General features: G+C 39.9%; 2 pseudogenes across 1 annotated transcript; both read left to right on the top strand.

Annotated features, from left to right (window-relative positions):
• Positions 1-35,310: 35,310 nt before the first annotated feature.
• LOC149233486 (coniferin beta-glucosidase-like) lies at positions 35,311-37,147 on the top strand (annotated as a pseudogene). The gene is made up of 6 exons (XR_016248486.1): positions 35,311-35,646; positions 35,737-35,852; positions 36,230-36,482; positions 36,587-36,689; positions 36,800-36,908; positions 37,015-37,147. The product of XR_016248486.1 is annotated as a coniferin beta-glucosidase-like (transcript).
• Positions 37,148-38,716: 1,569 nt separating this feature from the next.
• LOC149233485 (coniferin beta-glucosidase-like) lies at positions 38,717-42,120 on the top strand (annotated as a pseudogene).
• Positions 42,121-72,089: the final 29,969 nt, after the last annotated feature.

The following is a 72,089-nucleotide window of genomic DNA, read 5'->3' as shown; positions in this document are numbered from 1 at the left end:
AACCTTCAGGTTCTGTTCTCTAACATCTTCCAGATCTATGTTCTTTCCTCTCCATTTTGCTTTTGAAATCTTCGCACAGACAATGACCAACAGCTTCAGTTAAAATGGTGATTCAATTCTCTTTGACTCGGCCTCGCTTGTAATCAGGCTCGCTTGGAAACAGGCTCGCTTGAAAACTCAAATACATCATCACACAAGCTGGTCACTTATGCATCGTTTACGATCATCATAAAGATCCATGCACGGTAAAATCCATTTGAATGATATTTCTGTGCATGTCTACAAATCTATTGGTGGAATTGTGGTTAATGACTGACATGAGAGGACGGAATTGATGACTCATCAACAGACTTGACACTTTGGGAAAAATTCGCTGCCAAACGCATGAATCTACGATTTCACAGCGCGGTTAGTTTTGAATTCTCATAACGCGCTGCGAAACGGCTTAATGATGACGCGCTGCGGAATGGCTGAACAATGATTACGTTGCGAAACTGACCAATAAGAGACTGCGCTGCGAAATCACGGAAAGCGCCGGTGACTAGGATATGACAAGACATGGCTTATGAAACCATGATGGTGGAGGACGACCAATAGGATTAGAGTATAAATTAAATTAAACACCTTTAAAGCTCCAACCCTAAGTAAGAAACATAAAACAAAAACAATTTGACACCAACTTTTGACATTGAACTTAGGACAAAGGATTACATGCAAATTTTAATAGTTCTAAGTGATAACATCTTCCAAGTGTTTACAGTCTTTGTCCACCCTGCGCACGCAGCTATAGAGGTCCGCGCACTCAGCTGCATACTTCTACCCTAGGCCTCTGCGCACTTAGTTGCAGACTTCTACCCTGGGCCTTTGCACACTCAGCTGCAGAGCCTCTACCTACGTTACAACCCAAGACTTAGACTTCTTGCTCTAAAGCTATGACTCTCTTACATGTTCGATCGCTCTAACTACTTAGAGCTTAGCTCTTTTTATACAATCCCATGGTCCGCAGACCATGGGTAGATCTCTTACAACCGACTTTACTTTACAAAACTAAGGGTGGACTACCCTTTGTGACACATAACACCTTCACACTCCGTGACCATAAAATGCGGAGTCTTTACAATAATATTACAAAAATTTGACTTAAACATGGGTTTTTAGCCCCAAAACTTCCCTTGGGGGATCCCACTCCCAACAGGCCCCCAATACAAACATCGTGACTCGCCCTTGAGTCACTCGATTGGCGTGGATATCTTTGTGAAAAGCCCGTCTAGCTTGACCCTGATGACCACAACTTCGGCTGTGCACTGAGTTGCTGGCTGCTTCACATATTCGACTATCTTCTTAGTTACTACTCCTGCACTGTCAACCTGAAGTTGTTGTTGAATCGCTTGTAGAGTTGCAAGCTTGCCTTCACTATTTCCTGTGACTGCATAAGCTTCCTCCAACCAGGACTTTAGTCATGCCTTCAGCACTGCTTCCTTGTGCAGCACTGCGTCCACCTGTTCCTTCAGTTGCTTGGCTTCCTACAGCTTGGCTAGCCTCTGTGTCAGTGCAATAGATCGCATTGTGCCCTTAACTTCGTCATATCATTGTTGGAGTTCGTGCGCTTCTGTTTCTAGCCTCTGGATGTTTGAGTCCTCCTGCAAGTCGGTTAGGACCTCAAACGATTGTTCGAACAACTATGTGCAGTCTGCTATTGCACTCTCCACTACCGCAATTGCTTATGTGATAGCAGCCGCCTGCTATTCCTTCACCTTTGGCGGTGTTGAAGGCTGAGCCCTCAGCTAGAGCTTTGTAATCTGCAGGTTCAACTCCAACTGAACCTGCGCCATCTCCGTCTGAGTGTCGTGCACCCCTGTGGCCAATTTGTGGATGTGGACCTCAACTGGCTCCTCCTCTAGAATGGCCAATTCTGAGACCATTCTATAGGCCTCCTCCACAACCTGTATGATCTTTTTGTTCTGGCTGGTCGCCTCGGCCTTGGCGGTGATGGCAGCATGCCTTTGTAGGGCCATCTGCTCATTGTTTATCTTCTGTTCACTGATCACCTGGAGGGTGCGGTGCTCACAGGCCATCATCTCTGCAATGACTCCATCCTACAAGAGGTGGAGCGCTGGAGCGCTACCAGGTTTAATCCCACTCCCTTCAAGGCACTGGCAGTGGGGTTGTCAGCCTCATTTTCTGTTGTCGGTGCTCCATCCAGGAGAACTAGCGCACTGGAAGCCTTCGTGCGCAGCATATCAGCAGCCTTTGATGTGCCGATAGCCAAGCTGGTGGACAACGTACCAGCTTGCGACGCACGGGTCTACAACTCCTGCAGCTCGGTCTAGATGGCCCCTAGGAGGACCTGCTGCTGCTTCTCAAATTGTTGGAGGGATTCCACAGTGACATCTCTAACTGTGTCACTAATGTCATATAAGTCGCCCTCTGTCAATGTGATGGGGTCCAACGAGGTCTTGGTTGCCTTGGATTTCTTTTTGGACCCTCCTTTTTCCAGCTCTCTTGGGCACTTAATGCGGATGGACATCTTCTGAGGGTCTACGCTGTGCTTCTCTGTGTCCTCTTTTTCAGTTTCTGGTGAAGGCGACTACGCGCCTTTGTCAGAGCCCCCACTCTGCACCACTTGTCTGTTTTCCTACCTTCTTTCCTATCTGTTCTACCTGGGCCTTCTCAGCGGCCTCCTTTTTCCTCTTTTCGACCAACTGCACCATCTTTAGCTTGGCCTCTTCCTTCTTCTTTTGTGTGGCAGAATTGCTTCCATCCACCGCCAAGTCCCTTGAGGTGTGCCACTTCGCCAGTTGTTTATCCAACATCGCATTGATGACATCATCTGTGGCTAGGTACGACAAATCGTACCACTTCTATGCAAGGTCCTTCCGCGCCCTGATTTAAATCTAATGGAAATCAACCTTAAACTCGGCATAGCCATGTAGGTTAGCATATAACGTGGGCGACAATCGTAGCTTGCGATTGATAGTCATCCTGATATTAATTTCAATCAAGATCCAGAAGATCTTGTTGTCTCAAACACACTCTGCGTCCTTGATCGCCCACAACGAAGTGTACTTCGTTGCTTCAGGAAGGTCTGGCGCGACTGAGGGGAATTGGCTCTCCACTGGTAGCTCCCATGCTATGAGAAAAATCGATAGCAAGAGCCACACATAGTGGAATGTCTTGATTTGCTCTTGCGCTTTGTAGTAGTCGCCAAGAACTCTCTGCGAAGGTAGTCTAACCAGTTAAACTAGATTCATTCTGCGCACTGCTGTGCGAGTGCGACGACATGCGCCGGTACCTCATCAGCGCGACACTTCCGCATCACCTTCCCTACAAGGATCTGTGTTTCCACCTTCAAAACAGGGTCGCAGATGCTAAAGATAGCATACCCACACGACTTCTTTACTAGTTTGAACTTCTCTTTCATTGATTTTGTGAGCGCCAGCTCACCACCCTTGCCACCAAAGATCATAGTTGGGTTTTTTCCTGTATACAGCAGGCACGTTATAAGGTGAATCAACATATCGGTGATGGGTATCAGCTCCTCTAGCCACAGATACCCATCATGTACCAAGAACAGCAGCTGTTTGATAACCAAAACTGTCACAGGGGTGCAGTGATAGTGTGGCACCTAGAGCAGGTTGAGTAATCCTACCTTTTCTACTCCTTTGAGCCACTTCCGCAGCTCTAGTGAGGTCATCCCCGTATTCGTGTCTATGATGTGGCACATCAACTATTTAGTTGCCAGGTGCGGTAACTTCTCATGGTCCACCAAGTCCCAGTCTTCGAGCTTCAAAATCGGCACACGTGCCAAACGCAGATTGTCAAAAGTGATTTCATCTGGTAGCAAAGGGGTTTGCAGGGGAGACTTACTTTCATCGATGTCCTTTGGGACCTTGGATTTAGGTTTGTGTGGAGGGACATAATCTGACAACCGTGTAATAGGGTCTGCACCCTAGGCTTCAACCTCCTCTATTTCCACTCCCACATCCTCATTGTCCATGGGGATGTCTTCAATATCCTCCTCTTTTGCTTCTAGGTTTATAGCTTTGCCTTTCTCCTGGGCAGTGGGCTTTGGTGAGTTTTGTCTTGGCGACGTGCGCACCGGTATGGCAGGCTTCTTGCCCTTCTTGTCTTTCATGGTCTTCTTGGTTGGGGTTGGCTTGGGTCTTGGCGTTCTTAGGGATTTAGGGACCTCCGCCAATACTTTGGCCACTTCCAGGGCAGCTAATTTGGTCTCTCTCTCCATTCCTGTGTTGGCTCCTCTACTATTTGTTGTGTATTGATAACTTCTGGGGGCGTTGACACGATCTTCCGCAAGAATTCCTGTGTGTTTGTTGGCAAAGTCGCAAATACCCCAGAAACTATCAGAAGCTCGTATTGCTCACGATTCATAAGCGCTTGAGAGCTCAACCACTAAATACTCAAAATGCTAAGTTTTTTTCGCTCGGCAGCCACTTGTAATTTATAAGGCAATTTGAATTCAAATCCAACCATTCCCCCCGAAATCGGTTCATTAATGCCAAGTTGGCAGCATATTTTCAAGAATCTAGGCCATAAATTTTGTCTTAAATGCTGGCTGCCTGCTCCATTTGGCCTCACTTCTGTTGTATTTTCATGAACAGTGAATTTAAGGGTCACTTTCTAGCCGACCTGCACGATTTCTCCTTAGGTAGCGCAACTTCCTCCATGCTGCTGTGGACCTAGTGACACGTCCTTTCTTCACACCATCTTCCCATCGCGCAGCTCTCCAACCTGGGCAGTGTAGTTTATAGTCCCACGCCTCCTTTTAGCTGCCTGGAGCGCTAAGACTGTGCCACTTTCATTTAGTCACATGGCCATACCGCCAGTGTATGGCTTCAAGCAACTGCCATTCACCTTTCCAGGGAAGGGTTTTCCATTTAACTTGACCAATTATACTGCTCCTCCGTCGGTAACCTCCTTAATAACATAAGGCCATAACCAGTGCATCCTGAATTTTCCTAGAAATTTATCAAACTTACTATCATACAAAAAAACCAGATCATTTACCTTAAATGTGTAGAGCTTGATGTGTCGATCATGCCATGATTTTTCATGCTGCTTTTGGACCTACTAGTGAAATCCAACAAAAAATCTTTCTTCTTTTAGCTCATTCAGTTGTGCGAGCTTCTCTTCCAGGGCTTTGTGATCCGTCATACCTATGAGCACTGCTATGCACAAACTAGGCACGATGTATTCCATAGGCATTACGGCTTCCACACCATAGACAAGCCTAAAAGGGGTTTGTCCCATCAACTTCTTGCATGTCGTTCGATAAACCCACAATACTGCAGGTATGCGTAGGTCCCAATCACTTCGCTAAGCACTGCAAACCTTGGTCAGCGCGTTTTCAAACACTTTGTTGAATGCCTCCACTATCCTGTTGGCTTATGGGTGATAAGGTGTGCTCTTCTGGTGATATACTTGAAATTCCTCCGTTAGTGCGTTGATTGTCTCATTCAAGAAGTGCGTACCACGATCACTCATGTGGATCCTTGGACATGCAAATCACATTAGTACATGCTCAAATAGGAACTTAGCGGATGTCACACCCGTGCAATCCTTCACCGGTTGCGCTTCTGGCCAATGAGTCAAATACTCTGTCACAACGATAATGTACCTTGTTCATGTCTTCCCTTGTGGCTGAATGGGTCTTACAAAATATATCGCACACTTCTCAAAGGGTTGCCACGTCACTTGTGGGTTCAAAGGAATTTCATCCCTCCGCGATGGCTTACCCATTCTTTGACATATATCACATGCCTTGCAATATAATTTTGAATCCTGATGAAGGGTTGGCCACCACAAACCTGCACGTAGAATCTTCTGCGCGACTGCTCTCCCTGCATAATGTCCTCTTGCAATGCCCTCGTGAGCGTTCATGAGGATGCTGCGTCTCTTGAACTCAGGTACATACTGTTGCAATATCTCATCAGCACCCATTTTGTACAGATGCCCAACAATGACAGTGAAATCTGCTGCGCACACCACTAATTCCTTCTTTTGCTGGACAGTGTATCCTTCCAGTGCAATTCCTGTAGTTAGAAAGTGTATTATATCCTCAAAATGGCCATCCGCGACACACACTACAAATAACTACACGCCAGGTAATCCTTCTTACAAGTTAGTAGGTTCCTCCCCTGTTTCGATGTGCGACAGATGGTCTAGTCCCGTGTTCAATCATCCAGGCTTCACAACAACTTCAAAATCGTACTCTTGGAACAACAAGAGGCACCTGCAGATTTGCCCCCCCAACACAGGCTTCTTGACCAGGTCTTCAGCGCAGAGTTATCTACATACATTTTAAAATGGCCTCTTAGCAAGTAGTGTCGGTACTTCTGGAGTGCATACACCATAGCTAGCCCCTCGCGTTTAGTGGTAGAATAGTTCTTCTCTGCTTTGTATAATTTTCGGCTTGTGAACGTGATAGGATGGTCCAAGACTTCTTCGTCAGCCTGTATTAGTACTTCTCCCAATGCTATACATGATGCGTCGACATGTACATGGAACTCTTTCTTCCAGTCCTGGAAGACTAGATTTGGCACGGTAACCATCTTTTCTTTCAATATATCCAAGATCTTCTTACAGTCATTGTTCTAGCAGAATGTGACATCCTTCTTCAACAATTTTTCCATAGGTGGGGTGGTTTGGGCAAAGCTTTTGATAAAATTTTGGTAATATCCCGTATGTCCCAGAGTAGCACGCAACTACTTCACACTCCTCGGTGCTTCCAAGTTCAGTATCACCGTGATCTTCATGGGGTCTACCATCAATCCTTGTCTACAAACCACATGCCCCAATAGGTTCCCAAAAGGAACACAAAACATACACTTCTTGAGATTGAGCGTGATCTGGTATCTTCGACAGGTATCTAGCATCAGGTGCAAGCTTGCTACATGGCGCTTAACCAGCCCAAATACAGTCTAGTCATCAAAATATACCTCCAGGAACTTATGAATAAATTCCTTGAATGTCGCAACATCCACGCGTGAAACGATTGCAGGCGCTTCTTCAATCCAAATGATATTACAGTGTATTGAAAACAAACCCACTTAGTCACGAAGGTGGTCTTGCTCATATCCTTTGGTGTGATTTTGATTTGGTGGTACCCAAAGAACCCATCAATGAAGGAATATGCTTCCTGGCCGCCTACATTGTCCAGCACTTCATCCATGAATGGATTTGGGAAAGGATCATGCACACAAGTGTCATTCAGTTTTCTAAGATCCACGCATATTCTTATCTCATCCTTCTGCTTCTTCTCTTGCACCACCATTGGGCTTACCTAATCAGATTCTTCCACAGGCCCAATGATGCCTACCACTTGCATCTTGTATAGCTCTAAGCATACCTTCTTCTTGTATTTCGGATTGAGATGGTAAGGCATTTGCTTAACTGGCTTTGCGTCGGTCTTTAACATGATCTTCATCATTCCTAGGTCACCGATTATTCCTTTTAGATCTGTAAAATTGGTAGGGAATAAGCCCTGGTATTCACAAAGCAAGTCAATGACCTTATCCGCTGTCACATCATCCCAGTGATTTCCAATATTCGCGAATTTGGGTTCTGCCTCCGTACCAATGTTCACTTATTTTGTTTTCAATGGCGCGGTTATGTCAGGGTTCTCAATCTATGGTCCTTGAACTACATGGTGGCCTTCTATTTCTGGAATGTTAATCTTTCGTGGATGCTCGTCCTCTTCTTCAACAATTAAATTATAACATTCTAGCACGCGACTCAGCTGAGTAGCCCATTCAGGCTGAATCAGGTCTAAAGGATCCTGCAGTATCCTGAAGATTGCTGCATTTACCTCCTGTAGCGCTTCATCAATACTATCAAACCTGTCCTCAAAACTGAATGTCATCATAAATTCTTCACGCAGGATATCTCATTCGCCTGTACCATGCTAGAGCTCTATTTCTATATACCAATTCAGTGGGATAACATCCAGGGTATGACATAATAGGTGCACCCACTTAGGTTGGGGCTTTTCTCCATAAGCCTACGTCCATTTGTCTAGATGTGCGCGTGGATCATTCTGCCCATCGTACTTGTCTGTCAGTCGCATCTTAGGCTTCCCAAATTGTATTCTCATCATCCTCCTACATTTGATCCAATCATATTCTTTCCATTCCAATGGGAGCTGCTGATGTTGTACTAGGAGTCCAATGGCTACAATCCTTGGGTACAATAGCTTTTAATTTTCAAGAACTTTTCATCAAATTTTCTACGGAAGGAAAGGAAGTTGAATTAAGGGGTATTGCAGGGAAACCAGGAAAGATAATCAGCTCTAATGGTATGACAAAGCTTCTAAAAAAGGAGCAAAGGGGTGTAATTGCACAATTATGTTCGCTAGATGTTTCCACATTAGAATCATCTATTTCTCCAGATCTCCAAAAAGTCCTGGACAATCATTCCAAGGTATTTGAGACTCCCAAATGTCTCCCACCTATGCGTGATCATGATCATGCTATTCATCTGATTCCAGGAAGTGTTCCTCCAAACATCAGGCCGTACAGATATCCCTATGTCCAAAAAAGTGAAATTGAACGTATGGTTGCAGAAATGCTAGAGGCTGGTATAATTCAACCGAGTCAAAGTTCTTTCTCTGCTCCAGTAGTATTGGTGCACAAGAAGGATGGATCATGGCGCATGTGTCCGGATTATAGGGAGCTCAACAAGCTCACTATTAAAGATAAGTTCCCCATTCCTGTCATTGATGAATTACTGGATGAATTGCATGGATCAATTTACTTCACCAAGTTGGATCTTCGTTCAGGATATCATCAAATCAGAATGAAGATTGAAGACATTCCAAAAACGGCATTTAGAACTCATGAGGGTCATTATGAATTTTTGGTCATGCCTTTTGGCCTTACCAATGCACCTTCAACATTTCAAGGTTTGATGAATTCAATTTTCAAACCATTCCTTAGAAAATTTGTGTTAGTATTTTTTGATGATATACTTATCGACAGCAAGTCTTGGAAGGATCATGTTGAACATGTTGACAGGGTGCTACAACTATTGGAGGAGAAACAATTATATGCAAAAATATCCAAATGTTTCTTTGGAGTCTAGGAGGTGGAATATTTGGGTCATATTGTATCTCATGAAGGAGTTAAGGTAGACCCTAGAAAAATTAAAGCCATTAAGGAATGGAAAATCCCCACATCCATAAAGCATCTACGCGGATTTCTTGGGTTGACAGGGTTTATCGCAAGTTTGTTAAGAATTATGGGAGAATAGCAGCACCTCTAACGACATTATTGAAGAAAGATGCATTTTCATGGACTCCGGAAGCAACATAGGCCTTTGAACATCTTAAAGAGGCAATGTGCCAAGCACCGGTCTTAGCTACACCGGACTTCACAAAAACCTTCATTGTGGAATGTGATGCTTCAGGAAATGGAATTGGTGCTGTTCTAATGCAAGATGAAAGACCCATTGCTTTTGAAAGTCGTCCAATCAAGGGAAAGTTTTTAAGCAAAGCTATTTATGAGAAGGAAATGTTGGCAATACTCCATGCACTTAAGAAATGGCGACCCTACCTAATGGGAAGACACTTCAAGGTAAAAACAGATCATGATAGCCTTAAATACTTTTTAGAACAAATATTATCCTCTGAAGAGCAACAAAAGTGGGTCACAAAGATGTTGGGTTATGACTTTGAAATCATCTACAAAAAAGGGAAGCAAAATGTGGTGGCAGATGCACTCTCAAGAAAGGATGAGGATGTGGAAACATTGTTGTGCGCTATTTCTATCATCCAACCAGATTGAATAAATGAAGCAAGGGAGGAATATAAGAATGACGAAGAAGTGTGGGCACTTATTCGAAAGATACAACAAGATTCCAGTACGTCTGATACATTTAGCTGGCAAAATGATTCGTTATGGTACAAAGATCGCTTATACCTCTCTAAGAATTCCCAGCTAAAACAAAATATTCTTATGGAATTGCACACTTTTCCCTTAGGAGGGCACTCAGGATTTTTAAAAACTTACCACAGGGTTAAGAAGGAATTTTTTTGGGATGGCCTTAAATCAGATATTCAAAAGTTTGTGGCAGAATGTTTGGTTTGCCAACAAAATAAAGTTGAAACAATTAAGACACCGGGTCTATTACAACCTTTATCCATTCCAAGCCAACATTGGGAGGAGGTATCAATGGATTTTATCACAGGTTTACCCAAGTTTGAGGGAAAGAGTGTCATCATGGTGGTAGTTGACAGACTTACCAAGTATGCACACTTTTGTGCATTATCACATCCATTTAAAGCCAGTACAGTTTCTACTGCATTTATGGAAACAATTCAAAAGCTACATGGAAACCCAAAGATTATTGTAAGTGACAGAGATCCCATTTTCACTGGAAACTTTTGGACAGAATTATTTTCTTGTCTTGGTACTCAGTTAGCTCATAGCTCATCTTATCATCCTTAATCTGATGGGAAAACTGAGATAGTAAACAAATGTTTGGAATGATATCTTCATTGATTTGTATCTAATAAACAGACACAATGGGTCAAATGGTTGCCTCTGGCTGAATGGTGGTATAACACTTCCTTTCATACAACAACAAAAGTGACCCCATTTATGGCACTTTATGGGTATCAACCACCATCCATCACATCATATTTAAGAGAAAATTATAAGGTTCAGGCAGTGGAACATCACATCGAACATCAACAACAAGTCCTCCAACTCTTAAAGGATAACCTCGTGTTGGCACATAATAGAATGAAACAACAGGCAGATCAACATCGCAGTGAAAGAAGTTTTTATGTAGGTGATTGGGTATTCCTACGGCTACAACCATATAAGCAAATGTCCCTCAAGCAAGCTAAGAAGGATAATAAATTATCACCAAAGTATTATGGTCCATACAAGGTGTTGCAAAAGATTGGTACTATGGCATACAAGTTGGAGCTTCCTAGAGCTTCTCGATTGCGCCCAGTTTTCCATGTTTCATGCTTAAAGAAGGTTATAGGCGACAAGCTCCCAGTTCAAACAATATTTCCAGAACTTGACGAGGAAGGAAAAATTATATTGGAACCGGAAGCAGTTATAGAAACAAGAACTCGACAGCTACGAAATTGATCAATTTTAGAGTACCTTATCAAGTGGAAGAACTTATCTGCTGAAGATTCCACATGGGAGGATGAGAATTTTATGCAGAAGTATCCAGAACTACTCAAGCGTTGAGGACAACACTTTTTTGAAAGCGAGGGGCATGTTGGGTCCCTATAATACTAGTGATTACCCCATTACTATTGTAGTTATACCCCATATTTATATTGTTGTGCCCCCATTGCCCCCATATTGTTATTAATGTGCCCATAGAATCCCTCTATTGTTATTTTTGTGGATTTATTTTATTATTGTGAGGTCAGCTGGATTATATTGTGACTCCTTAGACTCCTATATATAGAAAGGAGGTTTTGTCATTTGAATCATCGAAGAATTGTTCATTTATGTAATGTAAAGGAGGTTGCCCCCTCGAAGAGGCTGAATTCTAAGGCGTTATCTATCTTTTCTATCTTTTCTTGAGCTTGTTTCATAAAATCGGTGTAGTGGGGATATTTGACATAGGCAAACTTTGTTGCATTGAGTATACAACTCTTGGTTGTTGAGGTAGTATTGGCATCCAACCACTGGATGTAATTCTAGCATAACCTGAATATGTTGGGAACTCTCGTATGTTTGACCTCCTGGAGGAGACAATGAAAGGGCATATTGCCCCCCATATGGTGGTAATCCGGTGCTTAAGGGAATTATTTGCCTTTGAGGACCGGACTGCCCAAATTGACATTGCAAAGGATCAATTTGTTGAGACTCAACATAAGAGATTCCAGATATTATTCCAGACGAACAAACAGGAACAGACCATACCGTTGAAATAGCCCCTGGATGGGTCCCATCCAGTGATTGAGAGATAGTTGTGACATATGGTATGCCAGTGAAAATTGTCGAAGTAGCAGCAAGAAGTTTTGCCGCCGCTATGTCAGATGACACAGTCCTAGATGTGGACGATTGTTCAGACATATCTAGTCTATCCAAAAGGTTTCATAGCGGTTCTACAGGAACTTTTGATAACGGTAGACTAATTTCTGATGAAGAAGGATATAAAGTGACCCCTACTCCAAATTGCGATGGAGTACTAGATGGTGGATCCTCTACAATCTCTTCTATAGCAATCAAACCGGGTGGAAGAGGTAGACCGTCAGGTCCGTAAAATATTTCCGGTGCCGAAGAAGGTATAGATTCTATAACGACTGATGTTTGGGGAACAACACCCTCCGAATCAGCTATGGATGGAGCCGGTTCAGGTATAGAAGTGTTTACCCTCACACTAGGATCAATTCTACTATCCTCTTGTGGCTACGGAACTTCTTCTGTAATGGCAGGGGTACCAAAAATGTTTGGAGTAATCGGAGTCTCCGAGGGTGTCGGAACACTTGTTCCAAACCGACTGGGGGACTTTGAGCCAGTTAAATGAGTTCACTTTGTCCGGAATAGTTTTGATTCTGGGGACAAAGACGGTTGACTCGTAAGCCTCCACAAACGATGGGGTTTCAATTGACTTTCTTCCACGATTGTGGATTACTCGATCAACTAAAAATAAAGAGGAATATGTTTCTGAATTAAATGAATTTTAGACGCTTTGACACAACTTGTTTTTTCAATTTTTAAGAGTCGAGAAAAAATAGAAGATGACTCTAGTCGCCTTCGATTTTTAATGAGCCTGAAGTGACAAGTGCTCAGATGGACCTTTTCCTTTAAGGAGTGTGAAAAGGAATGAAAGAGACTAATCTAGAAATATAGATAGAGGGATTACCAAACCAATCACAAAACTACAGAATACTTTTTACGGTACGGCAGTCAATCTTCCTGAATGCTGTGTTCAGTGCATTGCGATCGATAGGGCGGCAAACACGGCTTCCTATGGATAAAGGATATAGCCTATTATGGTCTCCCAATATATACTCGATGGTATGTGGGAGCACAAGTCTGTATTGGCACTTGTCGTCTCAAAGAGGAGGAATCACCCAACCAACAGTGAAAGCGACAGTTACCAGGCTTTACGACGCCAGAATACATGTCTAGCCTAGACTTCTAAATGTTGTGCGTTAGGTTCCAAATCATTTTTAGGTTCATTAAATTTATTTTACAGTTGATATTTCTTAAGAAATTTTCCTTTCAGGTTCACCACGTGATGTAGATATACAATTCCTAAAATGCAATCTAAGATGATAAACAATTGTTTAATCTTCTTTTTGCAATGAAAATCCTAGCTACTAAAGAAAGAGAGATGATATTCTTTAAACATAGAGAAGAGAGCACACACTAGATGCACTGTCCTAAATCAAACCAACAAGCAGTCTAAATGCAAATGCACATGCATGTATTTTTTTTCAGCTTTCTTAATGTGTGAATGAAAAGAAGAATGCTAAGTGCAAATCTGAATTATCTTTTCAAAGTGACAGCACTAACAGATTTCTCTTCAAAAACGAAAAGAATATAATGACGACACTTTACTATTTTGAATTGAAACTGCTTTCGACGCTTGAAAAACAACTAATTCAAATAAAATACAAGATTAACTGTATAATCGACCATCAAGAACAATAGAATTCTTTTCTTTGACTAAAAACAACACTTGCGACACTTTCAAATCAAAAGACGACAGTTCGACTATGCTACTACTTTTTAAAAGAGAACTGAAAATGGTGGAAAATACATAAAAACATTCACAGTTCTTTGCACAATGGAGGCGGAATGATGGAAAGGAAGGGGGTTTCCACAGTGGTATACTAATCACAGACAACAAAACTCTAGAATAGAGCTGAAACGAGTGAAGAAAAACCAAAACCTGGAGGCAAAATTAGCCTTTCCTAATCATCGCACCTGTAACACAGGGAAACAAGGATGTGTCCCACCTACTGCACACGAGAGGTACGATGAATACTGGTTTCCTTGAACAGAGGGTGTGATGGTACCAAGACAAGACTTTACTTGGCTCTTGGTCACAGTTTGCAGCTCAGTTCAGGGATTTAGGCCAAGCAAATGATGTACAGTAAATAGAAATCACAGGGGCTGATCTAATGAGGTTACTAGAGCCACCACTAGGGAAATTAGAAGGTTTGCAAATCAATTGTTTAGTTTATAAACAAAACCCGGAGATAGACTGAAGCAACATTTATCTACTTTTCACTTGCATAGCAAATGCAGTTCGAAGGCTAGCTGGCTTGACTTCAGGCTCCGTCTTTAAGTTTATAAAACAAACAAATATAGACCAAAAAACAATCTATTCGCTCCCCAGTGGAGTCACCATTTTGTTATCAGGAAATCTAGTGTCCACTCGGAACTGCTAGTCCCACTAAGACTGGTAGCCATCTTAGAAACAAACAAACTAAAACTACTTTCGTTTTCCTTTATGAGAAGTAGAAAAGAGTGGAATGAAGGACACCAACCTCAATCTTGTGCTTGGTTCCTTGCTCGATTCCTCTCCTTTCTGACAGATCCTTGCCGCTTCTCCTTCATCTACCCAGCTTCAAATAGCACCTGTGGAATCAAAGCAGCATAATACTATCGAAGAACAGAGATCTACAATCATAAATAATATAGGACCAGATGTATATTGACCACACAAATGCATATATCATCAAACATACAAGAATGTGGAGGAAAACTTGAATAGATTTATTAACATCAAGAATAATCAAAGAGGATTATAACCAATTTATCTGACCCAACGTCGTCCTCCAGCATGAAAGCCCTTCTTTCACCTCATGAAAATCTTAGATCACCCAACACTATGATATTCCAACAAGAAACCAACAACACTTCCTTACAAGATACAAATTCCAGCCTCTGGATCTCTGGGATGAGGGATCCATATATAGATGATTGCAGGGGGGTGAGTCAGCTTCTGGGATTCTGATTAGTGTCCTCTCTCTGATAGTTCTTGATTCCACTTGGAGATTGATGATCTCTTACTCATCCCTGGGCGAATTTAGAGAGGCAAGTGTCACAGGAGAAGTTTTTGGAATATTCCATGATCATCCACCTCGCAGACTGACTCTGCCATTTGTCCACTCTCGCCCATCACACCCCATAGAAGGGATTTTCAGTATGCATCGCACCTCCTGTGTGCATTAGGTGGGACGCATCGCACTTTGACCATGGAGCAGGTGAGACGGTCCAGTTTTGACCAGTTCTGAGCAGTTTTTCATGGAGAACTTCTGGGAGATGATGTAATCAGCTGACCTTGTTCTTTTAGGGTATGGAACAACACTTTTAGGGACTTAGGAGCCCTTGGTTTATTGACATGTTTGATTGGGGTTGCAGTGCCCAAAAATGTCTATAACAAGTACCTGACAGTAAATGAAATTACTGAATGAAAGAAGTGATAAATTGAAGATGGAGAGCCTAAAACAACTTCCAACTGAGAACAACTTCCAATTGTTCGGGAGAAGCTGAGAACAACTTCCAACTGTGGTTGGGTAGAAGTTGTTGAGGCAGCTCCACAATTGTGATTGTGGATAAGAGATAACAAATCCAGCAAGAAGAGCACTGGGTAGAATTGTTAGTCAGTGAAAGGTTCGAGGAAAGAACCAATAGGTGCCAAAAGGCTAAACTCAGGAAAGTTTGGTGAGGCATGAAGCAGACTTGTTATAGATGAAAAAGGCTAGTTGCAACTCATTAGTGAACAAGGAAAGTTTACCAAAGGAAGAAATGGAATTGGCTATTGATAGTCATGACAAGGGTACAGAGGAAAGTCACAGATAGAGGAAAAAGAGTGGTGAAGCAGTTAGACTCAAAGGAATGAGTAAAGAAGAAAGGAACATAGAGTTGGTTGAGATGAAGGAAGAACTCAGTCATTTGAAGAAGCTGGTATTCAAAGGAATTAGATAAAAGTGGAAACAATGATTTTATGTGGGAAAAATAGTTAAATGGCTTGTCAAAGAATTGTTTGCTGAGAAATTAATACTCTGAACAGTTGAGAATGAGAGGAATGTGATGGTAGCATCCTCACAGACAAGAGGATCTCATATTTTTGGTATTAACTATTTCTGTGAATGTAAAATTGCAGGTATGCAGTCTAATGAATTTGAACCTGTGTATGAAAAGGTGAAAGAGGCAAAGGCAAAACAAACACAAAAGGAGATGCATAAAGACTTTCAAGACTTCAATTGGTGGAGTAAATTAAAAGGTATGGCTGAATGGTTGTGTCTTTTCTTAGTAAAAGCATATTGGATCATATTTGAAGGAATTTTAACATGGATAGAAGACCAATGGGAAATGGAAAAAGGAAATGAAATAGATGCATTGCATATTTTTGAAGTGAAGAGAAGGAAAGCTGACACAAAGAACTTAGCTAAAGAAGTTAAGTCAAGGAAATCTTTGAAAGATCAAAGACTTATCATAGAAGAGGAGGAGGCATTGTTGTCTTATTTGGATAAACTGAGTGTTGGAGGAAGTTGTGTAGAATAGAAAGGTATTCTACAAACTTATGATGAATTTGCCAAGCATAGTCAAGAATTTGCAGTCCCAGAAGTTTTCTTTAATGAGGAAGAAGTCAGAGATGTTGAGGAAGAATTTCTCAATAACTTAGTGAACTATCAGAATAGTTTAGAGAAGCATGAGGAGCTGATCGCTGAGGCTTCAAATGAAGAGCCTTGTATTTTTGAAACTGACATGTTGTGTATGTTTCCAGGCTTGACAGGTGATGAACAACAATTGGACAATATGCTTATGCATGTTGATGAAGAAGTGAGATTATTGGAAGAGATGGCTGAAACAGAAAGATATTTTGAGCATGATGGTATTAACAGGGAAATTGTCATGATTAAAGAAGTTGAAAATAAGCAAATGAAAGTTTGTGATGATAACCAGAATGAAATATCTTCAGTAGAGAATCAAAATGAAAGTATTATATAAATTGTGAAGGAACATATGATGATGTTGACAGATGCAAAAGTTCAGGAATTATGTGATTTAAAGTGGATTATTTTTATAAATCTGTAAACCATGAAGAAGCTTTAAAAAACTAGAATTTTGTTTCTGTTGTAGGAGAAGATAAAACAACATCATTTTGTTGCAATGGTATAAGTATAGAAGATGAAAGGATACTTCATAATGATATGCTCTAAGAAATCCTAGCTATTGAATTGTTGAATGATAGTCTTGTGTTAGAAGAAGGAACACTATATAGTGTAGAGGAAAGTATGGAAATGAAAATTGATGAAAATTTCATAACTTATGCAGAAGGACAATATAAATATTTGATGACATAATTACCTATGGAAATTGAAAACCATATTTATTTTGAATCTGACAGTCGTGATGGAAATTATGTCTATATAGGAAGGAGGAATCATATGCAAATGGCATGCTTATTGAATATGAAGGAATTTGTATTTTGTTGGAAAAGATATTAGATGAACTTGATAACATAGAGGAAAGGATTATCTTTAATGATAGTGGAAGAGAAGTTGTAGAATACAAACAACAGCTTGTAAATGACAGAGGTGAAGAAGAATTGGACAGAAATTTTATAATTTCTATGGTGAGGAGAAATGTACAGTAGGTAGTGTTAGTTTCAGTCTTTCCAGCCTTCCTACAGTGATCAAATATGCTCTTACAAAGTGGTCTCAGAGTGTCAAGGTCAAATTTTGTCATTTCAAAGAGTTTTCAAGCAAAATTTGGTCACTAGGCATTAGGTCTAGGCTTTGCCCAAATGTCAGTCCATGTCATCATTCAGCTGAGCCTATCATCATTCAGAGGGTTGTCATTATCATGTCAGTGTCTAATGAGTCATTTTACACCTGGTCCATGCTTCAGTTGCCACCCAGGCAAGGTCATTTCCCTCTCCTAGGGTTTTGAAGCCAATTCCTCTTGGACAGTCAAATCATCGGCAAAACTTGTATCCTGATATTCATACACCTTCCCCTATCCTTAAAGTACCTTATTAAACACTTCCCATCCCTTAGATCCGCCAAATTCCTCATTTTTCTACAAACCCTAGTTTCTAGCTACAACCTGGCAATTTTCTAGGTTGGGCCTGTGTTTTGCCCTTTTGGACCCCTTCCCCTCATTCAATCACTGAGATTCCACTTTCCCCTGCTTCCTAACATCCCTCCCCACTCCCAAAAATTTCCCCAAGAATTTAGAAGCCCCCTATCCCCTTCATTTCGCTTCATTTCGACAAAATTCCTTGTTTCACACATCGGGACAAGTTTCACTCAAATGATGTTTCAGAGTAATAAAAGATGAATTTTGGAAATCTGAGAGAGGTTTTTGTCCGTAACATGCCAAAGAAGAAAAACCTCCTTCACTTTTTTCACAGGTGTCATGGTTTTAGAGAAATGCCAAAATTACAATCGCCGGATCCAAGGAGTTTGGCTAAGGCACAAAAAAGGAGAAAGAGGCCCGATCCCCTCTGCATCTTGGCCGAGGCTTCTCTCACTCACCATGATACTCATTAGCATCCTCCTAGCAGAAAACCCAAGAAATTTTGAGAGTTTTGAAGCATTTTTGGCATTTTTGGGAATTTTACAGGTTTTGGCCATTTGACGGGTCTCACCCCGCGCGCGACCATACATGGGGGCAACTAAGAACGGGGAAAACTTTGCATTTTTGGAATTTTCATGCAAAAATAAACTTGCCTATGGATGGGTTTCATATTTTATGGAGATTTGGGCTTCCAAAAGCTCAAAATACATGCAAATTTTGACTTTCTGCCCCTATTTTGAGTTGCAGAAAGCTGTCTTGGGAGAAATGACTTTTGAGGGGTCAAATCAACTCCAAATTCAAAAATTCCGGTGGGGTTGGAAAGTAGACTCGCATAAATTTCTAACGAGCTATCTTGCACCTGATTTGGACACCAGGAAAGCCCTCAAACAGAGCTGTGAATGTGCGCGACCTGTCAGAGTGATGTGCGCGACCAGTCAGGGAAATTTGCCTGTTTTGACCAGTTCGGCCAGCAAAACACTGTTTTCATCTTGGTTGACTTTTGAGGCATGTAAATGATGGATTTTTGTGTAATTTTCATGGCACTTAGATACTTTTACTCTCCTTCATCACTTCTAGAAGATTCTTTGATGTAAATGGTAAATATTTAATGCATGGATAGGTTTCCTAAGTTTTAGAGGCAAGTTGTTTTGACTACCTATTATCTAGTGCTCAGTTTAGAATTAGTTGAAACAACTCCTAGGAAGCTGAGATCGACCCCTAGAGGTGGGGAAAGGAGTTAGATCATCTATATTATGCCTTCTCTTGCTCATTTTCATGGTTGGACTCTTGAGGGAGAAGCTCCTATTGTATATTTTACTTGTATCTCTGCAATTTGAGGAAAAGGAAGACCAGGGTTTTGCAGACATCATTGGGATTCTTGTGTTGATGGTGTGTTCTCTTATTGTAATTGTAAGTGGGTTTATGTGTTCCATCTCTTTCTTTACTACAGCTTATTAAACAAATGAAGTGATAAAGTTTGAATTCATGCTTGCCATGCTCAGCTTTCAAATTTGTTTAATGTTTATGTTTTCCACTGTCTAGAGAGGATTCAAAGTCATTGTTTGCCCTCTTTAGCTTCTCTTTTTTCTTCCTTGATCATCCATCTCAGCTAAAGGCATCAGCACAAACTCCTACCTTGCCCCAAAGACCCACCTGCAAAACCTGAGCTCAATCCCCGCACCCTGAATTGCACTCCCTCCAATTGCCACCAAAAACCCAAAAAACTTTAAATCAACCTTCCTAATCAGTTTACTAGCCTAATATCAGTGTTAACTTGTTGGTCATCTCACCCCATTGAAAATTTGCCGAGATAGACCGGAGAGAGCCTTCTCATACCCCGTAGGGCTAGCTACGAGGTGAAATGGTTTGATGTTGCCTTGAAGGTTTACCTTCCTCAGCCTAGGGTGAAATCTCAAGCGCTAACATAGTGGCGACCATACTGGGGAGAACATCTAAACCTTTGCTCATTGACATGTTATTTCATAAGTCTTAGACGGAGCCTGAAGTTACGCCAGGTAGCCTTCGAAAACGCTCTTGTTTTACATCAGCGTTAGTAGATAAACGCTGCTTCAGTCAATCTCCGTGAGCTTGTGAACGCAACACTTCATTTGCATTTTACCCCAGTACATGTATCAAGTTCAGATCTGATTGTTGATGGTGAACAACGATCAGACACTTGAAAGGCTGAAATCATTCACTTGGTGACTCTAAATCAGTTTTGAGATCAGATCCAAAGACTCCACTGGAGGATGATCCCGACTAGCAGAAACATGAAAGGAGAATATGGCAAGATCAGGTACTCAAGTTGGAATTTCATCCAAGACATTTTGTTCTTTGTTGTAAATTATTTCTTCTCTTTTCCCGAGAATGTCAAGATTGCTTTGCAAAGTATATTATGCTTGAGAAAAGATCCTCGGCCTGCCGTTGATTCTTTCCCTTCGAAGATTGTGAATACCAAAGATTTGCATGCCTTTGAGCTTGATCAAGATCCTTTTTCCGAATTTTGTGATGATCCTATACCTGCTGTACATAACCCTACACCTTGTAAAATTCCAGATCGGTATAAACCTCTTGTTTTACCTTCTATTCTTCATGCTTTTCCCAAAAGCTATGATCTATACTTGCCGAGGTTTGATGGTGAAAGTAAGGATGTCAACGCTGAGCAACATGTGCAGAATTTTGAGTTATTTCTTGACCTTTTTGAAGTCGATGATGAAGATGTTAGTATGAGGCTTTTTGCTCTTTCTTTGCAAGCTGAAGTTAAGAGTTGGTTCAAAGCCTTGCCTGATGCAAGCATCTCAGATTTCCAGCAGTTCGTCAAAGTTTTTCTCGACAGGTGGATGATCGGGCAGAACCTTTTCTTGATTGTAGAAGAGTATAACCAGCTGAAAAGATTGCCAGGGGAGACAGTACAACAGTTTTCAGCCAGATTTAACCAAGTTTATTATTCAATGCCAGTTGATATAAGACCTACTACTAGATCTGCTCTCTTGCACTACCCGGGTGCCTTTGATTCGGAGATGGAGTTTCAGCTGAGAGAAAGGGATATTGCAACACTTCACGAGATGAAAAACAGTGCAGTAAATGTAGAGGCTCATCTGCTGATCCGAAGGGCAAGGATGAAGGAAGAAGAGATGAAAAACATAGATCTGGCCGAATCTCTAGAGGTAAAGCTTGACATTTTGGTAAGTGCAGTAGAAGAGATGATGGACAAGATCACCGCAAGGAATGATTATGATGTTCATGGCTTGCTGATTGAAGAAGAACAAGTTTCTAATCCAAAACATTTTGTTTCCCATCCTAGTTGTCATAGCACTCATAGTGATTGTTTTGTAGATCATCTAGGAGAAGAAAGAACTGTTGATATGACCTGCATGCTTGATGATATGTTTTATACCGTTGATTTGCCTCAGTTTGATGAGTATGATGATGATTATGTTCTCCAAACAGAAGCTAATCTTGCAGACAAATCAGCAGCTAGTTTGTGGGAGGAAGAAGTTCATTTTCAGCAGTTTGAAAACAATGTTCAGCCATCACATATCAGCTATGACATTGACGAGGAAAGTGCAGCAAATTTTGAAGTAAGTGAAGGATCGTTGCCTCTTTGTTTTGATTCATTTCAGTTCATTAGAAACAACTTCCATGAAATTAGGAATCAGCTGTCAACAAGTCTTGATCTAGACCATCTTGAAGGCAATAAAAACCTTGTTCAAGATTTCTCATATTCAGATTTGCAGCCCCCAAATGCCATTGGTTGTCAAGTTGCAAATGAAGGCATGGAAGTTGAAATATTTGATCAAATGATACAAGAAGGTTCCCTACCTTTTTGTTTCGAAGCATTTCAGTTTGTAAGGCAGAATTCTCATAAAATCTCTCAAGAAAAAGATGAACAGCTAGAAGGATGTCATACATTTTCAATGGATACATTGCAGCAGTCTTTTCAGGTTTTTCATGATCCAATTGCTGATGTTTTGGATGAGGTTTGCAGTCAAAGTCTTTCTCCGTTAACTACATGTGAGCTTGAAACATGTGCTGATATGAATTTGATCCGGCAGCCAGTTTCTTTGTCATTTTTAGCAGAGGTCTCGTCACAAGGCTCAGATCAAAGTTTGCATGCATGGTATGAGGAAAAGAGAAGTAATCCATTGGATGAGCTAAGTTCCAGTGAGCTTGAATTTCAAGATCCTAATGCAATGTTTTTGGAGGCAGATAGAGAGTTCGTATCATTCAACGGATCTGTTTCTAAGTTGCCATCAGAGTTGCCTTTCAGTAGTTCTATCTTGTTGTTCATAAGAGAACACTTGTGGAGAATTCGAACAGCAGACGGGATACTTACTTGGTTGCATTGGTTGTTTCATTTCACTTGATCAGGTGATGAATGAAATTGTTAGAGTAGGTTGTGATGAATAAGCTCCACTTTGAGCATCATTTTCAGTTTGTCGGTTGTGTTTAAGTATCGAGTCAGTTTCTAGTTGAGTCATGAGTCCTTTATGAGTCAATTTTTAGTCTTGTTGTTAAGTTAGTTTGTGTCAGTTTTCAGTCATGCATTTCAGCTTGAGTTTATGACTCCATCGCCCAATGATTGCAAGCACTGGTCTGCTCTCCCAGAGGTCTAAGGTTCTTGGCACCTCCAAGGAGCTACCATCCCCATTGGAGCCAATGTTAGTGTCAGTCTTTCCAGCCTTCCTACAGTGATCAAATATGCTCTTACAAAGTGGTCTCAGAGTGTCAAGGTCAAATTTTGTCATTTCAAAGAGTTTTCAAGCAAAATTTGGTCACTAGGCATTAGGTCTAGGCTTTGCCCAAATGTCAGTCCATGTCATCATTCAGCTGAGCCTATCATCATTCAGAGGGTTGTCATTATCATGTCAGTGTCTAATGAGTCATTTTACACCTGGTCCATGTTTCAATTGCCACCCAGGCAAGGTCATTTCCCTCTCCTAGGGTTTTGAAGCCAATTCCTCTTGGACAGTCAAATCATCGGCAAAACTTGTATCCTGATATTCATACACCTTCCCCTATCCTTAAAGTACCTTATTAAACACTTCCCATCCCTTAGATCCGCCAAATTCCTCATTTTTCCACAAACCCTAGTTTCTAGCTACAACCTGGCAATTTTCTAGGTTGGGCCTGTGTTTTGCCCTTTTGGACCCCTTCCCCTCACTCAATCACTGAGATTCCACTTTCCCCTGCTTCCTAACATCCCTCCCCACTCCCAAAAATTTCCCCAAGAATTTAGAAGCCCCCTATCCCCTTCATTTCGCTTCATTTCGACAAAATCCCTTGTTTCACACATCGGGACAAGTTTCACTCAAATGATGTTTCAAAGAAATAAAAGATGAATTTTGGAAATATGAGAGAGGTTTTTGTCCATAACATGCCAAAGAAGAAAAACCTCCTTCACCTTTTGCACAGGTTTCATGGTTTTAGAGAAATGCCAAAATTACAATCGCCGGATCCAAGGAGTTTGGCTAAGGCACAAAAAAGGAGAAAGAGGCCCGATCCCCTCCGCATCTTGGCCGAGGCTTCTCTCACTCACCATGATACTCATTAGCATCCTCCTAGCAGAAAACCCAAGAAATTTTGAGAGTTTTGAAGCATTTTTGGCATTTTTGGGAATTTTACAGGTTTTGGCCATTTGACGGGTCTCACCCCGCGCGCGACCATACATGGGGGCAACTCAGAACGGGGAAAACTTTGCATTTTTGGAATTTTCATGCAAAAATAAACTTGCCTATGGATGGGTTTCATATTTTATGGAGATTTGGGCTTCCAAAAGCTCAAAATACATGCAAATTTTGACTTTCTGCCCCTATTTTGAGTTGCAGAAAGCTGTCTTGGGAGAAATGACTTTTGAGGGGTCAAATCAACTCCAAATTCAAAAATTCCGGTGGGGTTGGAAAGCAGACTCGCATAACTTTCTAACGAGCTATCTTGCACCTGATTTGGACACCGGGAAAGCCCTCAAACAGAGCTGTGAATGTGCACGACCTGTCAGAGTGATGTGCGCGACCAGTCAGGGAAATTTGCCTGTTTTGACCAGTTCGGCCAGCAAAACACTGTTTTCATCTTGGTTGACTTTTGAGGCATGTAAATGATGGATTTTTGTGTAATTTTCATGGCACTTAGATACTTTTACTCTCCTTCATCACTTCTAGAAGATTCTTTGATGTAAATGGTAAATATTTAATGCATGGATAGGTTTCCTAAGTTTTAGAGGCAAGTTGTTTTGACTACCTATTATCTAGTGCTCAGTTTAGAATTAGTTGAAACAACTCCTAGGAAGCTGAGATCGACCCCTAGAGGTGGAGAAAGGAGTTAGATCATCTATATTATGCCTTCTCTTGCTCATTTTCATGGTTGGACTCTTGAGGGAGAAGCTCCTATTGTATATTTTACTTGTATCTCTGCAATTTGAGGAAAAGGAAGACCAGGGTTTCGCAGACATCATTGGGATTCTTGTGTTGATGGTGTGTTCTCTTATTGTAATTGTAAGTGTGTTTATGTGTTCCATCTCTTTCTTTACTACAGCTTATTAAACAAATGAAGTGATAAAGTTTGAATTCATGCTTGCCATGCTCAGCTTTCAAATTTGTTTAATGTTTATGTTTTCCACTGTCTAGAGAGGATTCAAAGTCATTGTTTGCCCTCTTTAGCTTCTCTTTTTTCTTCCTTGATCATCCATCTCAGCTAAAGGCATCAGCACAAACTCCTACCTTGCCCCAAAGACCCACCTGCAAAACCTGAGCTCAATCCCCGCACCCTGAATTGCACTCCCTCCAATTGCCACCAAAAACCCAAAAAACTTTAAATCAACCTTCCTAATCAGTTTACTAGCCTAATATCAGTGTTAACTTGTTGGTCATCTCACCCCATTGAAAATTTGCCGAGATAGACCGGAGAGAGCCTTCTCATACCCCGTAGGGCTAGCTACGAGGTGAAATGGTTTGATGTTGCCTTGAAGGTTTACCTTCCTCAGCCTAGGGTGAAATCTCAAGCGCTAACATAGTGGCGACCATACTGGGGAGAACATCTAAACCTTTGCTCATTGACGTGTTATTTCATAAGTCTTAGACGGAGCCTGAAGTTGCGCCAGGTAGCCTTCGAAAACGCTCTTGTTTTACATCAGCGTTAGTAGATAAACGCTGCTTCAGTCAATCTCCGTGAGCTTGTGAACGCAACACTTCATTTGCATTTTACCCCAGTACATGTATCAAGTTCAGATCTGATTGTTGATGGTGAACAACGATCAGACACTTGAAAGGCTGAAATCATTCACTTGGTGACTCTAAATCAGTTTTGAGATCAGATCCAAAGACTCCACTGGAGGATGATCCCGACTAGCAGAAACATGAAAGGAGAATATGGCAAGATCAGGTACTCAAGTTGGAATTTCATCCAAGACATTTTGTTCTTTGTTGTAAATTATTTCTTCTCTTTTCCCGAGAATGTCAAGATTGCTTTGCAAAGTATATTATGCTTGAGAAAAGATCCTCGGCCTGCCGTTGATTCTTTCCCTTCGAAGATTGTGAATACCAAAGATTTGCATGCCTTTGAGCTTGATCAAGATCCTTTTTCCGAATTTTGTGATGATCCTATACCTGCTGTACATAACCCTACACCTTGTAAAATTCCAGATCGGTATAAACCTCTTGTTTTACCTTCTGTTCTTCATGCTTTTCCCAAAAGCTATGATCTATACTTGCCGAGGTTTGATGGTGAAAGTAAGGATGTCAACGCTGAGCAACATGTGCAGAATTTTGAGTTATTTCTTGACCTTTTTGAAGTCGATGATGAAGATGTTAGTATGAGGCTTTTTGCTCTTTCTTTGCAAGCTGAAGTTAAGAGTTGGTTCAAAGCCTTGCCTGATGCAAGCATCTCAGATTTCCAGTAGTTCGTCAAAGTTTTTCTCGACAGGTGGATGATCGGGCAGAACCTTTTCTTGATTGTAGAAGAGTATAACCAGCTGAAAAGATTGCCAGGGGAGACAGTACAACAGTTTTCAGCCAGATTTAACCAAGTTTATTATTCAATGCCAGTTGATATAAGACCTACTACTAGATCTGCTCTCTTGCACTACCCGGGTGCCTTTGATTCGGAGATGGAGTTTCAGCTGAGAGAAAGGGATATTGCAACACTTCACGAGATGAAAAACAGTGCAGTAAATGTAGAGGCTCATCTGCTGATCCGAAGGGCAAGGATGAAGGAAGAAGAGATGAAAAACATAGATCTGGCCGAATCTCTAGAGGTAAAGCTTGACATTTTGGTAAGTGCAGTAGAAGAGATGATGGACAAGATCACCGCAAGGAATGATTATGATGTTCATGGCTTGCTGATTGAAGAAGAACAAGTTGCTAATCCAAAACATTTTGTTTCCCATCCTAGTTGTCATAGCACTCATAGTGATTGTTTTGTAGATCATCTAGGAGAAGAAAGAACTGTTGATATGACCTGCATGCTTGATGATATGTTTTATACCGTTGATTTGCCTCAGTTTGATGAGTATGATGATGATTATGTTCTCCAAACAGAAGCTAATCTTGCAGACAAATCAGCAGCTAGTTTGTGGGAGGAAGAAGTTCATTTTCAGCAGTTTGAAAACAATGTTCAGCCATCACATATCAGCTATGACATTGACGAGGAAAGTGCAGCAAATTTTGAAGTAAGTGAAGGATCGTTGCCTCTTTGTTTTGATTCATTTCAGTTCATTAGAAACAACTTCCATGAAATTAGGAATCAGCTGTAAACAAGTCTTGATCTAGACCATCTTGAAGGCAATAAAAACCTTGTTCAAGATTTCTCATATTCAGATTTGCAGCCCCCAAATGCCATTGGTTGTCAAGTTGCAAATGAAGGCATGGAAGTTGAAATATTTGATCAAATGATACAAGAAGGTTCCCTACCTTTTTGTTTCGAAGCATTTCAGTTTGTAAGGCAGAATTCTCATAAAATCTCTCAAGAAAAAGATGAACAGCTAGAAGGATGTCATACATTTTCAATGGATACATTGCAACAGTCTTTTCAGGTTTTTCATGATCCAATTGCTGATGTTTTGGATGAGGTTTGCAGTCAAAGTCTTTCTCCGTTAACTACATGTGAGCTTGAAACATGTGCTGATATGAATTTGATCCGGCAGCCAGTTTCTTTGTCATTTTTAGCAGAGGTCTCGTCACAAGGCTCAGATCAAAGTTTGCATGCATGGTATGAGGAAAAGAGAAGTAATCCATTGGATGAGCTAAGTTCCAGTGAGCTTGAATTTCAAGATCCTAATGCAGTGTTTTTGGAGGCAGATAGAGAGTTCGTATCATTCAACGGATCTGTTTCTAAGTTGCCATCAGAGTTGCCTTTCAATAGTTCTATCTTGTTGTTCATAAGCGAACACTTGTGGAGAATTCGAACAGCAGACGGGATACTTACTTGGTTGCATTGGTTGTTTCATTTCACTTGATCAGGTGATGAATGAAACTGTTAGAGTAGGTTATGATGAATAAGCTCCACTTTGAGCATCATTTTCAGTTTGTCGGTTGTGTTTAAGTATCGAGTCAGTTTCTAGTTGAGTCATGAGTCCTTTATGAGTCAATTTTTAGTCTTGTTGTTAAGTTAGTTTGTGTCAGTTTTCAGTCATGCATTTCAGCTTGAGTTTATGACTCCATCGCCCAATGATTGCAAGCACTGGTCTGCTCTCCCAGAGGTCTAAGGTTCTTGGCACCTCCAAGGAGCTACCATCCCCATTGGAGCCAATGTTAGTGTCAGTCTTTCCAGCCTTCCTACAGTGATCAAATATGCTCTTACAAAGTGGTCTCAGAGTGTCAAGGTCAAATTTTGTCATTTCAAAGAGTTTTCAAGCAAAATTTGGTCACTAGGCATTAGGTCTAGGCTTTGCCCAAATGTCAGTCCATGTCATCATTCAGCTGAGCCTATCATCATTCAGAGGGTTGTCATTATCATGTCAGTGTCTAATGAGTCATTTTACACCTGGTCCATGCTTCAGTTGCCACCCAGGCAAGGTCATTTCCCTCTCCTAGGGTTTTGAAGCCAATTCCTCTTGGACAGTCAAATCATCGGCAAAACTTGTATCCTGATGTTCATACACCTTCCCCTATCCTTAAAGTACCTTATTAAACACTTCCCATCCCTTAGATCCGCCAAATTCCTCATTTTTCCACAAACCCTAGTTTCTAGCTACAACCTGGCAATTTTCTAGGTTGGGCCTGTGTTTTGCCCTTTTGGACCCCTTCCCCTCACTCAATCACTGAGATTCCACTTTCCCCTGCTTCCTAACATCCCTCCCCACTCCCAAAAATTTCCCCAAGAATTTAGAAGCCCCCTATCCCCTTCATTTCGCTTCATTTCGACAAAATCCCTTGTTTCACACATCGGGACAAGTTTCACTCAAATGATGTTTCAAAGAAATAAAAGATGAATTTTGGAAATATGAGAGAGGTTTTTGTCCATAACATGCCAAAGAAGAAAAACCTCCTTCACCTTTTGCACAGGTGTCATGGTTTTAGAGAAATGCCAAAATTACAATCGCCGGATCCAAGGAGTTTGGCTAAGGCACAAAAAAGGAGAAAGAGGCCCGATCCCCTCCGCATCTTGGCCGAGGCTTCTCTCACTCACCATGATACTCATTAGAATCCTCCTAGCAGCAAACCCAAGAAATTTTGAGATTTTTGAAGCATTTTTGGCATTTTTGGGAATTTTACAGGTTTTGGCCATTTGACGGGTCTCACCCCGCGCGCGACCATACATGGGGGCAACTTAGAACGGGGAAAACTTTGCATTTTTGGAATTTTCATGCAAAAATACACTTTCCTATGGATGGGTTTCAGATTTTATGGAGATTTGGGCTTCCAAAAGCTCAAAATACATGCAAATTTTGACTTTCTGCCCCTATTTTGAGTTGCAGAAAGCTGTCTTGGGAGAAATGACTTTTGAGGGGTCAAATCAACTCCAAATTCAAAAATTCCAGTGGGGTTGGAAATTAGACTCGTAGACCTTTCCAACGAGCTATCTTGCACCTGATTTGGACATCGGGAAGGCCCTCAAACAGAGATGTGAATGTGCGCGACCTGTCAGAGTGATGTGCGCGACGAGTCAGGGAAATTTGCCTGTTTTGACCAGTTCGGCCAGCAAAACACTGTTTTCATCTTGGTTGACTTTTGAGGCATGTAAATGATGGATTTTTGTGTAATTTTCATGGCACTTAGATACTTTTACTCTCCTTCATCACTTCTAGAAGATTCTTTGATGTAAATGGTAAATATTTAATGCATGGATAGGTTTCCTAAGTTTTAGAGGCAAGTTGTTTTGACTGCCTATTATCTAGTGCTCAGTTTAGAATTAGTTGAAACAGCTCCTAGGAAGCTGAGATCGACCCCTAGAGGTGGGGAAAGGAGTTATATCATCTATATTATGCCTTCTCTTGCTCATTTTCATGGTTGGACTCTTGAGGGAGAAGCTCCTATTGTATATTTTACTTGTATCTCTGCAATTTGAGGAAAAGGAAGACCAAGGTTTTGCAGACATCATTGGGATTCTTGTGGACTCTTGTGTTGATGGTGTGTTCTCTTATTGTAATTTTAAGTGTGTTTATGTGTTCCATCTCTTTCTTTACTGCAGCTTATTAAACAAATGAAGTGATAAAGTTTGAATTCATGCTTGCCATGCTCAACTTTCAAATTTGTTTAATGTTTATGTTTTCCACTGTCTAGAGAGGATTCAAAGTCATTGTTTTCCCTCTTTAGCTTCTCTTTTTTCTTCCTTGATCATCCATCTCAGCTAAAGGCATCAGCACAAACTCCTACCTTGCCCCAAAGACCCACCTGCAAAACCTGAGCTCAATCCCCGCACCCTGAATTGCACTCCCTCCAATTGCCACCAAAAACCCAAAAAACTTTAAATCAACCTTCCTAATCAGTTTACTAGCCTAATATCAGTGTTAACTTGTTGGTCATCTCACCCCATTGAAAATTTGCCGAGATAGACCGGAGAGAGCCTTCTCATACCCCGTAGGGCTAGCTACGAGGTGAAATGGTTTGATGTTGCCTTGAAGGTTTACCTTCCTCAGCCTAGGGTGAAATCTCAAGCGCTAACAGGTAGATGTCGGTGGAGTTCAATTGAGAACAAATTGTAAAGGGGAAGTTGATAAATTGTGGAAGATGAAGTCAGTGAAGAAGAGGGACAACAAGAAAGAGAAATTAACAAAAGGAATTTGTATCAGCAAGGAAAGAGGACAACAACAAGATAAGGTTTGGAAACCTGGAGGAACAGAAGTGACAGTGGCAAAAGAATTGAATCAGCAGCATGATGAAAATGATGACCTGTTACAAAGTAAATTTTGGGATACTAGATGATCAGCAGAAGAAACACATGACCAAGAGGTCATGAAAACTTTCAACTTTGGGAGTCTGATGCAGGAGCATTCAGGCCTAGTCAGCAATTTGATGGCATGATCACATGTTGTGACTAACAAGGGGTTGGAAGATAAGAGATTAGTTAATTTTATTTATTTAAATGTGTGAGAGTGTTTATTTATTGTAAAATATGAAAAAAAGGGTATAGTGGCTGAGTGATCCTCCCTGGGTGGAGATTAGGCCAAGCAGTTAAATAAATTGGTTTGAACAGGATATGAGGGATTTCAAAGCTTAAATTAGCATTTGTTTTAGATAAGAGTGGAGCTGAATAGATTCTTTAGGAGAGTGAGGGATTTCTGGATCTGAACTAGAATTGGTTCATGAATCCATTCTTGTATAAAATATGATTTATTTTCATAATAAGAGAGAGCGAGGATTTCAAGATTGAAACAGGGTCTTTTATTTTTGTAATCGAGTTAGAGGACCGAGACTCTGTAAACTTATTGTATTGAATAAAATGATTCAGCGTGCGTGAGTGTGTTGTTTTTATTGAAATCCTTCGCTTGCCTCTGTATATTTACCTGCAGAATAAATCAGACATTCTACTTCATTTTTATGCTTTAAAGTTATAAAATGCAATGTCAAATACCTTATTACAATCCATAGAGTTATAACAGTGGTTGAGCTACCTTAACCCAGTTGTCGCTTCAAAGGTATCATAATTTATTGTTATATAGGAATGTAATGACAGTGCGAAACAGAGTATGGAGGAGAATCGTGTTTATAACGCATAGTCTAATAAAAACAACCAAAATCAAGATAAGAGGAAATAGATGCGAGAAGGTATAATGGTCGTTGGATCTATAAGATCAACGGACCAGATCTAATCAACGATAGTAGAGCCACTTTATCTTATCAGCGTAATTCAATTGTATGTGGCAGGACTTCAGACCTTAAGAACATGCAAATGAGTGATCGCCGATCAATCGCATCATAGTGTTCCCTATGCATGGACCGAGCCCTAACCCTTTGCCAAATCCGATTGTGACATTGTGATTGAACAAGGACCGTTAGATCTGAGGAGGAGATCAACAGTGGAGACTTAATCGCTGATCGCACTTTGGAAAGTTCTAGTGCCAACGGGTAATGAAGTAGCGATATTGTGATATGCGATAGCGATGAATCATCGATCGGAGATCGGGGAATATAAAGGAGTAGTGCAGCAGAAGGGATTGAAGCAGAGAACGGACCCGAAAGTTTTCTCCCTCTTCCTGGGAGAATCCTATAGACACAAATCATGCCTTGTATTTGTAGATACTCCCATCCAAAGATTCTCATGTGTCCAACATTTGGCTTCCTTTAAGAGAAGGTTCCTTCAAGAGTCATACCTTCCATAACTCTATGAGGACTTCGATTTTGAATGTACACAGTTTTTTTTATGCTTCGCCCCATAAGAACAATGGTAAGTCCAAATCATGCATCATGGCCTTGACAGATATAGACTTTTTTTTTTATTATGCTTCACCATTATGTTGTGGATTATAGGGGAAAATTAGCTCCCCCTTAATCCCAGTATACTTCTAGAAAGCTACAAGCTCCATTGAGGTGTATTCTCCTCCATTTTCATATCTCAGTATCTTGATACTTTTACTTATCTGTTTTTCCACTTTAGCTTTGAATTCCTAGAATTTGTTGAATACTTCATGTTTCGTCTTCAAGAGATATATCCATGTCTTGAAGTATAAGTCATCAATAATTGTCACATATTACAATGAACCACCAAGTGACTTTACGGGCATCAAACCACATACATCAGAATGGATCAAGTCCAAAGTTTGCTTAGATCTGTTGTCACTGTTTGGAAATGACTTCTTGATGTTCTTCCCAAGAGCACAGCGTTTGCATACACCATTGCTCTTTATTTCTAGTTTAGGAACCCTTTACACTATTTCACTTAATTCAAGTAATGATCTAAAATGAAGATGTCCATACCTTCAATGCCATAACTCACTTGGATCTATTTCGTTATGTACTAATGATTGATCTAGTCAACTCATTAGTCTATACAATCTTCCATCATGAATCCCAATAACCCTAGAATCATCTATACTAGAGCCCTCTGACCATACAAGTACTTTTCCATCCACAAAAGAAACATTATCTCCTTTACCTTCTAAAAAAGAAACAGAGACAATATTTTTTTTCAAACCTGGTACGTAAAGGACATTGCTCAGATGAACGTTGTTACCAAATTCCATCTCTATGGATGCCTTTTCAACTCTTTTGACTACATTGTTGTTATTTATTCCCAATTCAACCCTTTGAGACAACTTCTTTTCTGTCATGCTTGAAATATTCCTATGATATCTAGTCATGTGTCGGGATGATCCACTATCTACCAACCACATGCCATCATCATCTCCAAAGGAACTTGTCAAAGTAGAGTAGTAGAATAAATATTTTTCACCTTTGGTCTTCTTTGGTTTTTCATCTTCCTCAACTTATGTTGTTGAAGCATTTTGTTTCCCTTTCATTTTCTTGTTAATCATATTAGGACAATCTCTCTTGAAATGTCCATATCCTTAACAACCATAACATTGAATCTATGATAAGTCGTTCTTCTTCTTAGAGGAATGAAATCCCTTTCTTGACTTCGTATGTTGAGGTCCAAACTTCTTCTTTCCATGGTTCTTGACATGAGCTACAAGGGCTTGAACTTATTCATATTGACAATATCTAGTCATCAATCATGCTTCTTTTTATGCACAGCATGTCCATAATTGTTCAAATTAAGAAGCTTATTTCCAACTTCTTATGCCTGTTGCAAATTCATCCCACGATCTAGGGAGACCATTGAGTGTTGTAGTCACAAATTCTTGATCAGGAATTGATTCTCCAATAGCTTGAATTTGATCTCTTATTTGCTAAATTCTCACTAAATATGAAGCCACAGTGTCGTCATTAGTCTTCCTTGTATTTTGAAGCTCATTCTTCAAACTCATGGATTAACCAACATTCTTGATAGTGTAGAGATTTATTAGGGCATCATACATCTTCTTGGAGGCATCATGCTTTGCAATGTAGGGGATAAGATTATCTCTAGTGGAATCTACTATCAAACTCGTGGAAGTAATGTAATCCTCTTTGAACTTCTCCTTCCGAACTGAATAAGTTGGTTCAGTAGTCTTTCCTATCACAATATCCAATATTTTGTTCTTCACAAGAATAAGATCTGTCTTGAATTTCTAAGCTCTCTGAAGTTTGATGCTCTCTCTAACTTGAATTTGGATTTCATGGAGGAAGCCATAGATGCCAATGCACAAGAAGGACTTTACTAAAATTCTCTCTCTAAGGTTTCGGTAAAGGTGATCTCAATGTCCCTTCCTTCCTTCACCAAATCTCTAATACCATGTTGATTTTCTAATGCAATTAGGGTTAGCATTGTTGCAACCTTTTCTCACGCCTTTAAAAGTTACAAAAATTTTCAAAATGTGCTAAGTGATTTCTTGGCTAAATTTTGAAGTATATATATAAATTCTTTTCAAGTTCCCATCACCTAAAGCCTTCACTTAATTAATCTTCCAAAATATTCATGTCCTCCATGAGTCAAAATTGGCAAATATCCCAAACCCATATCTAGCCTTAATTTTTATCTAAATTCCTTGGTCCCTTTCTACCTATTCCCAAATCTTATATTTCTTTCAAAAATAATATTTTTTATTCCCGTCACTCCATTCAATTTCACCCTTATTATCATATCCCCATATTTTTTCTTTTATATATTTTACTATACCCTACCATTATTTTTATTATTCATCCATTTTCCATTTTTACCATAATCACACGTAAAAATTATTATATTTACTTTACTTTTATCTTATTTATTTATCCCCATTATTCCTTTTTCTTTTATAAATCTTACTATACCCTACCATTATTTTTATTATTCATCCATTTTCCATTTTTACCATAATCACACGTAAAAATTATTATATTTTACTTTACTTTTTATCTTATTTATTTATCCCCATTATTCCATACTCCACATATTATTAAAATATTATTTTTGTCCATTCAAACCTATGTCCCCACCCTGCATTTCACACATTAAAACACCATTATATACATTACCTCTAGATATTTGAAGCAATAAATATATGGTTTGCAGGGGGCTACCTATCCAACCTTTAACCTAACCCCAGCAAAGTTGTTTCACTTTTACCATATTTTACACATGTTCCCATCTCATGTATTGTGAATCCCCCTTCCTAAACCATTTACCACCTTATCATATGGATTTGAATTTATAAATGAAGTGTGGTAAATTCAAATTTGCATGGAAGGCGATAATGGAGGGAAGATTTCTATAGTCATATTTTTCTAGAATGAGATCATGGGTGAATGCTTGAGGTAAGAGGAGGCTAGATCAAAAATTGAAATATATATGTTCTAGAATTACATTTCAATACAAATCATGGAGTTTACAATGTTATAAAGAAATATTTCCTCCCAATGGAATAATTTTATAGAGGTGAAAATGAAATTTTACAGAGCACACAAGGAAAAGAATTATAAAGAGGAAAATACACATGAAGAGAAAATTTGGATAATTTCTTATCCAAAATTTTTACAAGAGTGAAAAGGGAGGATTGAAAGGTTTTTTCATAATTTACCAAACATTGTTGGAGACATGGTTTTCAAAACCATGGGAAGCTAACCAGTAAATGGTTTTCACAGAAAAATGATAATTATTACGCCGTAAGGCGTTCCCATTTGAAATGAATTGCCCCAGCCGCCACCGTGTTCTATTGTTGACCGTCGATTTATGGTGTTAGACGATTGAATGAACTGTGATCGTTGATCTAAAACTGTTCAACTGAACGGTGAAAGGTTAATGGGAAAGCGAAACTAAACGGTTAATGAGAAAGCGGAAGCGGGACGGACGCACCGCCAGCTTCGCAGCTGATAAGGAATTGGTTCTTGTTGAAGCTCCGCATTTTTTAATAATTCTTTTGTGCCAATGGCCTGTGTATCATTGTTTGGAAGAGACGTGCACAATAGCTCTTAGAATAATCATTCTGTTTGTGCCGTTGGGATACACCGTCGGAATATTTCCACCGACGAGGTGTGCTGCCCCTCACGCCAATTCTTTGTGCATAACAGGGAATTGCTCGTCAGCAGAGCCATATCTAGCTGCACATCACGTTTTGCTCGCCCACACAGCTGCAGTGGAGAAATATAGGGAGAAATATCAGGTCAGGAATCTTTTCACGCACTTACAATAACGCCAAATATTGTGAATATAGTTTGTCAAATTTGAATCAGAGCGGAGCATTTGTGTGCAGAAAATTCAAGGAGGATCTATAGGGTTAGTTATGAGCGCGCCGTGGTACGAACCCTTGGAAGATTCTCCAGAAGAGAGATCAGCTGTTGACAGAATTTTATCCTTCAATCTCCGATGGTGAGTGCCATGACTTTGAGTTATACCCTCGTCTGTGTAAAATTAATGTATCCCTTGTGATAGCAAAGGCTAATGGGAATAGATTGTGGTTTTTTTTAGAGATCATTAGGAATTTTCACAGTAGAATATGAATTTTGTCGAGCTTTCGAATCCTAATATGAATTTTATTTCAAATCCCATATGAATTTTGTAGAGATTTAGAATCCAAAAAAATTCCACCATCAGGACCAACCTGGACCAAATTCATATTCTATATTTTACTGTGGAAACGTCCACAAAAATTCATATTCTACCGTGGAAAATCCGAATGATCTCTCTCAAAAAGGCTAATGGGATTTCATATTAATTGTTGAAATTAATTTCTACACGGTTTGCAGGTTTTTGGATCCAATTGTTTTTGGAGATTATCCACAAGAAATACGTGAAAGATTAGGATCGCACTTACCCTCCATATCCTCGGAACTATCTGCGAAACTTCGGGGATCGTTCGACTATATGGGTATTAATCACTATACAACCTTAAATGCAACAAGAACTCCTCCCATTTCCCCCGACAACACGTAATATTTATATCCAGAATCCAGGGTTTATCTGACTGGAGAGCGCCACAGAGTCTCCATCGGAGAACGGGTATGAATATCTAGTCCTTGACCTCTTTAAAAAAAATTTGTGATTTTTGCAGTACAGTTTGACCAATGGCTCATGCAATTCCTCCATTTTTATATGATTCCCAGACAGCGATGGATGGTTTGTTTGTGGTACCTCATGGAATTCAGAAAATCGTGGAGTATGTAAAAGAATTCTATGACAACCCGATTATTATTATCACAGAGAACGGTAAAAAATTTATGTAAATATCTCAGAGGATTTGTTTTTCTATAAGAACTGAGCCGAAGGTTGTCAAACCCTAGTATGTACTTATCTTATCTCTCTGTTTTGTCTTCTAGGCTATCCAGAGTCGGAGGAATCCTCGTCGACTCTGCAAGAAAATCTAAACGATGTGAGGAGAATAAGGTTTCATGGAGATTGTTTGAGTTATCTTACTGCAGCAATCAAGTAAGATCAAATTTTCACGATTTTCATTATCTTGCTATTGGCCTTTACTGAATTTCATTTGTTTAACTGATTAAACTGATGATCGTTTATGCGTGTGTTAACACAGAAATGGCTCAGATGTTCGAGGGTACTTTGTGTGGTCTCTTCTGGATAATTTTGAGTGGGCATTTGGGTATACCATTAGATTTGGTCTTTATCACGTGGATTTCATTTTTATGCCGTAAGGCGTTCCCATTTGAAATGAATATGGTGTTAGACGATTGAATGAACTGTGATCGTTGATCTAAAACTGTTCAACTGAACGGTGAAAGGTTAATGAGGAAGCGAAACTAAACGGTTAATGAGAAAGCGGAAGCTGGACGGACGCACCGCCAGCTTCGCAGCTGATAAGGAATTTGATCTTGTTGAAGCTCCGCATTTTTTAATAATTCTTTTGTGCCAATGACCTGTGTATCACTGTTTGGAAGAGACGTGCACAGTAGCTCTTAGAATAATCATTCTGTTTGTGCCGTTGGGATACACCGTCGGAATATTTCCACCGACGAGGTTATGAGTGCGCCGTGGTACGAACCCTTGGAAGATTCTCCAGAAGAGAGATCAGATGTTGACATAATTTTATCCTTCAATCTCCGATGGTGAGTGCCATGACTTTGAGTTATACCCTCGTCTGTGTAAAATTAATGTATCCCTCGTGATAGCAAAGGCTAATGGGAATAGATTGTGGTTTTTTTTAGAGATCATTAGGAATTTTCACAGTAGAATATGAATTTTGTCGAGCTTTCGAATCCTAATATGAATTATTTTTCAAATCCCAAAGTAGAATATGAATTTTGTAGAGATTTAGAATCCAAAAAAATTCCACCATCAGGACCAACCTGGACCAAATTCATATTCTATATTCTACTGTGGAAACGTCCACAAAAATTCATATTATACCGTGGAAAATTCGAATGATCTCTCTCAAAAAGGCTAATGGGATTTCATATTAATTGTTGAAATTAATTTCTACACAGTTTGCAGGTTTTTGGATCCAATTGTTTTTGGAGATTATCCACAAGAAATGCGTGAAATATTAGGATCGCGCTTACCCTCCATATCTTCGGAACTATCTGCGAAACTTCGGGGATCGTTCGACTATATGGGTATTAATCACTATACAACCTTATATGCAACAAGCACTCCTCCCCTTTCCCCCGACAACACGCAATATTTATATCCAGACTCCAGGGTTTATCTGACTGGAGAGCGCCACGGAGTCTCCATCGGAGAACGGGTATGAATATCCAGTCCTTGACCTCTTTAAAAAAAAATTGTGATTTTTGCAGTACAGTTTGGCCAATGGCTCATGCAATTCCTCCATTTTTATATGATTCCCAGACAGCGATGGATGGTTTGTTTGTGGTACCTCATGGAATTCAGAAAATCGTGGAGTATGTAAAATAATTCTATGACAACCCGATTATTATTATCTCAGAGAACGGTAAAAAATTTATGTAAATATCTCAGAGGATTTGTTTTTCTATAAGAACTGAGCCAAAGGTTGTCAAACCGTAGTATGTACTTATCTTATCTCTCTGTTTTGCCTTCTAGGCTATCCAGAGTCTGAGGAATCCTCGTCGACTCTGCAAGAAAATCTAAACGATGTGAGGAGAATAAGGTTTCATGGAGATTGTTTGAGTTATCTTACTGCAACAATCAAGTAAGATCAAATTTTCACGATTTTCATTATCTTGCTATTGTCCTTTACTGAATTTCATTTGTTTAACTGATTAAACTGATGACCATTTATGCGTGTGTTAACACAGAAATGGCTCAGATGTTCGAGGGTACTTTGTGTGGTCTCTTCTGGATAATTTTGAGTGGGCATTTGGGTATACCATTAGATTTGGTCTTTATCACGTGGATTTCATTTTTACGCCGTAAGGCGTTCCCATTTGAAATGAATTGCCCCAGCCGCCGCCGTGTTCTATTGTTGACCGTCGATTTATGGTGTTAGACGATTGAATGAACTGTGATCGTTGATCTAAAACTGTTCAACTGAACGGTGAAAGGTTAATGAGGAAGTGAAACTAAACGGTTAATGAGAAAGCGGAAGCTGGACAGACGCACCGCCAGCTTCGCAGCTGATAAGGAATTTGATCTTGTTGAAGCTCCGCATTTTTTAATAATTCTTTTGTGCCAATGGCCTGTGTATCACTGTTTGGAAGAGACGTGCACAGTAGCTCTTAGAATAATCATTCTGTTTGTGCCGTTGGGATACACCGTCGGAATATTTCCACCGACGAGGTGTGCTGCCCCTCACGCCAATTCTTTGTGCATAACAGGGAATTGCTCGTCAGCAGAGCCTTATCTAGCTGCACATCACGTTTTTCTCACCCACACAACTGCAGTGGAGAAATATAGGGAGAAATATCAGGTAAGGAATCTTTTCACGCACTTACAATAACGCCAAATATTGTGAATATAGTTTGTCAAATTTGAATCAGAGCGGAGCATTTGTGTGCAGAAAATTCAAGGAGGATCTATAGGGTTAGTTATGAGCGCGCCGTGGTACGAACCCTTGGAAGATTCTCCACAAGAGAGATCAACTGTTGACAGAATTTTATCCTTCAATCTCCGATGGTGAGTGCCATGACTTTGAGTTATACCCTCGTCTGTGTAAAATTAATGTATCCCTTGTGATAGCAAAGGCTAATGGGAATAGATTGTGGTTTTTTTTAGAGATCATTAGGAATTTTCACAGTAGAATATGAATTTTGTCGAGCTTTCGAATCCTAATATGAATTATTTTTCAAATCCCATATAAATTTTGTAGAGATTTAGAATCCAAAAAAATTCCACCATCAGGACCAACCTGGACCAAATTCATATTCTATATTCTACTGTGGAAACGTCCACAAAAATTCATATTCTACCGTGGAAAATTTGAATAATCTCTCTCAAAAAGGCTAATGGGATTTCATATTAATTGTTGAAATTAATTTCTACACAGTTTGCAGGTTTTTGGATCCAATTGTTTTTGGAGATTATCCACAAGAAATGCGTGAAAGATTAGGATCGCGCTTACCCTCCATATTCTCGGAACTATCTGCGAAACTTCGAGGATCGTTCGACTATATGGGTATTAATCACTATACAACCTTATATGCAACAAGCACTCCTCCCCTTTCCCCCGACAACACGCAATATTTATATCCAGACTCCAGGGTTTATCTGACTGGAGAGCGCCACGGAGTCTCCATCGGAGAACGGGTATGAATATCCAGTCCTTGACCTCTTTAAAAAAAATTTGTGATTTTTGCAGTACAGTTTGGCCAATGGCTCATGCAATTCCTCCATTTTTATATGATTCCCAGACAGCGATGGATGGTTTGTTTGTGGTACCTCATGGAATTCAGAAAATTGTGGAGTATGTAAAAGAATTCTATGACAACCCGATTATTATTATCACAGAGAACGGTAAAAAATTTATGTAAATATCTCAGAGGATTTGTTTTTCTATAAGAACTGAGCCGAAGGTTGTCAAACCCTAGTATGTACTTATCTTATCTCTCTGTTTTTCCTTCTAGGCTATCCAGAGTCTGAGGAATCCTCGTTGACTCTGTAAGAAAATCTAAATGATGTGAGGAGAATAAGGTTTCATGGAGATTGTTTGAGTTATCTTACTGCAGCAATCAAGTAAGATCAAATTTTCACGATTTTCATTATATTGCTATTGGCCTTTACTGAATTTCATTTGTTTAACTGATTAAACTGATGACCATTTATGCGTGTGTTAACACAGAAATGGCTCAGATGTTCGAGGGTACTTTGTGTGGTCTCTTCTGGATAATTTTGAGTGGGCATTTGGGTATACCATTAGATTTGGTCTTTATCACGTGGATTTCATTTTCTGATCAAAAGAGGTATCCCAAGCTCTCGGCTCAATCAGGGAAAATTTTAAGAACCCCCCCTAAATTTATAAATATAATAAATGGGTGAATCTCCATGGTATATAGGAAAAATGGAAGGCGATTTTATCAATAATATAATATGTATATATAATTTTTTGGCGAATCTCTCACCACGCATGGCGAATATTTTACTCAATTATAAAATCTTGTAAGATCTTGGTGAGTCTTTCACTAAATAATAAAACTTTGTAAAGTCCTAGTGAATCTTAGCATAGGCTACATGCTGGTTTAATTCCCCCATTTAAATAGGCTACATTCCAGGTGAATACCATGGGTCAGTACCATGTGCCATTTTGGTGAATACCATGGGTCAATACCATGTGCCATTTTTATTTTTATTAATTCTAATATTAGGGTTAATAATGGTTTTTTGCATGGTATTAATAACAATCTAGTCCATGGTATTTGTCCCATAGTATTTTCGCCATAGGTTTCACCTAAATATAACCCATTTTTTGAGTGTTCGTAAATATAAGGTGACTTATGGAGTAAATATAAAAAAATGTTTTATTTGTTTACCATACCTCTCGTTTATTTATATTTTTATTAATTTACCATACCTCTTTTACAAATATGGTATTTGGCCCATAGGATTCACTTAAATAAAACCTCTTTCTTGAGCCTTCATAAATAGAACGAGGGTTATGGACTAAATACAAAAAGAGGTTTTATTTATTTACAATACTTCTAGTTTATTTATATTTTTATTTATTTACCATACCGTTTGAGTAAGTATAAAAAGGCGTTTTATTTATTTACCATACCTCCACTTTACTTATATTTTTATTTGTTTACACCGTTACATGTATATAAGGTGACTTATGGAGTAAATATAAAAAATGTTTTATTTATTTACCATACCTCTCATTTATTTATATTTTTATTAATTTACCATACCTCTTTTATAAATATGGTATTTGGCCCATAGGATTCACTTAAATAAAACCTATTCTTGAAAATGGGCGAATGGATTCACTTAAATAAAACCTATTCTTGAAAATGGGCGAATGGAAGGTTGGAAGTCCTAATTTCAAGGGCTAAATTTACCTTTTTTACCCTCTCCCTTAAAATAAGGTGGGCTATTTGAGGTGATTTGTAAAAATGTACTATGATACAAAATATTCGCCCACTAAAAATCTAAAACCCCTTAATTTCGCCAAAGGGCGAACATTCGCCCCTAAAATTATCCTTGGGCTCAATGGTTGAGGCAATTTCTTCAGCACGACGATTAGGGAAGTGTTAGAAGCAACAGCATTTAGACTACGTTGTCTATTTGCTAATCAAAGCGCACACTTTCCTGCAACTCTACCCAAAATCCTGCAAGCAAATATGTTGTGTTTGGATCTATCCACCGTGACACACATTACAAAGAAATCATCGATCTATTCCAAAATGCAGAAAACCCCATTCAGATGTTCGAGGGAATTGCAGAGTAAGAACATTGAAAAAAAACAAAAAAGTTGCACGATATGCGACATGTGTCTATCTAAATCGTTGTACTATCCTATATCTTTTTAAAAATTACTATGCATATATTAAAGAGCTCATAATTACGTCGTAAGGCGTTCCCATTTGAAATGAATTTCCCCAGCCGCCGCCGTGTTCTATTGTTGACCGTCGATTTATGGTGTTAGACGATTGAATGAACTGTGATAGTTGATCTAAAACTGTTCAACTGAACGGTGAACGGTTAATGAGGAAGCGAAACTAAACGGTTAATGAGAAAGCGGAAGCGGGACGGACGCACCGCCAGCTTCGCAGCTGATAAGGAATTTGATCTTGTTGAAGCTCCGCATTTTTTAATAATTCTTTTGTGCCAATGGCCTGTGTATCACTGTTTGGAAGAGACGTGCACAGTAGCTCTTAGAATAATCATTGAATCACCCACCATTGTTGCCTAGCAGGCCCCTTGAGCTTCAGGAAGCTGGAGGCCTTTGAAGAGGGCTTGAGCCTTCACTTGTTTGTTCATGAAAATACCAACCTGCCGTAATATCGACTCTCTTGATTTCATCTGAAGTCAATGAAGGCTCCCTGCCCCTGCCATTCCAGGTTTCTTTTAAAGGTGCCATCAAGGAAAAGGGTTGTTATACCTTGATCCAACATCCAGGGTTTCACGTCTTAGAGAGACACATCTTGAGAAATAGGTGGATGGTCCATACTGTCTTCCCAAGCTTAATGCACTTGCCATTGCGTGGGATACTTGATAGGTGTTTCCAAAGGAAACGGGCCAAGGACTCGTAGAATGGCGAGACAGGGGATCCTTTTATCACCGACTTTGTTTGAAATAGTTATGGCGAAGTCCATCTTTCCACCAGGACGCTTTGTCGGACAAATATTTCAACAACAGTTTGGCTTCCATGGCTTGGTTAGATATCATTGGATCTCTTATTGCCAAGCCCCACTACTCTCAAATGGGGCTCGAACCATAATCCAATTGATTAAATTGAATATTTTGTTGTCCGCTGTCTCCTTTCTACAGGAACCACCTTATCTCTCTCCCAAGGATATAGGTAACCTACCGGTGCCAAGAGGGTTGAAATCAAGAAAAGTGACAATACATCTTACCTGGATTATCATATTGATATTTACTGTGACTAGATTGATTCATTATCCTTTTGGCTGTACTTACCCATGGGTGTTATTTTGCTCTTATTACATTCCTGAAAGATTTGCGGAAGATCTCAAAGCGCTCTACTTTGTTTAATCCATCTGTAATGATTGTTTTCCATGCTAGAAAAGGATATGATTTTTTGCTCCATTCAGTTTGCAAAAATATGCTTGAGCTATTTTGACATATTTAATGTTAATTTTAAGATATAGGAATGGTATTGGGTTTTTCCCTCATGGTACAGAAATGGAAAGAAGATGAAGTGGACAACAATAATTAGAATTATTCTTAGAAATTAGTTAATGGTTGGTATTGAAATAAAAATAGTTATTGTTTTAAAAAATGTGATTTTATAATAAATTAATAACAATGAAATAATAACTCTCTTGTTTATATTCAGCCTGTAGGCTATTCAATTCCATATCATTCCATTATTATTTACAACTCATTTAATTTTCAATCTCATGCTATGATATTGGCTTTATCCCCAATCCAACATGTACTGCAGATTTACCTTGATCTTCACTTGTGTTATTGTATGTTTTTGCAATTTCTTGGAAATATTTAATGCATTTGGTCTTTTATCGACTCCTTTGTAATGGTGAGATTGTACTATGTAATAACTATTCTCCTGTAGCTTTCGTATTTTAGATATGGGGCATTATATCTCGAGAAACACAGATAGACTAACACTCTCTTTATTTTCCTGTAAATAAAACAGAGAGTTTCAGGTGCTTGAATCAGGGGCGGAACACTATAATGCTAAAGAGGTTCAAATTTGAAAATTGTTGAATGCCTTTCATCCATAACAACCGAACAACTCTAGCATAGAAAGTGAAACAACTCTTTAAAAAAATGGAGAGGGGAGGTGCAATTAAAACAACTCTTTCAAAAAATGGAAGCTCTCTCAAATCGGGCAATGATGACTCCCAGGACTGCCTTTTGAGTTCTTTAATTTCCTTCGAACTCTCTTCTCCTTTTAGCAAACATTTCAAGGGCAAAGATAATTGCATTTCTAGCCTTCCCATTTTTTGTTCCTTTCTTGTGGTGGTTTTCCCAACAATTTCCACCATAAGTAGCGTTGTTGTGGACAAAGTTTACTATTTTCTTATAAATGACATTTTGCTCCTTCCTTAGAACGTTTCGAACAACTTTAGGTACCATTGTTTCCTTTAGAAATGACGGTTCCATGTTTAATTCGTTGTTTCGTTATGATGTCCTCTCTTTAACCGTGGTAACCTACGTTGCGTTGTATTTGGTATAATGGTGTCTCCTAAAAATTGTACCTATCTCAGTTGTATCGACTCTGAAGGTCTGGGAAGTATTTGATTTGCTTGAAATTTCTACTATATTTCAGTCTCACTCTCTCAAGCAACAATTGTCTTGAAAACAAGTTCGCAATTCTTTTGGCAGCTTTATACGGTTCAGTTTACAATCCCTTGCCACACTTCTCAGAGTACCAAGATAATTTATATGTTCTCTTTTTTGTTTTAACTGTCTTCTGTGTCTGTTGATGTATGACTAAATATAATAATATAGTTGAACTACTCATATTTTAATGTTCTCATGTAGTTTTTACTACACGATAGAGTTGAGGTCTCTCGGGTTTCCCCGTAATCTTACCCTTGGTAGTCTACCGACATCTTTGAGGTCTGTTCATAGGTTCCAACCAAATCATGTTACAAACCACACATGATCAGAGTGACATGTGGACTAGCTCAAGAGGAAACCAGAGCAAGGTACTTCCTAACTGTTATTCTACCCCGGATTCAGAGGAGCAGCCAGGATTTTATCCATAGTTTCTTTCCTTCCAACTTTAGATGGGATCTCACCTCAACCTTCTGCCTTGGTGGTCAATCAACATCTTTGACGCCTGTTCGGGGTTGTGCCAATTAGGTTACAGATCATACATAATCAGACCGAGTTATGGACCAGCTCCAGACAGATCAAGAGTATGGCGCCTTCCACCCATTAGGGGTAAATCAGCTCCAGACTGATCCAGAGTATGACACCTTCCACCTATTAGACTAGGCCATACATAATCAGAGCGAGTTATGGACCAGCTCCAGACAGATACTTTGCAAATCCAAAGTATGGCACCTTCCACCCATTAGGGGTAAACCAGCTCCAGACAGATCCAGAGTATGGCACCTTCCACCCATTAGGGGTAAACCAACTCCAGACTGATCCAGAGTATGGCACCTTCCACCCATTAGGGGTAAACCAGCTCCAGACAGATCCAGAGTAAGTTGCATTGTTGGAGAGGTGAAAGGTGCTCCCATTTAATAGACAATAACCCAAGCTTAACGTAGAGCCCAATTTTTTTTTCCCGTTTCGATGCCTTGAGACGTGAAGATTCAAGAAATTTGATCGTTTTGATGCCTTGAGACATGAAGGAATTTGATCTTGTTGAAGCTCCGCATTTTTTAATAATTCTTTTGTGCCAATGGGCTGTGTATCACTGTTTGGAAGAGACGTGCACAGTAGCTCTTAGAATAATCATTGAATCACCCACCACTGTTGCCTAGCAGGCCCCTTGAGCTTCAGGAAGCTGGAGGCCTTTGAAGAGGGCTTGAGCCTTCACTTGTTTGTTCATGAAAATACCAACCTGCCGTAATATCGACTCTCTTGATTTCATCTAAAGTCAATGAAGGCTCCCTGCCCCTGCCATTCCAGGTTTCTTTTAAAGGTGCCATCAAGGAAAAGGGTTGTTATACCTTGATCCAGCATCCAGGGTTTCACGTCTTAGAGAGACACATCTTGAGAAATAGGTGGATAGTCCATACTGTCTTCCCAAGCTTAATGCACTTGCCATTGCGTGGGATACATGATAGGTGTTTCCAAAGGAAACGGGCCAAGGACTCGCAGAATGGCGAGACAGGGGATCCTTTTATCACCGACTTTGTTTGAAATAGTTATGGCGAAGTCCATCTTTCCACCAGGCCACTTTGTCGGACAAATATTTCAACATCAGTTTGGCTTCCATGGCTTGGTTAGATATCATTGGATCTCTTATTTCCAAGCCCCACTACTCTCAAACGGGGCTCGAACCATAATCCAATTGATTAAATTGAATATTTTGTTGTCCGCTGTCTCCTTTCTACAGGAACCACCTTATCTCTCTCCCAAGGATATAGGTAACCTACCGGTGCCAAGAGGGCTGAAATCAGGAAAAGTGACAATACATCTTACCTGAATTATCATATTGATATTTACTGTGACTAGATTGATTCATTATCCTTTTGGCTGTACTTACCCATGGGTGTTATTTTGCAAATGCTACCTAAATGTGATGTACTTGTCATTAATATGCCTCTTTCTTACAAAACTAGGTGCGCCTTATCACAATTTCATAAATAATCTCTCCCATTATTCACTCAAACATCAATAGCACCTATATATTTTGTACAACTTGTGAACAAAAACCTCATTATTGTTTCTCTTGCCCTTTCCTTTTGGTTATAGTAGGGGAATGTTTAACAAGGAAGGTGTTCTCTACCAAGCCTAGCTTCTCTCTCAGAATCTTAACATCCCCTTTGCAAAGGGTTTCATTAGAATGACAACAACTCGCATTTAAAGCATTTCTCCACCCCTCCTAATTAGAAATACAATTTTGGGTTCTCTACTAATTTTCTCCACACCCATTTAATCTAACAATGGACATAGAGCATGTATATTTATACTTGTGCGTTGGAAATACCATTTTATACTGTAATGTTTATTATTTTTGTTTTATTATTATTACTTGAATTTCTTCTTAACAAGTGGTTGTGTTTCTTTTGGTTTTAGTGAAACTATGGGCTCCAATGTTGGCTCTCTTATTATGGAGTATAATTCATCTTTGAGAATTTTTCAATTATTAAAGTAGGTTAGTCAATTGCTTAAAATATTAAATTTATTTCAAAAAGTTTTTGTTACTTTATAGGTTAGACATTGGCTTGAAATATTAAACTTATTTCAAAATGTTTTTGTTACTTTATAGATAAGGTGTAGATTTCTTGGCTCTATGATGAAAATAATGAAGGGAAAATACATGTTAATATGTTACTTGTGCTCTTTGACTGAAAAATACACGGTGAGAGAAAAATGTATATTATGCTAATTGAGGAATGTTTTTCGCTTGTCGAACTTATAGTATTGAATTTAACACACTAACACTTTACAACAATGAACTAACAATATTCATGATGAAAATAGCAATATGGAAGATTTATCTGCATGATGAAAAAGGCAATATGGAAGATTCCGATCACGTTCCAATGCATTTCTTAAAATGTGGATGTGACAAAAGGTTGTTGTGGAAGTTGTTGTTTGTATATGGAAAATTTCTTGATCATTGTGCATAATCCTAATGTTGATAGATATGTCTACTAAATGCTTCCAGTTAATGGGGCATTGATTTGAGCATTCAATATATTTTTATTCTTTATCAAAGTATTCTTTTGTTGTATTTGTATTTTTCAATTTATGCCTTACAACGTTTCCTTTGCAACATCTGGTGCAAATGCTAGTTTATGAATTTTCATTTATTCACAAGTATGCCAAAAGTGGGAAAAAAATACAATGAAAAAGTGATAATTATTTATGAAGTTTCATTTATTCACAAGTATGCCAAAAGTGGGCAAAACTAAAAAGGAAAATTATTACAAGACATGGTTTTAAAAACCATGGATGGTTTTACAAAGAAAATATTATTTAAGGAAATATGAAGGGATCTTATTTATGAAATCCATGAAGAAAAGAACAGTTTTACAACGTCAAAACAAGACATGGTTTTCTATTGAAGACACATTTTTTTGAAACCACAACAAAGAATTATTTTATGGAAATATGGAAATATGATTTTATATGTTTTGGGGAAATGTTTTTATCAAAGTATTGTATTCCCGAAATTTTAAAAATAATATTTTTGAAAACTAAAGAGTGACAAAAAAATCAATGATTTCCAAATCATTTTCAAATCTTACGACAATGATTAAGCATCTGAAAGATAATCAATTGAATTGTCAAAGGTCTTTATCAAATGACGTTTAATTGAATTATCAAATAAATTTATCAAATGACGAGATTAATAAATTCTATAAAAAGGGATCAATCAACCAGATTATGGGCATATAAACCGAGTTTTAGGGAGCAGCTTCAACAACCTCCATATTCTAAGGAACAAGATAAACAGGCAGAAGATTAAGGCATATTTCTAACAAAAAATGGGCAACCAATCTCAAGAATAAAGGAAATCAATCAGCAATCACTGAATCAATTCCTAGATTTGAAGGCACAAGACTTTCAAACAGTTCTAGATTTCCTATAGTTTTTTAGAGGTTCTTTTTATTTTAGTATATTCTTCATATTTTTATTCTGGAAATATACACAAAGCCAGTTGGGTGTAATGTTCTATATATTGTTTCAATTTCAATGTAAAAGGGTTGGATTTTGATGCCAAACCCTGCCATTTTTGTAAAGACTTCTATTATAGAATTTTTAATTGAATGATTATGGCTTTAGTTTCATGGCATAATCTGTTTCTTATTTATGTATTTCTCTATGATTTCATATTATGTTTATACATATGTTCAAGGTAACATAGGAGCTAGGACAAGGTTAGGTTTTAGTATCAACCTCTCTGACATCCCACTGCAAATTTATCATTATTATAGAAACTAGCTAATTGAAAAGTCTGTTTAAAACAACTCCTCTACATCATTTAATTGTTGTCTTATGTCATCTCTTGAATGCACATTTATTTGGTTGTAGAATTATTCTACATGCATCCACTATATTTGGTTGATTAAGTATTCAGTATGAATGTTTAATTATCATATATTCTCTGTTATTCCTCTACCAAACTCTTTAAAGTTATGTTATTTTGTCAAAGTTGGACGTTGACACTTTGATTAAGTTTCGGCAAGAGAGGGCTTTATTTCTGAACATAGATTGGATACTCATCAACAACCACTTACACAAAATCATAGATTTGGTCGTTGTGCTTCATAGGTTGTTGTCTAATGATAGTGAACAGCGTTAAACAAATCCTCGTAACACTTGAGGGATCCCCCTCTGGTTCGAGGGCTAGCTTGAACCTAAATTTTGGTCAAGTTGGTTTCTTGGCGTAGTTTTACAACCAAGAACTACCTTCAAGAAACAGATTCAACAAGCATAATATTTCTAAAATTATGATAATTACTTTTGATGTAGATATTTTTTTAAATTATTCCAACATATCATTTAAAAATTATACTTCAAAAATTCAACAATAATGAATTTTAGAACGGTAGAGATCACAATGTGCAAAAGAGAGACAAGATTTATCCTTGGAAAACCCACTATGGGGAAAATCTCCACAACATTTTCAATAGATAAATTCTTCTTGTTAAATGAGAGACACACCTATACCTATGTTCAAACCTATACTTATCCTCCTATTCAAGTCACCCAAACTCATTTTGTACTTAGATCTTGATCCTACACTTCTAGAATTTCAACCCTTCTATAATGGCCAAGTACCCAAAATTTCAACCATGTAGAAATTGCCCCAGTAACCAAGAAACTTTCGGCCCCCTACAACAATTTCCCTAGAAATGTGAACTTGTTGAAGCCTCGAAAATCATTGCTTACAACATGGGGGAAAGCCACCTGGCCCGGACCTTGGTTGGCAATTCCTTTTTCGTTTGGTGTAGTGGCTCCAACTGGGGATAATGGGACCAATTTCCCAATATAATTTATGATAGTGCTGATGGGGTGATATGTGATATTTTGGAGTAATGTTTAAGCTAAAAGTAATCTAATCTAAACTAATAATCACATGTATATATCCTAATTTAAACACTATCTAGATATGACTATGCCCGGGAATAAATTTGAAGTATGCGATTTACAACAATGTCTTAAAGCAATTGGTAATAAATATCATTCAACTGTAATAAGAAATGAAATCATTTTAACAATAATCATTTCAGATAAATAGTTAGCTGAAACAATTATGAAAGATATATCGCATAAGAAATTATCCATGTATTCAACATAAAATTTAGGCCATCACCATACAAAAGTGAAATAATGCTAACCAAGATTCAAACTTTCATACATAAACAACTTGAAGAGAAGTTATTGCTTAATACATAATTAAAACAAAATTACAAGATAAAAGTACCATCTGTAATAAGTCATGTTCATGTGATTCAACAATATTGATCTACTTCCAATCAATCCAACACCATCTAAGAGTACAAAAGTGCAATTTCAGTAGAAGATGCCAGATAAAATATAAATAAATCATGTTTCATTCATTTAACTAGAACTTCCTCAAAGGGACAGAAGTGCATGTTTTGAAGATTGTTTCTGATAAAATTTCTGGACCCCTCTCTAAATGCATGAGATGGGTTTAAATACTAAACTATAAAACTAAAAATAGATTACTACAAAAATAGTTGAGGAGGTTTAAACGACCTTCCTCAAATTATGCAAAATAAAAAAATAAAAAAAATAAAAAAAATAGAAATGAGCATGGTGACTAACTCCTTTTTGTTTGATCTTTGAGATCGCAGATGTCCATCATGAGCTTAAGCTATGACGGTCAGTCGATTTCAAATTTCAATTGTCCAGTGAACACACCATCAGTCAGTGTTGGCACCATTTTCTCCATGGAAGTGGTTAGGCATTGCAGGGTCATCTACTATATGTGAGGTTTCACTAAATGTCACTAGTATGCTTCCCAGTTTAACCTGGTCATTTGCTTAATTGCTTCTCCTTTTTCCTTTGTTGCCTGTCTCCACTGTTGTTCTAGTTGTTTGAAATTTGGAAGAAAACCTGGAATGGACTCTGCCACCAGGTTGGCGCTATGTAAATTTTCATTGATGTTCTCAATAACATTGTTTGTTGCTGCTGTTGCATCTGTTGTTGCCTTTTCTGCATATCTAAGACGATAATCCCAGTCTGCAAATAAAATTTCCTTGTTTGATTCCTCCAGTTTAGGCAAGTAGGCCTTTCTCCCATCTTCTGAATTATTCTAGGTAATGAAGTCGAAAACTCTTTTCAAGATTTCATCATATTCAAGTCTCATCTCAATGACTTGACTCCATGGAAAATTTTAGGGGTGAATGTTCGCCCTTTGGCGAAATTAAGGGGTTTTGAATTTTTAGTGGGTTAATATTTTGTCATAGTAAATTTTTACAAATAGCCAACCTTTTTTTAAGGGAGAGGGTAAAAAAGGTAAATTTAGCCCTTGAAATTAGGAGTTACAACCTTCCATTCGTCCTAATTTTCAAGAATAGGTTTTATTTAAGTGAATCCTATGGGCCAAATACCATATTTATAAAAGAGGTATGGTAAATTAATAAAAATATAAATAAATGAGAGGTATGGTAAATAAATAAAGCATTTTTATATTTACTCCATAAGTCATATTATATACATGCAAGGGTGTAAACAAATAAAAATATAAATAAAGTGGAGGTATGGTAAATAAATAAAACCTCTTTTTATACTTACTCAAAAGGTATGGTAAATAAATAAAAATATAAATAAACTAGACGTATGGTAAATAAATAAAACCTATTTTTATATTTAGTCCATAACCCTCTTTCTATTTATGAAGGCTCAAAAAAGAGGTTTTATTTAAGTGAATCCTATGGGCCAAATACCATATTTGTAAAAGAGGTATGGTAAATTAATAAAAATATAAATAAATGAGAGGTATGGTAAACAAATAAAACATTTTTTTATATTTACTCCATAAGTCACCTTATATTTACGAACACTCAAAAAATGCATTATATTTAGGTGAAACCTATGGGCAAAATACTATGGGCCAAATACCATGGGCTAAATTATTTTTAATACCATGCAAAAAAACATTATTAACCCTAATATTAATATTAATAAAAATAAAAATGGCACATGGTATTGACCCATGGTATTCACGTGGAATGTAGCCTATTTAAATGGGGGAATTAAACCAGCATAGATCCATCTTTACTCTGGATCTACTAAGCCCCGAGAGGTATATCATGATATGCAAACTAGCATAGAGTGAAAAAATATTTGATCCCTCTCGGGGCTTGGTGGATCAAGAGTCAAAATGGATGTTGTAATTTGATGTATGTTAAACATTTTAACTTGGTTAAAATAAAAAATAAAATAAAAATAAAATATTAATTTTATTAATTTTATTAATTTTTATAAATTACTAATAGTAATTTTTAAGCTCCAGGTGTATGATAACCCACGGTATTGACACATGGTAACACCATGGTATTCATGTGAGCATAGACTATTTAAAGGGGAAATTCTATCATCTTAGATCCATCTTAATTCTGGGTCTACCAAGTGCTCAGAGGGATAAATAGATTTCATCCCCCTAAGAGTGGTAGATGTGGAGTGAAGATGGATATAGGTTGGTTTTTATGATAATGAAGATATTAAATAGACTTAGGAAATTATATTGTAAAAACATCTTAAGGTGAATGGTTAAAGCTACATTTAGTCACTTCACAAAATTTAGTAAAAAATGCCAATATCTCCATTAATATTGGTTTTTAACTTTTTCTGTTTTAACAAAAAAATTCAAAACAATGAAACCTTATCACTCTTTCCGCATCACCCTCACAAAGATTTCTCACCATTTTTCAAACATTCTCAATATGATATCTTCATGAAAAAGTTTAGGTACTGATGTTGGATTAGTTGTTTGAAAAATAAGTTGGTTTGTACAACCTTTCATCTTCTGTACTATTCTTAGTTTGTCCTAATGATCTGGGGGGTTGGAGCCTCTACACCATATTTTCCTAAAAGGTTGAGATTTCTCACCAAAAAGGAAATTAATCTACATGTTACAACGTTGTTAAAAAATGAGAGACCTATGAGGGTAGTGAATTATGCTAATAAGTAATTTAGATTGGGAGAGATGTAATTAAATTTTATTATTTAATTGAAGATTTCCAATTAAAATAATAATAAATCTACATTTATATATTCATATATTGATTGGAAGGATTCTCACAATGGTCACTTCTTTCAATTAGATCCCCTTCAAGCCCTTGGGATACCTAATACTTTCTTATATAATATAGTTGGGGCTTACTACTTGTTGGCGTGTTGGGGTAAACAAACTTGATGTGTTTTTTTTTATCTCGTAGTTGGAGTCTGTGGAATAAGAAAGAAATTTGATAACTTGGAAAAAGTGGTAGCTTGACAAAAGTTGTAGAGAAAAGATTAATCTCTCCTACCTTGACAAAACTCGTTGTCAATATCAACACCTACAAGAACTTTGTTGTGGAATATTATCAAAACTAATAGAAGGATATGAAAGAGTGTATTTGTAAGAACTTTGACAAACATGGCCATTGAAACTTGGAACATTGTTTGTAGGAAGAGAAAATTACGCTTCTTTTTCCAAACATGTATGTTAGTATATTACAATTTAATGAATATGTTTTCTTATTATCATATATGGTTTCATACTTTAACAAATCATTTGCCAAGACTTCACAATGTTTTATTATTCAGTAAAAGATTTGCCAAGATCTTACAAGATTTTATAATTCAGTGAAAGATTCTCCATCACTGTACAAGATAATATAATCTGGTGAGAGATTCGCCAAAAAAATTATATATACATCTTATATTATTGATAAAATTTCCTCCCATTTTTCCTATGTATCATGAGGATTAGCCCATTTATTATAGATATAAATTTAGGGTGGTTCTTAAAATTTTCCCTGCTTGACTCGTCAATTTGTCACTTGTCTCGCAATAGGAATTCCATTGTGAGATCTTCTGGCATAATAGTTCCTTTTGGTGCATCAACTGGGAGTTAAGGCCAAGCGCTTCAGTAATAAACTGATCAATTTTTCGATCATCTTTATGCATATCAATTATTCCTTGTATCTGCACTTCCTTTTCTATTAAGTTGGCTTGATTTTTTATTTGTGTTGGGTAGCGTAGGTCCCGCGTAATGGTTTTTGGGCAGAAAGCCCAAAAAGTAGGATTAGATTATTGTAAAAACTCCGAAGTATATGGAGCGTGAAGTATAATAGGATTGAGTCAAAGGGTAGTCCATCCGAAAATAATGAAAAGAAATATAACTAGAGTCAGCCCACGCAGGGATCATGGGCCAAGAAGGGTATAAATAGAGTGCGGCTCTATGAGGGAAAGGAAATTCGATTTTGGAAAAATATGAAATGTCATGGGGTTTTGAAGAAGATAGTCTGAAAGCGTCTGTAAATCTGAGTCGAGGGTTGGGGTAGTAGGTAGAGGCTCTGCAGCTGTGTGCATAGAGGCTTGGAAAGTCCACAGTTGTGTGCGCAGACCCCTGCAAATGAGTGCGTAGGGCGGATCTGGATGTATTAAGGATAGAGTGTAAATAAAAATAAGTTTCTTCTGAAATTCTGTGTTTCTTCTGAGCTGTCATAATATTTGTTTATGGTTTGAATGAATGTAAATCTGGGTTCAGTTTAATGTGCGAAGCAGTTGTGTTGGTTAAATGTTGCTTAAAGACCTTGGTAATTGGTAACCACATCATCTAATAGAATAGCACACTAAAAAGAAAGACAAAATTAAGCAAAATATGTGCGAATACTGAGCAGAGTGGAGCTGTAAACTAGTGCGTGAAACCTCCAAACCACACCAAGACATCCCTAGGGTGCAGAAACCTGGTTCCAGCACCCTCCCCTGCTACCTCGGGTGAGACCTCAGTCCACGCTCCACGGGCTGTTGCCGAAAGGGCCAGTAGCTGCAGGATTTGTTTGGCTAAATAACTCTTCCGAACCTGGGTCAGGCCCAAATAAGCCAACAAATGGTTTCATTGCCAGGACCAGGATCTGCATAAGGGGTGTTTGGTGTGAAATGCGGGGACTCTATAGAAAAGAATGTTGAAAAATCAAAAGGATTAGGGACGGTAGTAAAGCAAGGGTAACTATGGTGAACACGATTCAGTTACCAGTATTCAAGGGAGTAGGAGGTGAAGACCTGGAACAATTTTTGTTCGTGCTAACATTAGTAGGGAATGCGCAGCAAGTCGCGGATGATAATATCAAGAAATCCATCTTAGTCATCACACTGCAGGATCAAGCGCTAACATGGTACATGAAGTATTCAAGCATCAACCCAACGGTAGGCATAGCAGACATCCATACTAAATTAACAAAGGAGTTTAGTCGGCAAAATTCAGAAGTGCAATCGATTGTAGGATTCAAAGAGATCACAATGATGCCTGGTGAGACCCCGTGGGACTTGGATCAGAGGTTGAAAAGCACCATTCACGAGGCCAACATGAACCTGATGGATGCACAACACCATGCTTGGTTCATCACATCATTAACGCCATATTTGAAGACAGCCTTGTCAAAACAAAAAATCTCAACCCAAGTGGAAGCGCTGGAGGCAGCAATGCAGCTGCACGAAACCCCGATACAAGACCCAGGGTTGGGAGTTCAACAAATCCAAGGATCGCAGTTGCGCGAAAAGGATCACACGGATGTGCTAATACAAGGAATGATGACCGTTGATACCACTATTCATGACAAGATGGTTGCATTATGGCAAAAGGGAGCGGGCGGCGGGCCATTAAGAGAAACAGTACGGGCTAGATATGAAACGAGCTACCACAGATTTTACACGAACAGGTTACACACGCTGGAATAGGCGGTAAGCAGTGAATTTGAAATTCGCATGGCTTATAAATCACCGAGGGCGGCCTACACTTCGGAAACACATATGAAGCTGTTCATTATCTCTGCACAAGGCATGCGCCCGATGGTAGTGATCTGGCTGATGGAGAAGCAAGACTCTCTAAGGAGTATGGGGTTGACCGCTATGGGTGTCCTGTAGGCTACAACATCACTAGTAGGGGATGTACCAGAAAAGAGGGAACACGAAGCAGAATTGGTCTGGATGTCGTCGCCTCGCCCAGGGGCAGGCCAGCACAATACAATAGCAAAACGAAAGGATGTACAGACGATGACCACGAGTAGATATGCAGTTAACAAGTCGTTGTTGATGTCCCTCGAAGACTGGGATCTTACAGACAGTAGCCAAGGTCTTGCAAAATTGCAACACAAGCCACAGCAGACGGTGCGAAGAGAAGATACGAAGGTCAGAAGTGGCTGTGGTGGTACTAGGAGGTCCCGTATGTGGCTCCCCCGCTCGCAGTAAAATCCTGTAAGGAGGTGTTCTTTGTTAACCAAGCAGAGCAGAATGAGCATCATCGGTTGCAAGACATGGTAGAAACACTAAAGCAGGAGCTGGACAAAGCATTACAGGAGACAATGAGGGAGCAGCAAGACGATGAGCGCCACTCAAAGGGAGGCGAACCACGAAGCCAAGGTAGAGCGTCTAGCTGTGCCAGTGAGTGACTCGGGACGAGTTACGATAATTGTGTTAGGGGACAGTTGGGTAGCGGAGGTCCGCGTAACAGTTTTGGGGCAGAAACCCCAAAAAGTAGGATTAGATTATTGTAAAAAGTCTGAAGTATGCAGAGCGCGAAGTATAATAGGATTGAGTCAAAGGGTAGTCCACCCAAAAATAATGTAAAGAAATATAAATAGTGTTGGCTCGCGTAGGGATCGCGAGCCAAGGAAGGGTATAAATAGAGCACAGCTCTATGAGGGAAAGGTATTTCAGTTTTGTAAAAATATGAAATTTAATGGGGTTTTGAAGAATATAGTCTTAAAACATCTATAAGTCTGAGTCGAGGGTTGTGGTAGTAGGTAGAGGCTCTGCAGCTGTGTGCACAGAGGCTTGGAAAGTCCATAGCTGTGTGCGCGAACCCCTACAGCTGAGTGCGCAAGGCAGATGTGGATGTATTAAGGATAAAGTGGAAATAAAGATAAGTTTCTTCTGAAATTCTATGTTTCTTCTGAGCTGTCATAATATCTGTTTATGGTTTGAATGAATGTAAATCTTGGTTTAGTTTAATGTGTGAAGTAGTTGTGTTGGTTAAATGTTTGCTTAAAGACCTTGGTAATTGATAACCACATCATCTAATAGAATAGCGCATTAAAACGAAAGACAAAATCAAGTAGGATCTGTGCGAATACCAAGCAACGTGGAGTTGTAAACTAGTGTGCGAAACCTCTAGACCACACCAAGACATCCCTAGGGTGCGGAAACCTGGTTCTAGCACGCTCCCCTGTTACCTCGGCTGAGACCTCAGTCCACGCTCCACGGGCTGTTGCCGAAAGGGCCGGTAGCTACGGGATTTGTTTGGCTAAATAACTCTTTTGAACCTAGTTCAGGCCCAAATAAGCCAACAATTTGCATCTGCTTGAATTTTTGTTGGAGCTTACCTAACTATGATTCTGCTTGCTGGTTAGATTTTTCTTGCTGTAACTGTTGTTCTAACAACAAAATTTTATTTTCCCTTTCCTTGAGCAACATTTGCACCTCTGTTGCTTTATTGATAGTCATTGTAGCATAGGCTCCTGTAAACTATGACAGTCTAGTAAGGTTCTTAGATGGGTCGATGGGTGAGTCTTTCCAGACAATATCCATCGGTTCATTATCAGGAGTAGTAGTAGTTGTAGCATCCAACTTCTTCTTCTTCCTTTGTCTTTTAACAATGGCTTTGTGGGCAGGGTTATAGAATACATCTAAAGGAGGAATCTCCTCAATCCTCAAAACAATTTCAGAGGTAGGAGTGACAGGAATGTGCTCTACCTCTTGAGTATTTACAGTTTTCTCTACTACAATTTCTTGAGTTGTTCTGTGTTGTGGAGTCTGTAGCTCTAGCATTTGTTCCTATGTATGGAGATTTCTATTAAAGTTCTCCCATTCTTCATCTAAATCAATCACCAGGGGTTTTCTTGGTTGGGTGGAGGTGGAATGAATTTCAGCCTATTTTTTAGCTGAAGTTTGCTCAGCTATTTTTTCTGTAAACTGGGTTGTATCTTTTTCTGACTCCTTAATTTTGCTTCTCCCATTCTGTGATTGCTGTTCTGACTGCCCTAACTCCCTGGTAGACTTTTCTTAGGATTCTGCTTCAGAATTAGCTTTAGAATTTTCTTTGGAATTCCCTTCCAGACTTACACTGGGAGTTGGCTCCCTTATTGGTTCAATTCGCAATTGGTCCAGTGGGACTTTTAATAGTCTCCTTTCTCTATATTCATGAAAGGCCTTGAGCTCTCTTAGGTAAAAAAGTAGTGATGTGATGTGCTTCACATATGTGAATGTCTCTTTCTATAAAATTATGTCATCAAATGCATCTTTCTCATGACTAAATACCTTCACTTTTACCATGGTAGTAAAGTCTTTGTAGTGCCAAATGGTTCATACTTCCTTCTTGGGGATTTAGGTAATTGTATAGATAACATGATCTTTGTTTCTTTGAATGCATTCCCCATGTCGTGTAGTGCAAATTCTCCACACTGCAAAGGGAATGTAGGCCAAATGGCCTTTTTTGCTTCCTTTAATGCTTTACTCATCCCACCCTCACTAGATGTTTGATAGGCTATCTCTCTAGCTATCTCAAATACCCTAATATATGTGAATTTTTCCTCTCCAAACCATCTGGCCACTGGGAGGATATCTACCTCGGCTTCCTTGGAAAACCTAGGAGCATCTCGGTTGTAAATCTGTTTATGGATAGGCAGCATAACTCCATGACAAATTTTGTAAAATGTGGGTGAAACTAAGATTCCCACATGTCTTTATGGTATATATGAATGGGAAGTGGATCTTTGACAGTCCACTTCCATCCCATGACAGGAAATTTTGAACCAAAATAGATTGCATCCATCACATATGCACTCATAAAAAATGGAGGGTAAACCCTCGAAGGGACACTTCTTTTCCTCCTATACTCCATTATCGTTCTTGCTAAATTATCAGACAAAATTTGGGCCCAATTCATTATAGTTGCATTTATGGCTGCATCTATCAATGGCAGCCATTCTGGGGAAAATTTAGTGCTATCAGGCTTGCCAAATATCCTACATAGCATGGCCACTGCAAAACTATGAGGGGGAGAAATAGAAACAATAGAATACATACCGTTTTGTTCCTTTTTTATTTTACCCTCAGTATTTGACTAGGTATGGGTGCAATCTGCTAGGTCCTCGTTCTCGTTGGCAAACTTCTCAATGAATTGTTTGTTGTAGATGACTTGTGGTTCTAGTAGGTGGTACTGTTGTGGGGAAAAGTATCCGACTCGGATGACCCTATCCCTACTCTAAGGGTGACAGTCCTTAGCAACAACTGAAAGAAAAGCTTTGATATTTTCCTTTATGAAAGTACAGAGAAGGAAGAAAAGATTTACCAACCGGTGTCTTTCGCTTTTTTCGATCCTATCCTCTCTCTTTGTCTCTTGTTCCCAGCTCCTTGCTCCCTTTGCCGGTCCAGCTACACAAAGATCCTGCACAAACAAGAGAAGGAAAACTACAAGAAACATGTACTCATAACTGATGCATGTATTAGAGTGAATCAGATATACAAGTAAATACAATACATCAATGCAATACAAGTATATAGGAGAACATTCAAAGCTTTATTGATAGAAGTAAAAGGGTTCTGAGAAGGTTACAACCATCAATGGCTCCAATCCAGCAGCACCTCCCCAGCAGCAAGAAATCTCCTCTTCACCTCTATAAAAGCAATCACCCAATAGCTCTAACTGTAAACCAACAACACTTCCTTGCTTGCACAAAATTCCAGCCTCCCTAGACCTCATAGAATAGCTCTATATATAGGATAGAAGAAGAAAGGATGAGTCAGCTTGAGACTGACATAAAGCTGCCTTGTGTCCTCTCCCTCTTCAGTTAAACTTCAGTTCTTGAGTCCACTTGGAGATCCTTGCTTACACATGGAGATCAAGTACCTCTTACTCATCACAGGGCGAATCCCTTGAACCAAGTGTCAGTTTGGAAGCTTCCTGGGCAATTGACACCTTGCAGAATGACTGTGCCACTTGGCCAATCTCGCCCAGCGCAGGTAGCCTTCATTAGATTTGACTTTCAGCGCAGGTACAAGGAGGAGCAGTTGCATTCCAGCGCAGATGCTCAGTGGAGCAGCTGACATGATCCAAAAATAGCCTGTTTTTGAGTGTTTTCAGGTGGAGAACTGATGGGAAGTGCTGTGGTTTGCTGACCTTGTTCTTCTAGGGGTAAGAACAACATGTTTAGGGACTGAGGATCCCTGTAATTATCGACATTTCATGCTCCGTGCTGCGAGGCACAAAAATGTCTATAACAGTTGCCCCCTAAAGTATGAGGCCGTTTATCGGGTGAAATGCTTTATCTAGAGGGTCCGAAGTTCATTCCAGTGCTGAGGAGGCGCCCTATAATACAATACAATACAATACATTATTTTTCATTCTGTTTTCATGATCTAGCTGAGGTGGGCATTCCCATGCTCAGCTTTATAAATACATTTTGGTACATATAACAGATGATCGTCTGATGGTAGACTGATAATTTTCTGCTGAAATTATCATCCTTTGAGTAGGATGATCATCTACTGCAATGATGTACATGACAAATGCTTTTATATTTCCTGAATATGTATCGCAGCCCGGATGGATGAAACTAGATCCGGGGTCTTCAAACTCGTTTGATCTTCACTCTAAGTACAAGTCGATCCATGTGAGAATTTCGCTGAAGTCGAACATGGAAAGACATCGCTTGATTACCGGTCAATGATGAAAACTGTTAACAAGCGCGAGAGGAATCACCGATAATGATAATGACCCTCAAGGTACTGCAGTACAATTCACGTGGCGTGAATAAAGGACTTGGTGTCGAACGCCACGCAAAATCTTCAGGTCGAAGGTCATTGATGTATACCTGTCGCCGGAAGTGAGAAACTTGCCATTGAGGCATGCAAGCTTCAAAGTACTGATGGGGTTGTTCCTAGATCAACTTCTTGGATAATGAGCTGAAGTCGACAAGAAGCGATCCGTCAAAGGAGGGCCTTAATGAATCCCACATTAATGACACGGAATGGAGCTAATGATTTTAGTGGAGGTGAAAACAAACTGTGACATATGATTCAGGGTGGCGATCATGAATGGATGAAGGATAATGTATGGTAGTGGATGGGACACGGTTGACACTTTCAGAATGACCTCTCTTGAACATATAACGACACTGATGCGATGGATCGGTAGCATTACCCCAAAATGTGGATGGTTTGGCGAAGACCATGGTGATGAGACCGGTGAATGAAACAACCCAACCCGATGTGGTACGGAAGAAAAGTGTCATGTTCAAGAGCGACTTGCTACCATTAAGCTTTGATGTTCTCCCAATTTTTCCCCAGTCATTTCTGACCAGTACCTCTTTATTTTTGTCAAGCTTGAGGAGGATAACATATGCTTGTTCTATAACCTGCCCTTCGGGCAAGCCCATCGCTATGATTTAACGAACTTAGCGATAGGGAAACTCGTTCTCGTCTAAAGACAAGTTTGTCGCTATTTAATCATTTTAACGAGTCTAACGACAAGGAAAACTCGGTCCTTTTCATTTTTAGAGAGTCTGAAAAGGTACATAAAGTCAACTCCAGAATTCCTTTTTCGTCATCTAATCCCTTAAGTCCGAAAAAGTATAAAACAATACAGAAGGGATGAATTTTCGATTGCTTTAACGAGCCGAACAAAACAAGCGCTCGATCTTTTTGTGCAATAATCCCTCAGGTCCAAAAAGATTAAAATCTAGAGGAGGGATAGCGTTCCGGTTGTTTAACGAGCTGGAAGGCCAAAACTCGGCAAACTTTTCATATTTTACGAGTCAGTGAAAAGAGCTCAAAGAAGACTCGTCTTTTGAGGAACGAGTGATAAACAGGGATAGCAGCAGATTCCAGGTACAAATTGGAATTTTCCAATCACGGTAGTGTCACAAGGATGGCTAGATGAAATCACTCTTCGCAGATGCTCCTCAAAATGGGTAAACACACATATGGGGGTGAACGACCGGCCAAATGACAGTGGAGGTGATGGATGAAAACACGACCAAGGCTTTTAAGGCTGATGAATTTACGATCGCAATGGTTATTTACCGAGATAGGTTCATTTTTTAATGAGCTTGAACTCTGGAGGAAACTTTTGCTCACACTTTTCTATTTTTTAACGAGCATAAATTCCGTGGTAAAACTGCTCGATTCATGGTCAAATTTGATTTTTTACTTTTACTAGCTTTTCTCTTTTCAAATGTAGTACTTCACCATCAATTGCTGCAACAAATTTTGTTAGAAATGGATAACATGAGACTTTAAACTGTATAAAAAGCTATAAAAAAGGTGTTTTTACCTCTCATTTACCATTTCATTTGCATTTTGCTTGTTGGAGCTCTGGAGGTGCCTCTTCTTCCTTGATTTTCACCAGCTGATTCCGGGAGATTCTGTGGACGATTTTCGGCACCGTTTGGACCAGGTAGGAGCTAAACCTTAGCCCTTCACTTTCATGGTTTCCTTTTTCAGTTTCATGCACATTTTTCAGGGTTTTTGAGCCCCAGGGGTTTCATTAAGGCGCCCTGGCATCAGCGCAGGTTCTCCTTTCGAAACCTGCGTTGTATGTCAGGTTGTCTTGAGGCAGACTGCGCCTCAGCGCAAGGGAGAGACTCTCTGCCTGCGCTGGGCCTAGAAAAACTGATCCTGCATGTGATTTTTGATGATTTTTCGCCAGTTTATCATCAAAATTGGGAACTTACTCCTTCTCTTGTTTGCTTGCAGGGAACTTTGAACAAAATGTCCCTTACATGGCGAGAACGAGAACATGAAGCAGAGGACATGGTTGCACTCCATGACCCGGTCACGGTGAACGCGCTTCGGAACTGTGGCCTACTGAAGTTCTTCCGTATCTCTAGCATGAGAGCACAGATTTCTTTACTGCAGTATATGCTTGATGCTTGGGATCCTGTTAACCAAGTATTCCAGATTAGGGGGAAAACCATCCCTTTGACCATAGAGGACATGTACTTCTTGACTGGGTTGTCAAGGCGGGGTACCCCCATTTCTTTGTCAGGTACGGCTCGAGGGACTAATTCCACCAGAGACTATATTCGTCAGTATTGCCGGGAAGGTTCACAGCCGAGCAAAGACGGCAAGATCAATATCCGTGACATCACTGACAGGTCTCTTAGATCCATTCTGTTTACTATTGGTAGGATGGCCGGTAGCGCAGCTTTACATGTTGCCAACAGATCTTACATGCAGCATGCCTTGGAGTGTCTCCAACCGAAAGTGTTTAACTGGTGTGATGCAGTACTTGTTCAGATGAAAAGTCAATTGACCAAGGTAAAGGACGGGAGGCTGAAGAACTTTGGATTTGGTTCTATTCTGACTGCCTTCGCCTTGGAGAAAATCCCATTGATGCAGCCTCAGTACATCATACTTGACTTGCCTTCTCCGACCGAGCCACGCATGCAGAGGTGGGTTGACCACATGTCCCGACATGCTGGTCAACCTCAGATTACTTTCACTGAGGCTTTCTTTAGGTGGTTCGAGCGTCAGGAGATGGCGTTTTCTGAGTATCCATATGTGGGTATGGACTACCGAGGTGATCCGGACTTGGTGCTACCGGATGGCGAGCAATGGGGCGCTATTGGTAAAATCTTTTACCATGTTACTGTTTATTGTTTTTACTCATGATGTTATTGTGCAAAACTGATCAAACTCTTGGGTGCATGCAGATGTTGGTCCTGTTCGTCCAGCAGCTCGTCCACGATCGCCAGTTGCTGCCCCAGCAGCAGAGCCTGCTAGGCGAGTTGTTATTCGCGACCTTGGTGATACTGAGATTCTTGCAGTTGTGCAGGAGCAGGTCGAGAGCCTTACTCGTGGTCTTCCGGATGTACAGATTGACGAGTTACCTTTACAGTTGCAGCGGCACACTATTGGCGTGCCTAGACGATGGACTCGTCTCTTGCGCATGATTGCACAGACCGTGACGTACTTTCATGAGCACCACTAGGCTAGGGTGCCCCCTAGCATCTTTTTGAGTTCTAGGTCATACGACCAATTTTGTTTCGATTACAGCACATCATGTATAAACTATAAACAGCTTTATATATTTTGATTTTCGGGGTTTATCTTGGTTTATTTGCAATCCACTTGCATAGCACCGATGCATCTCTCTTTTATATATGTTGCAAATGTCTATCTAATACATAGTTTGCTAATGAATCTGTTAATGTGTTCAAGTTTCTGGAAATATGCTGGTATTGAATTGAATCAAACTCTCTTTCCAAAATCTTAACCCTTAAAAACATTCGATAAATAGCTGGATTGCGGACTGAATATATACCAGTGAGTTGTAGTATCACAAGTTGTGAGTCTAGCCTAACAATTAGTCGGCGTATACCATGAGCGATGGTATCAGAGAGGAGTTCAATCAACGCGCTATACTCAGCGATGTTGTTCGTTGACTGTCCAATGCACACACCTCTGAAACTCACTAACTCGCCGCTTGGATCAAAAATGGCCCAGGCTGCGGAGGACAAATTCCGCGTACTACGACTCGCTCCGTCAGCATATCCCACATATGTCTCAGAATAATTCGACATCTGCAAAAAACGAGAAGGGTGGATTACTAAACCGAAACAAACACTTTAGCGAAAACAAAATACAACAAAAGCACTCAGGTTACTATTGAGGCATAGTAATGCTTGAGGTACAACCCGTTGCGGGGTTGCGCCAGTGGTATCCCGTCATAATCCATTAACTCGTAGGCTCCTTTTGCTAACACCCTTTTAACAATATAGGGACCCATCCATAAGGACTTAAATTTTCCTGCTCCTAATTTGTCGGATTCTTGGTCGTAAAGCAAAACCAAGTCACCCTCAGAGAAGATACGAGGTTTGACATTCTTGTCGAACTGTGCTTTGACTCGTTTCTTATGGGCTTCGTTCGCCAAAGCGGCGTCACGACGGTTTTCATCCAACTGGATCAATTCCAAGAAACGAGCCTCTTCTTCTGAGGTTCCGGGGAGGAGGTCAATTGCGAGTTTAAGAGACGAAATTTCGCACTGGATCGGTAAGACTGCCTCCAAGCCATACACCAATTGGAATGGTGTGAACCCAGTGGCGTTCTTTACCGAGGTTCGGTAAGCCCACAATGCTGAGTACAGGAGTAGGTGCCATCTTCTTTTGTGAACCCCGATCATCCTTTGCAACATACGCTTCAGGACTTTGTTGATTGCCTCAACTTGTCCGTTGGCTTGTGGATAATATGGGGTAGAGCTGTCGTGCGATAGCCCTAGTTTGGCAGCTAACTCAACCATCATGTGATTGCGAAAATGCGATCCATGATCTGTCACTATAGCCTGCGGAACGCCGAACCTGGCGACTACATGATTAAAAAAGAAAAGGGCAGCTGTTTCACCAGTGTTATCCAATGTAGGCATCGCCTCGGCCCATTTGGTAAAATAGTCAACAGCGACTATAATATACCCATGCCCCCCGGTCGAGGTGGGGTTACATTGCATGAAATCGATGCCCCACTTGGCGAAAGGCCCAACAGCAACTATAGGCTGCAAAGGTGCGGGCGGTCTCCTGGTTTTGCTATCAAAGATCTGACACGCATGGCAACTTCTGACAGCTATTATGCAATCTTTAAACATAGTTGGCCAGAAATATCCTGCTCGTAAGATTCTTTGTGCTGTTGCATATCCAGATTGATGCCCCCCGCACGCGCCTGAATGACAATCATTCAGGGCTTTCTCGGCCTCCTCATGGGTAAGGCACCTCCTCAGAACCGTATCGACACCACGACGGTAAAGTGTATCACCGACGATCATGTAGTCTTTAGATTGGTATCGTATACGTTTCTGTTCCGAGTGTGAGGTATTAGGCCTAAATTTTTGGGTTTGGAGATAAACAATGATGTCTCCATACCACTCATCGCTTACTGATATCAGAAACAAATTTTCATCCACGATTGACTCTTCTGATGTTTCATCGTTGGACGACGATGGGAGATCGCACAATAATTCCGCGAAAACTAGAGCTTTCTTCGATTTGGATTTTACAAAATCCAGATCAAACTCTTGAAGGATCGCTATCCACTTCGAATATTTGCCCCCAAGCAACTGTCGCGACAGTATATACGTCATGGGGTTGCAATCTGACAGAATGATAGTTTTCCTAAAGAGGACATAATGTCGAAACCTTTGAATCGCTTGAACAGCAGCAAGCGCTAGTTTTTCAACATAGGAATATTTACTTTCTGTGTCATTTAAGTTTTTACTTAAATAATAAATAGGATGTTCAATTCCATCGACTTCTTGCACTAAGACCATCGCAATGGTCGTATCTGCTGCAGCTAGATACAGGTTAAAATCTCTTTGATAGTCCGGGGCGTACATTAATGATGCTCTTACTAGAGAATCTTTCAGAGCGTCAAAGGAAGCTTGCGCAACCTGGTCCCAGACGAAAGGTACATCCTTTTTCAAAAGACGAGTATAACCTTTGGCAAGTTCTGCGTAATTTGGAATGAACCTCCTCAGAAAGTTTGCTTTCCCTTGGAGTTTCTGAATCTGAAGCAAATTTGAAGGTGGAGGCAAATTAATGATTGCCTGAACCTTACAGGGGTCGAGACGAATCCCATCCTTAGAGACTACAAAGCCAAGTAAACGACCAGAACCGACGCAAAACACACACTTGTGCGGATTGAGTCTTATCTTGTAGTGTCGGCAACGTAGAAATATTGCTCTCAAATGCCGCGGATGATCAGTCCGCTTCCGCGAATGAGCCGGAAGATCGTCGAGGTAAGGTTGAACGATGTTCTTGATGTCATGGAAAGCATAATTCATTGCCCTCTGAAACGTCGCCCCTGCGTTCTTTAAACCAAAGGGTAATTTTCGATAAGCGAATGTGCCCCACGGACAAATAAATGCAGTCTTAGACTGGTCCTGTGGGCGGATATTTATTTGATTATACCCGGAAAATCCATCCATAAAGGAAAAGATTTCACATCCGGCGCATTCATCAATTATCTGGTCGATGAAGGGTGTAGGGTAGTTGTCCTTTGGACAAGCTTGGTTTACATCCCTATAGTCGACGCACACTCTTATCGTCCCTTGTTTTTTCATAACAGGGACAATATTCGATACCCAATCGGTTAGAGGAACCGGGTAGATGAATCCAGCATGGAGAAGTTTTTCAACTTCTGCCTTAATGGCAGCGGCTTTCTTGGGGTGCACCTGCCGAAGCCGTTGTCTTACTGGTTTGACATCAGGATACATTTTAATCTCATGTTCAACTATGCTCGAGTCAATGCCTGGCATTTCATCATATGACCATGCAAAGACATCTCTAAATTCGCGAAAGAGAGCACCATATATTTCCAGTTCTGAAGGGGAACAACTTTTGCCGACATGAATATTCTCTACAACATCAGATTTTGTCGAGATGTTTACGGCTACGGTCTCTTCAATATTGGATAGGTTTCGCTCTGAATCCACCGTATTTACAGTATTTGTTAGGAATTCAAACACTGAAGGGTGATATAGGTCGTGTTGAGTTTCTTCTTCACACTCTGGAAGAAGGGAACGATGGTGGTGATCATTCCATGGTGCCCCCTCAATCATCATTGATTGTAAGATTCCTTCGTCAGTCCCATGAACTTTTGACCATGGATCTAATGGGGTACCATATTCTCCAGACCTATCTACCCAAACGCTTGACGAGCGTTGATTTGGGCTCGCCTCCCATGCCTGAAACATTGATTGCTACAATATTTCTATAGGGCTAGGTGGCAACACCACTTGATAATCCATGACGACTTTGTCTCCTGCGACCTTTGAAGAAGATACCATGTTGCATGTTGCTACAAACGGGATATTCCCTACATGGAAAGGAGGTGGCAACGCGAAAGTTCCCATCATTGTGGGATCTTTTAGCAAGCCTACTCCGATATCTTGTATTGAATGGTCGCTCCCATGGATCAGGGGAATGCTTCCAGTAACTTGTGAACCATTAGGGAGGAAATTCTGCTGGTCGACGACCGTAATCCCTCCTTCAAACGGGAATGCGATCTTCCTAAAATATGTCGACACTACAGCTGCCATGGCATATATCCATGGTCTTCCCAGTAGGATGTTATAGTCAAGATTGCCATCAATGACTTCAACATCAATTTCCACTGTTTTTCCTCCTAGTTCAACTTTAAAGTTATTTAGGATACCGTACGGAGTGTACGTCCTACCGTCAAATGCTTTCAATGTCGTCGAAGATCGCGACAAGGTTGGAGATCCAAGAGTTTTCCAGCAACTCATCGACATGATACATGTCGATGCTCCCTCATCAATAATCGTTCTATGAACAGTTTTGTTGAGTGCTTTCACTTGAATAAGGAAAGCTAGTTGCGCTGGTAACTGAGGATCATATCCTTTGTGATCAAAGGATACAAGATTGGAATCTTTAGGATCCACTCCACCAATTGCTGATAACAATGCCTGCCTTTGGGATGGACAATTTTGCAGTACCTCAAGAGTCGACATAGCAGATGGCGATTGGGCCAAATCTTCTACTATGTTATAATGCTGCGCCGCTCTGGCACGAGGATTAAATGTCGACTTGTGTACTACTCCCTTAGGTGGCTTTATTGTTAATTCATGCGTGAGGGGGGGTACAACTTCTGCCGAAGTTGTTGTCGAACTACTGGGTTGATCTTTCCCTTTGTCGTTCGACACCGGCGGATTCCCATAATCTTTATTCCTGGTCGAGATCAAAGCATCATTTTGCTTAGAAACCGACAACATAAGCACTTGAGACGGGGAAGCATTTCCACTATCAACCATATTTTGACCTGGGTTGGGAATGGATCAGTCAACACAGCTGAAGTTTGGGAACTTTTAAAGAACCTCTTTAACTCAGCTTTGAACGGACAGTTCTTTGTCGAATGATTTTCATCGCATATCTGACATGGATAAAATTGTTTCCCTTGCCCAGGAGGGTTTGAAGAAGTTTTTTGAGGGGATGACTCACCCTGTTTCTTCTTCTTCCCTTTGTTTTGTTTCTTCTTGCTTCCTGGTTGATTGGAGTTTTTGCCTTTATCCGTAGATACAACATTTACCTCCGAAGCAAGAATCTCTTGATTTGCTTTTTGATTCGAAGTCTTACGGGCTTTCTTATTTGAATCCCTTGTCGACTTAGCGTTTGCAGTTCCAATCACGCCATCACCGGCATGAGAGTCACTATTTGATCCGGGAGGAGGAGGGATTGAAAATTCCGGTCTGGGGGCGTCAGGTATCTTATCATAGAGCGTGCCCGACTGAGTATATACTAAGTCCAAATATTGAGCACGAGCAATAACCTGCTCCTCTGTTACGACGCCTCCCTTGGCCACATCTTTTGTTATAGCAGGAAGAAGCGACTTTATAAACCACTCAGCTAATAGCTGATCTGGAACATAGGTCTTTACCATTCTGCGACGACGACGCCACTCATGTATATGATCTGATATATGTGTGGCCGTTGTCTGCTTGAAATTGGTCAAGATCTCTGTTCCAGTTTCGTACCTTATAGGTAACTGAAAGTGTGTTAAGAAAGTCGTGGCTAGGGAACTAAAATTGTCGAAAGAGGCTCTAGGTAATTCAATATACCATTTAGCCGCCGGACCAGTCAATGTCCTCTGGAAAAGGCGAAGCCTTATCGAATCATCATTCAAGGTATTCGACGAACACCACAGATGGAATGTCATCACATGATTCGACGGGTCTTCGCCAGGATTTCCATTGAATTTAGGAATGTCCGAAGGAAGTTTGTGAGGAATCGCTGGCCACCAATGGGCATAGGCGATTGGATCGTTCGTCAATCGATGTAAATCTGGTAATTCTAGAGTTGCCACGAATGGCAACTGCTGATTCAGGTTTGGCGAGGCGTACCCAGGATACGATGGAATCGCCTGAGCAGTAGGCCTTTGCATACCAGCATAATGCAACTGATGTTGATATGACTGATATGGCTGGTGGGCTTGGCCACTGTAAAGTGGTTGATTTAACCCGTTCTGAATATAGGGTTGCCCACTATTCGCAAAGATCTGTTGCTCAGATCCCTGGTACACCTGTTGAAACTGAGGTTGTTGGTATTGCACCATCCATGGTTGTGAAGCCATGTTTTGCTGTGCGACACTAACCGACGGACCAAGATGCGGGGTTATGGTTCCCGTTTGTATCTGTGTCGTCCCGACAGTTGGCGATTGTGGTTGTGTTGCAGGGTCAATGGGCTGTTGCATTACAACTTGGGGTTGACATACAACAGGCATCGATTGAACTTGCGACACGGTTACAATTGCTGGCGTCGTCGGGATACTAGACATAGGTACACACTGTTGCATGGAATATACAACTCTTGGTTGTTGGGGTAACATAGGTACCCAACCATTCGTCGTTACTTCAGTCAAACCTGAATGTTGTTGAAAACTGCCGTATGGGTATCCCCCCGGAAGGGGAAGTGAAAGGGCATATTGCCCCCCATACGGTAACAATCCGGAGCTCAAGGGTATAGATTGCCTTTGAGGACTGGATGGCCCAAACTGATTTCCAAAGGGATCAATTTGTCTAGTTTCAACATAAGAATTACCGGGTATTATACCGGAAGAACAAACTGGAACAGACCAAGTTGTCGTAATAGTCCCTGGGTGGACTCCTTCTAGCTGATGAGAGCTAGTCGGGACAGCTGGTATGCCGGCAAACATCGTTGGAGTGACAGCAGGAGCTTCTGCTGTCGCTGTGTCATTTGGCACAGTCCTAGATGTCGACGATTGCTCAGACATTTTAAGTCTATCCAATAAACTGCCTAACGATTCTACAGGAACTTCCTGTGGCGATGGACAAACTTCTGATGCAGAAGGAAAAAGAGCGGTGCCTACTCCAAAATGAGTTGGAGTATTTGCTTGCTGGTCCTCTACGATTTCCTCTATTGCGATCAGACTAGGAGGAAGAGGAAGACCGTCAGGTCCGTAAAAGATTTCTGGTGCCGAAGAAGGGGTTGCTTCGACAGCGACAGTTGTTTGAACAACAAGACTCTGTGGACCGGTTTCAAATGGAACTGGTTCAGTTATGCAAGTACTTGTCTTCAGACTAGGATCAGTACAACTGTCCCTCTGTTGCTGTTGAACTTCTTCAATAGAGGCAGGGATTCCAGAAATATTAGGAGTGACCAGAATCTCAGATGTTGTCGGAACTGTTGTTCTAACTTTAATGGGAGATTTTGACCTGGTCAAGCGAGTTCGCTTCGTCCGTACTACTCTCGATTCCGGAGACAAAGACGGTTGACTCGCGAGTCTCCCCGAACGACGGAGTTTTAATTGACTTTCCTCCACGGTTGCGGATTACTTGATCAACTAAAATACAAAAGGGGAATTATGTTTCTGTATTGAATGAATTTTATTAGACGCTTTTAGACACAACTTTGCTTTTTCATGTTTTAAGAGTCGAGAAAAAGCTAAAGATGACTCTAGTCGCCTTCGATGTTTTAACGAGCCCGAAGTGACAAATGCTCGGTTGGACCTTTTCAGTTATAGAGTTTGAAAAGGGCCAAAAGAAACTGCTCTGGAGATCTAGGCAGAGGGTGTGCCAAACCTTTCGCGAAACCACAGAATACGTTTTACGGTACGGGTGGTCGATCTTCGTGAATGCTGTGTTCACTGCATCGCGATCAGTAGGGCGGTCGACACGGCTTCCTAAGGATAAAGGATAAT

The sequence above is a fragment of the Pinus tabuliformis genome, chromosome J (genome assembly GCF_031772625.1).
Source record: "Pinus tabuliformis cultivar Carrire ecotype Pingquan chromosome J, CPIR1, whole genome shotgun sequence".
Lineage (NCBI taxonomy): Eukaryota > Viridiplantae > Streptophyta > Pinopsida > Pinales > Pinaceae > Pinus > Pinus tabuliformis.
Note: the sequence above shows the minus strand (reverse complement) of the source record. Positions and strands in the feature narration are given on the sequence as shown.